General features: G+C 43.8%; 1 protein-coding gene across 31 annotated transcripts; it reads right to left on the bottom strand.

The window, feature by feature from the left end:
• Positions 1 to 7,746: 7,746 nt before the first annotated feature.
• Positions 7,747 to 40,072, bottom strand: PEG3 (paternally expressed 3). 31 transcript variants are annotated; one of them, XM_070558708.1, is made up of 14 exons: positions 39,901 to 40,041; positions 34,982 to 35,068; positions 33,615 to 33,687; positions 33,380 to 33,423; positions 32,463 to 32,517; positions 32,195 to 32,325; positions 24,841 to 24,917; positions 22,333 to 22,498; positions 21,632 to 21,721; positions 20,641 to 20,841; positions 20,445 to 20,554; positions 16,237 to 16,339; positions 15,333 to 15,425; positions 7,747 to 15,157 (listed from the first exon to the last, which is right to left on the bottom strand). In XM_070558708.1, exons 8-14 carry the CDS (start codon positions 22,346 to 22,348, stop codon positions 11,277 to 11,279), a joined length of 4,494 nt encoding a protein of 1,497 aa, XP_070414809.1. In that variant the 5' UTR covers positions 22,349 to 22,498; positions 24,841 to 24,917; positions 32,195 to 32,325; positions 32,463 to 32,517; positions 33,380 to 33,423; positions 33,615 to 33,687; positions 34,982 to 35,068; positions 39,901 to 40,041; the 3' UTR covers positions 7,747 to 11,276. The 31 variants fall into 31 exon arrangements, with proteins under 31 accessions (XP_070414809.1, XP_070414797.1, XP_070414808.1 ...); XM_070558696.1 differs by having other exon boundaries at positions 22,333 to 22,813; XM_070558707.1 differs by lacking the exon at positions 32,463 to 32,517.
• Positions 40,073 to 72,089: the final 32,017 nt, after the last annotated feature.

Genomic DNA, 72,089 nt, shown 5'->3' on the forward strand with positions numbered 1-72,089 from the left:
CACACCATATACAAAAATCAATTCAAAATGGACTAAAGACTTAGACATAAGACCTGAAACCATAAAATTACTGGAGGAAAACATAAGGGAAAAGCTCTTTGACATTGGTCTTGGCAATGGTCTTTTGGATGTGACACCAGAAGTACAAGCGACAAAAGCAAAAATAGACAAGGGGGATTGCATCAAATTAAAAAGCCACATAGCAAAGGAAACAATAGGAAGAGCTAAGAGAACCTGTGCAATGGGAGACAATATTTGCAAACTATACATCTGATAAGGGGTTAATATCCAAAATATATAAGGAACTTATAGAACTCAATGGCAAAAAAATAAACAACCCAATTAAAAAATGGGCAGAGGATCCAAATAGACATTCCTCTAAAGAAAACAAACAAATGGCCAACAGGTATATGAAAAGATGTTTGATGTCACTAATTATTAGGGAAATGCAAATCAAAACCACAATGAGATATCATCTCATACCTGTTAGAATGTGTATTATCAAAAAGACAAAAGATAAGTGTTGGCGAGGATGTGGAGAAAAGGGAACCCTTTTACACTGTTGGTGGGAATGTAAATTGATACAGCCACTATAGAAAACAGTGTGGAGAGAAATACTACATGATCTCACTTATATGTGGAATCTAAGAAAGTTGAACTCAGAAGCAGAAAGTAGAATGGTGGTCACCAGTGGCTGGGAGGTATGGGACATGAGGGGATGTTGGCCAGAGGATACAAATTTTCAGTTATGCAGGATGAATAAATTATGGAGTTCTAATGTACAGCATGGTGTCTATAGTTAATAATACTGTACTATATACTTGAAATTTGCTAAGAGAGTAGATCTTAAGCGTTCTCACTACAAAAATAATGGTAACCATGTGAAGTGATGGATATGTTATTTATCTTGATTGTGGTAATCGTTTCACAATGTATATATATATATATATTAAAACATAATGTTGTACACGTTAAATATATACAATTTTTATTTGTCAATTATCTCTCTGTAAAGCTGGAAATGAACAAACAAACAAAAAGGAAATTAACACAGTGGGTGTCTGGAGGTGTAGCTGTGGTAATAACAGCAAAAATAACTACCATTTATGGAAGAGTAGCCAGGCTACATGCATTCCTTCCTTGAGCCATGAAAACAACCCCATTCTACAAACTAGGAAACCGAGGCCAGGAGGTTCAAAATATGTGTCCAAGGCAATAGAGTTGGCCAGTGGCAAAGCTGGGATCCAATTCCAGGAAGTCTGGATTCTGCCCAAGTACCCGAGTGCTCATTTAACTAACATTTACTGAGTACCTACTACGTATGTGAGACACCAACATAGGTGCTGAGAATACAGCAGGGAACCAAACAGATATAAATCCCCGACCTCGTGGCCTTTCCTTGCTAATGCAAAAGAGAGACAACAAAAAATAAGTGAGGTAAGTAGTGAATCAGGTGGTAGAAAGTATTACTATGGAGAAATATCAAACAGGACGTATGCGGTCGGGTAGGGGGTGTGTTTGGGAAGGGCTGCAATTTCAGGATGCCCAAGGGAAGTATTCCTAAAAAGATGACGTTTGAGCAAAGCTCTGAAGGAGCCCAACAAAGAAGACATATTGATATCTGGAAGAGATGTGTTTTGGGCAGGGGGAACAGGCAAGTACAAAGGCCCGGAGATGGGGACATGTGTGATGTGTTTGAAGAATAGCAAGGAAGACAGTGGCTGGAGCCCAGGGCAGGGAAAAGATAAGCCTAGGAGGCCTTTTGGGGGTTCAGTCTGGGAAGGCCCCTCCCCTAGATCGAGGCGGCTGGGTGGAGGCGGGCATCCCTTCAGGTCCAGGCCAGGTCACTGCCTGGAGAGGTCTGTGCCTCTCACCCAAGGGGACACTGCCCAGAGTGGGGGCGGGGAGGGACCTCTGTTCCCTCTCTCACAGGTCGATTAGATGGTAGTTGCAGACCACTGGGACTCCCTGCCCCCAACGGTTTGAGAGGGTGGGGACAGAGGAGAACCTGAGCTCTGGAGTCACTGAGTCACCAGCCCCACCCCCCACCATGCCCAAGACCCAGAACACTTCCTTCCTGGGTGTGGGGATATATTGCTAGGTAGGTTTGATGTTCTGCTATACATGTCTGAAATTCTTAATAATTTCTGAACATGGGATCCCACATTTTAATTTTGCACTGGGCAACCAAAATTATGCAGTTGGTCCCAGATAGATATTATTATCACCTCTCTTTTGCGGGAAATGAAAACTCAGAGCTGTTAGGAGCAGTTAGGAAATTGGAAGCAGGGATTCAAACCCGGACTCAGCTTGGTTTGAAGGTGGATGCTGTCAAGCACTGGTCTAGGCAACACTTGGCCTTAGGAGACCCATCCAGAAGGACAGCACCTCCCCGTCTCATTCCAGAAAACAAAGCAGGCAAGATCCCGTCCCTTTCCCCTTTTCCAAATTAAGGGAGTGGGTGTAGAATAATGGCTCCCCAAAGGTGTCCACACCCTAATCCCCAGAACCTATGAATATGTTACGTTCCGTGGCAAAAAGGACTTTTACTTCTTCCTTTCCAATTTGGATTCCTTTTCTTTCTTTTTTTGCCTGATTGCTCTATCTACGACTTCCAAAATGTTGAACAAAAGTAGCGAGAGTGGGCATCCTTGTCTTGTTTCTGACCTTAGAGGGAAAGCTTTTAGCCTTTCACTGTTGAATATGTGGTAAGCTGGGGGCTTGTCATAAATGGCCTTTATTATGTTGAGGTTGAACTATCCGTGCAACTCAGGGATAAATCCCACTTGATCGTGTATGATCTTTTTACCGTGCTGTTGAATTCAGTTTGCTAGCATTTTCTTGGGATTTTTGCATCTATGTTCATCAGGGATATTGACCTTCAGTTTCCTTTTCTTGTGGTGTCCCCCTCCGCCCCCTCCTCCTTCCCCTTCTTCTGTCTCTTCCTCTCCCCCTCCTCCTCCCTCTCCTTCTCTTCTTCTTCTTCTTTTTAAATTGTTCCTCTCTGTTGATATTCTCATTTTGTTCATGTATCATTCTCCTAATTTCATTTAGTTGTCTATCCATGTTCTCTTGTAACTCACTGAGCTTTTCAAAGATGATTCTTTTGAATTCTTCTTAGACAATTCATAGGTTTCCATTTCTTTCAGGTTGGTTACTGGAGATTTGTTTCTTTCCTTTGATTGTGTTGTGTTTTCTTGATTATTCATGTTCCCCTGTAGGTTTGCTTTGTTGTCTGTGCATTTGAGGAAGCAGCTACCTTTCCCAGTCCTCATGGGCTGGTTTTGACTGCGAGAGATCTTCACTGTCCAGCAATTCTCGATTTGATGCAGATAGAGACCAACTCCTCAGGGAGCCCCAGTTGAGCCTCCAGATACATGACTGTAACTGCATGCATGACCCTGGGCAAGACAGCAGAACATCCCATCTGGGCCCAACCCAGACTGCAGAAGTGTGAGCAAATACCTGACTGTTGGTTGCTATTTTAAGTCATTAAGCTTTGGAATTGTTACATGACAAGACATAACCAAAATAAGCAGTAACCGGCCAACCTCAGTTATCACCATCATCCTCTTTTTGCCTATTTGTCTAGTGGTAAGAGGAACACCAGAAAGCTAGAGGACAGTCTCAGCATCCAGTTCTACGGAACTACTGTATCTCCTGCTGGAAAAATTGCCTTGGGTGGTAAAACTTCTAAATCAACAGAGTTCCTGGTGGCAGGAATAGAAAGCTAGAATTTTCAGAGCGGGTAATTCAATATAATGGAAAGAAGTACACCTCTGTTTCAATTCTTTGCTCCTGGAGTTTTGTGTTCCAACCATGGACACATTGTAGGTTTGGGGCATATATCACATCTGGCAAAACAGCTTTCCAATGTCAGAAGGTGATATCTCTCATTGAAGACCACAGCCGAGTTTTTCTTAGGATATATCACTGTTTTATAGAAATTATGGGGGGTAGGGGTGGGATATGTCAGTGGGAAGAGAATTCCTTGGTTACCAGCAATGTATTGTCCTTTACTGTGGTATAGTGATTGCACTAATGCCCCCAATTCTTCACTCCTGCCTGTATCTATACCCTTTGTCATGTGGCTTTAGAATTCCTCTGCTAAAGGTGGAGTATATTCCCCACCCCAGGTGACTTGCTTTGGCCAATAGAATGAGGTGAAAGTGACAGTATACCAGTTCCAAGTCTAGGCCTCAAGAGGCCTTGTGTATTTTCACTTGTTCTCTTGCACTTCTGCCATCACCATAAGGAGGTGGTCCACTAGTCTCAGGAGGATGAGAGACGCAGATGAGAGCCTCCCACCCCTAGCTATAACTAGCCAACATTAGCTGACAGCCAACCAATCCCCAGGGATCTGAATGAGCCCACTCAAGGTAAGCAGAGCCACCTAGCTAATCCTGAGTTGACCCTAGATGCGTGAGAAATAAACGCATATTGTGTGTCATTGAGGTTTGTGTTTACTTGTCATGCAGCATTATTGTGATTGATAACTGCTACATGTGGTACATAAGTGCTATGCGAAGCATCCAGTAAGCCCACAGATGTTGAGAAGAGACTAGTGGGCAGGGAAGGAAAAATCTAAATCCAGAACAAGTCTCTGTTCCACTGAGGATAAAATATTGCCCTAGGATGCAAGGGGCTCGGTGTGATCACCTGCCCCAGACATCTGGCTGGTGTTAGGGGTGGATATAGTACAAGTTCTGGCTTCTTTGTCACTCATGCCTTCCCAGGGTAGGAATGACTTAAACCAAGTGAAAAATATGGAAGGTCTAACTAAGAGATGCATAGCCCAGTTCTCAGGAGTTGGCTTGCCTGCAGCCAGCATGTGACATCATAATTGCTCTTCACCTTGCAATGTTCCAGTCCCCAAGAATGTGTTTTTTAGATGCAACATCCACTAGTCCTTGTAAGGTTTGTTTGTCAACAAATGGATTGTTTATGTAAAAAGCTGAAGGGCCCTTTTCAGCAGGCTAGGTGGAAGGCAGGACTGTTATATATAGCACAGTCCTTCCTCAAGGGTCCCTGGACTCTCCTTTAAGTGGCCTCTCTATAAACTGATTCAGGAGGTTGTGACTCTAGTATAGTGGCCCTAGTCTAACACTTTCAGACCTAGACTTTGGCTTACTTTGTTATATAAGTCACTTTGGGGACATCACAGCCAAGAATCTGTGTCAGAACTCCCCCCAGGATCTGATTACACCAGGCACGCTTCCTATGAGAAGTGGCCCCCTTTTCAATACCCAGCTTCCTCCCATTGCCATGGAGATATCTTTCAACTGCTGCCCCCTCACCCCCACCCCAGGCAGCCCCTTCAACTTGCCCTTGTGTGGGAATGAAGTGGTAAAATGAGGAGTATTTCAAAGGGTCTGGAGCTTCAGAGTCATCTCAATCTTCCCAAGTCTCCTAGATACAACCACTCTGATCACTAGGCTCCTGTTTCCCTAGGGCTGCCTAAACTGTGCATATTAGGAAGAAGGCAAGACTATGGATTTAAGTGATAAGTCAGTGACCTTCAGGATCAAGGTGTTTGTGAAAACCCTACTGGACCACCAGTCTTGACATTCTTCAGTCTTTGGATTTGTCTATGCCAGCAGCTGTCAAGGAAACAGCAGCTTCGCCCCAGGAAACAGATGACTCCGATGACTGACCATAGCAATAAGTAGGTATTTTATTGCCACATGCCTTGGTCTTCTAGTTTCCCATCCCAAGGCCCAATATTGAATTCAAAGTATCCCACATTTCTCTCAGGGTTTATCTCCAACTCATTCCCTGGTATCAATTTCTGTATCAGTTATGGCTCTTTTTGGTTGCAAATAACAAACTCTGGCCAAGTAAAGCAAATAAGGAATAGATTGGAAGGACACTGGGTAACTCAGAGAATCAAAGGGAGAACTCAACAATCAAGCCTCCCGAAGGACAGTTACCTGAACACTATGGCTATCTCTGTAGCAGGAACTAATAATGGTCAGCACTGCCACTGGAATGACTTCTGTGTGTCCTCCTTCTTGGGGAGCCCGACTGGCAGCAGGCTCAGCCTTTGGTTGGGGAAGGGCAGGGTACTGTGGCTTTCCCCCAAGAAATGAGTGGTCCCCAAAAAGTGGAAGGGATTTGGTGCTGGTGAGAAGAGCAAAAACCACACCAATAACAAGGCCAGCTCATGTGGAAGGGGGGTTATTTTAACGATGCAGGAGTTGTTAGGGCCCCAAGGGTAGGCAGTTCAGCTAGGATCCACAGGCACTGGGGTGGGTGAGGCACCAGGAACCAAGCTTCCCTGTGGTCATGTGGCCTTACTGTGGGTCTGTCTGTTCATCAGCACATCCAGCCCCAACCTATATGACCATCCAGGAAGGCCTTAATCTAAGTCTGACTGGACCCTGGGAACCCGTGAGCATGTCAGCTGACGCTGGGGAGGGGTCAGATCTCATGGACTAAACACGGTGGTAGGGGCACAGTCGCCCCTACAACTGAGGTGTGGGTGGAGGAAGGAATTCTCCAAGAGTCTAAGTGCTGGTCAGGCAACACCAAATGACCCTCACTTCATTCCCTTCCTCTACTTCCTTTCATAATATACTCTTCAAGAAATCAACCTTAAAGAACTGACTCTCTTACTCTGACCTACCTGATGCCCCTTGATCACAGAAAAACCATCAAAGCTGTGCAAAGAGATGCCACAAGAGAGAACTGTAATTCAATGGGCTTTCGTTTTAATTTAAAGTTCTAAGAATTTGAAAGAATGCAGGACTCTGCCACTCTGTCAAGTTCCAGAGTAGTAAGAATCAAAATGATGAGGACATTTTTTATCATAAGAGTAGAATCCAATCACTTCAGTGACGTGCAGAGGATTAGAAGGGTGTCAAGTATGTGATCATCTCCTTTGTGCCATGGAGTCAGGGACACAGCAATCCCAAACTGGGTACCTGCAACCTTCAACGGTAGCCAACTGAGATCCAGTCAGCAACCTGGCCGAAATCTATGGACATGACGGAATTACAAGCATGTTTAAAAATTATCTCCCAATTGATCTAGAATGACAATCTGCCAAACTGCCTGAGATGTTCCTGGGGGTGAAGTTAGATTAAAACAAGGGAAATTACTCTCATGAGAAGCACCTTTGAACCTTGAGGGAGAGTTAAGAGTTAAGAGACTCTAAACCATAGTATTAACATTATGTTAAGGGATCATCCTTGTTTGTGCTTTTTTGTTTGAGAGAATCTCATATTTAAAGATTTAATTTTTCCTTTTTCTCCCCAAAGCCCCCCAGTACACAGTTGTATATTTTTAGTTGTGGGTCCTTCTAGTTGTGGCATATGGGACGCTGCCTCAGCATGGCTTGACAAGTGGTGCCATGTCCATGCCCAGGATCCGAACTGGTAAAACCCTGGGCTGTGGAAGTGGAGCGCGTGAACTTAACCACTCGGCCACAGGGCCGGCCCCAGAATCTCATATTTAAATGAGATTAAAATTAAAAATGCCGACTCAAGTAACTGAAATATACATGTGGCTATTATCAAGTTTAAAAACACTATTGGAATATATTTTAATTTCATAAGTACAGCTAAAAATGTGGAATCATGTAGTATTAAAAGACCTCTTAAAAGTAATTGTTAAAATATGCAATACATAAAAATGGAATAAGATTTCTAAGGCAAACTTAAAGGCTTTGTTTGGATTTATAATTTTAACAAAAAACTGTATTTAACAACCCCACACACTTAAAATGGACAAAAGAAGAGAAATATCTTATTTTTAACTTTATTTTTATTGTTGACACTATTACAGATAGATAGAACGACCACAACCATATTAACAAACCAAAAACCTGTGCACAGAAACAAGATGATGAAAACATATCAAGATGTTAACCACAGTCTCTGGATGATGAAAATATGGGCGAGTTTCTCTTCTATGCTTCTGCAACTTCAAAGTTTCTATAATGAACACGTACTGTGTTTATAATGGAAATATATGTAATAAAGGTGGATTACCAAAACACTATGATGAAGACCATTCAAGGAAACCGAGACAAAATATTTAACCATAATCCCACAACAACCACACAACTATTTCTTAATTGTTTTCCACATTCCTTCCCATCTTTGACTCTATGCATACTTATCATTAACGCCCTCATAACACAGACTGGTGCACAGATCGAGATGTTAACAGCAGTTGTTGTTGGGTGTTGGGAATATGGGTGAATTTCTTTTCTTCTACCTTACTGAATTTCCAAAGTTTGCTATGAGTATGTATTATATTTGTAATGGAAAAATACATACATAAGATTTAATACCAAAACACCAAAGATCATTCAGGGAATTTGAGACAAAATATTTAACCATAATCCCACAATGACAACACTATTTTAATTATTTTCCATTTTTTTTTCATTTTAGACTTTATGCATACATATTTAACACTGTTATAATCACAAGCTTGTGCACTAAAACAAGACGGAGGAAATCGATCAAGATGTTAATAGTAGTTGTTGGGTGTTGGGAATATGGGTAACTTTTTTTTCTTTTTTAATTTACTGTATTTTCCAATTTTTCTTCTGGGTACATATTATGCTTGTAATAGAAACAAACATAATAAACTTTGTTACCAGAACACTATCATAAGGAGCATCTGAAAACATTAAGATGAAAGTGTTTAATCATAATTTCACAAAGGTAACATAACAGCTATTCTGAATACACATTTTGACAGTTATAATCATAAACCTGTGCACAGAAACAAGAATAAACAACATATTGAACAGTATATCTGTCTTTGGATGGTGGGAACATGGATTTTTTTCCTCCACTTTTCTGTATTTTCCACATGTCTGCTAATGAGTTTGAATTATGTTCACAATGGAAACGTGATTATAAACTTTTTAGTAACACTACCATAAAGAACATCCAAGGAATTTAAGAAAATAACGCTCAACTATAAGCCTACAACAACAACACAACAGCTTTTGACTATAAGCATACATTTTTAAACAGTTATAATTGTAGTATAAATATAATTCTGTGTCCTGCTTTTTCCACTTAATATTCTGTAAATATATTTCCACGTTGCTACATAACTCTTCATGATTATCATTTTTAAACAGCTGCATGAGTCCACAATATGTTGACTTATCTTTCTCCTATTGTTTGGGATTTAAGTTGTTCCTGATTTTTCACTAACCTAAGGTTGGAACAGACACCCTGGCATTTGGCAAGCTACTTTCTGAAAAGGTTCCACCAACTAATACCACCAACAGTGATGAACCCAAGTTCACCCCAACGACGTCAACACGGGCTCCCATCTCAAGAGCCCTGGTCTGATGTGGGGCCCCACTGCTCCTGTTTCCCAGATGTCTGTCCCAACCTCAGGTCTTTCTATGCAGCTGGCCCTCATCTACACCATGCCATCAAAAAGGCCCCTTCTAAACTGCCCAGAACATGCTGCTCAATTGATTCCTTCTCACCAGCCTGGCCTTCCAATCCCTGCTTCCGATGTCGCCTTCTGTCTGCTTCCTCACCCTCCTTGGGCTGGTGACGGATTAGGACTCCCTTCTTTGGCTTACTCATTTCTGCCTCACTCTCAGCCATACAGCCTCGCTCGACTTTGGCATTCCCTGCAGTCTGACACACGCTCCCCGAGCCCTAACTGTGCGGATCCAGGAGAGTGAGATTTAGACACATTCCAGGGATTTTAATTTTGCTTGCTCAAATTAACTGCTCTTATCTCTGCTCACTTAATCTACAGATTTGTTTTTAAAATTTTTTTTATTTTTATATATTTTTTTCCAGCCAACTCAAAGCCAAAAAATTTGGGAGGGGAAGCAAAAGGAACACAGGTAGTGCACAGAACAGGACACAGGAAACCTCAAGCTATGAGGCCACTTTGTGAGTAAGTAGAAACCCGAGGAAATCAGACAGACACAGCACTCTAATGGATAGCTCAGAAGTACTTAGGAGGGCTCAGAGGGGAAGGAACGGACAGTAACAAAACAAATTAAGGCTGCTGGGGAACCTGAGTCCATGTTAAGCTTGGGTTGACTGTAAAGAAAGCTTTTTTTAAAAAAAACTTTTTAAATGCAAGTTAGATATGGGGTTGAGGGTCAGAGAGGTAAAGACGAGAATTCAGCTGAGCGACAGAAAGCTCTAGGGAAACTAGCTCCTGGGCACCCAGGACGCAAACTGACTTGTGGCAGTACATACTATCAAAGCCACGTTCTACTTGTCACTTAAGGCAGGAAGCGCATAAAGCAAGTGATGAAAGTCGTCAGCCTGCAGCCATATTTACAACCCGAGAGCCTCTCCCCGGGGTTCTCAACCTTTATGAGGCACTACTGTGATCTAGTGATGGTTGCAGCCCACTCTTTAAAGGCAAAGACGTAAGATTTACAGGGAAAAGCTTCGGCTTTTGTGAATTCACTGTTGAACACATCAAGTTGGTTAAAAACAAAAAAGCAAAACTTGTTAATATTTTTGCATGAGAATCACCGCAAGGTACAATGTGGCAACTGATCAATTTGGGTCACAAAAGGCCAATCCACATGTAAAGGCTTACACAGCATTAGGTTTCAAAGTGTTGGTGTAGACAAAAGGGCTGAAAAGGAAGCTCAAAGTACTTCTCTTTTCAAACAGCAAAGAGTAATCAACATTTTATCTTTCATGCCTACACCTGGACAGGAATATTTAAGAGTAAGGAACAACACACAGTCAATTACTTAGAAGATACTGATGGGGTTCAAATAACGCACAATAAATCTTTCTCAGGATCTAAGATAGTTACAAATATATTCTAATTTGTTGCTCTCTTCCTCCTCCTCCAAAAAAAAAAATCAAAGAGTACCAGGTAAGGTACTTCTGCACAGTAAACTGTAACTATGTATCATATTAAATCAAAATATACGTGATTACTGTACTGCTAAGATTTGCTATTTTATATACGTCTCAGGAAACATTATATATAGGCTACAGGAGTTGATTGGGGCAATTTCTGTAGTGTTGAAAACCACGAAGGTTTTCCCTCAGTGTGATTACTCAAAGGGAAGGTAAGACGTGCTATGGCTTTCCCACATGCACACTAGATGTTTGATGGGGGAGAGCTAAGACAGAAGGAATCTCCACCTTCGGTTTCTTTTCAGTTTGAGTTGTCTGATGTTAAAAGTCAGGTGTAGACACGCCAAGGTATGTTTCCTTTTGACATTATTATGAGGTGGTTCGAATTCTCTGTGGTTTAGTAAGGGTCAAGTTCTAAGTGAAGGTTTTCTAAACTTGACACTTGTGTTCTCAGCCGGTATGGGTATTCTGGTGCCTAGCAAGGGACAGGCGATCATTGAAGAGTTGCCCGCAGACATCACATTTGAAGTACTTGTCATCAGCCCTGTCGTTGTCACTAGTGCTGGTGCTGGCATGTTCAGTGTAGTGTGAGCTTTCCCCATAGACATTTCCAGGCTCAAATATTATCACTCTGGCATGGGTTTTCAGGTGCTCGCCGTAGGCTGAAGTGGAAGCGAAGGTTTCTCCACATTCCCCACAGTCATAGTATGGTTCTTCAACCTGAATCTCTTGATCTTCACCTTCTTCTTCTGGGTCTTCGATCCCTGCCCCATCTGGCTCATCGGCGTCTCCCTCTGGCTCTTCAGCTCTTTCTTCTGGGTCTTCTATCCCTGCACCATCCGGTTCATCAGCATCCACGTTGGGCTGTTCGGCCTCTCCATTGGGCTGTTCGGCCTCCCCATTCGGCTCTGCAGCCTCCCCGTCTGGCCCTTCAGCTTCTCCATTGGGCTCAGCAGCCTCCACATTGGGCTCGGCGGCCTCTACCTCAGGCTCAGCAGCCTCCACCTCTGGCTCAGCTGCTTCTACATTTGACCCCTGGATCCTCAGAACTTCTCTTGGAACCAGGACATTGGCTTCAACTTCCTGGGCTGCTGCTGCTGCTTCTTCTTCTTCAAGATGAAGCTTCTGATGTTTAGTGAGAACTGTGCTATGAATAAAGGACTTCCCACAATCCTTGCACTCATAGAATGGTGAATCTCTTTTGGGGGGCTCAGCAATAAATGACGTGTGAAGAAAGGTGACCCCATAATCATAGGGCTCATCTTTCTCATGAATTCTCATGTGATCCCTAAGGTCTGACTGATTGAGGAAGGATTCTCCACATGTTTTACATTCATAGTGTTTCTCTTCGGTTTGACTTCTCTGAAACTCAGTGAGGGCTAAGCCTGGACTGACAGCCTCTTCACTTCTCTGGCCCTGCTCTGGTAAATCCTCTCCAGTATGAATTCTCATATGTTCGTTAAGGACAGAGCCATGAATGAAGTCTCGTCCACACACACAGCATTGAAGGGATGTCCCTGTAGGAGGATTCTTCTGTGAGGCGCGAGGCCTGTGTGGGTTAATGATCAAGGGTTGCATAAAAGGCTCATCATACCTCCTATGTCCAAAAAATTGATCTTGCTCATGGATTTTCTGATGCTCAAAAAGGAATGAGCTATGAACAAAAGATTCCCCACATGCCGGGCATTCAAAGAGCTGGTCTCCAATGGAATCTTTCTGATATTCGCTGACAGAATGGGTGTGAATTACAGAATGCGTGTACTCACAACTGTCGATGAGGTACTCTCTGCCATGAACTTTCTGATGGTCCTTAAGGTCTGCGCGATCTGCGAAGCCCAGCCCACAGTCCTTACAGCCATAGATTGTGTCTTCAGACTCATCTTGCTCATCCAGCTCATCCTGCTCATCTGGTTTGTCCTGCTGAGGCTCTCCCTGCTGAGGCCCATCAAGGCCTACACCCTGAATGACAGATCCTCCAAACAGGTTACCACCATGGAACTCCTCTCGGGCATAGATTTTCTGATGTGCACGGAGTTCTTCAGTGGTAGCAAAGGATTGCCCACACTCCTTACATTTCTTGCGCACTTGCTGTTCAGCATAACTTGTCTCTGATGGCTGTTCAGCAGGATTCATCTGTGCTGGCTGTTCAGCATAACTTGTCTGCGCTGGCTGTTCAGCATAACTCGTCTGAGGGTCAGTAGAGGCTAAGCTACGAATAACAGATCGTTCATAGTTTTTACTTCCAGATGGCTTCTTTCTATCATGAATCTTCTGATGCTCAGTGAGGTCAGAGTTACGAACAAAGGACTCTCCACACACTGGACACTCATAGAATTTCTCTCTAGGGCGAAATGTTTGATTTTCACCAAAACTTAGGGAGTGAATTACAGAGGTCTCATAGTTCCTACGCTCAATGTTTTTCTTCTTAGCACGAGCCTTCTGATGTTCGCGGACATTTGAGTTGACAACAGATGATTCGCCATCCTTCTTAAATTCACTGGATTCCTCTCCAGTAAGACTCTTCTGAGGTTTGGTATGGGACATACTGTGTATGACAGAGTCCTTGTAGCTGTTATTCTTATCCCCTTCATAAGGGTTCTGTCTGGCAGGAGTTTTTTGTTGCTTATCATGAAGGTCTGAGACATAAATGGAGGATTCTGCCTTCTCATTACATTCAATGAGTTCATTTCCGTCGCAACTTTTGGGAGGTCTGAAAGTGGCTAAGCTATGGATAACAGATCTCTCATATTTCTTTCTGTCAGAGGTATTCTCTCCAGCATAGACTTTCTGATGTTCGGTAACATTTGAGCTCTGAATGACAGACTCTGCAATCACTTTCAATTTATTGGGCCCTGCAGCACTGTGACTTTTCTGAGCTTCAGCAGAGGCTAAGCTATGGATAACAGATCTCTCATATGGTTTCCCCTCAGAGACGTTGTCTTTAATGGGAAATGTCTGGTTGTCATCAGGGTTAGAGCTAATGGTGAACGCCTTCTCGTCTTCCTCATTTTCAGGTGGTCTTGTTATAGTATGACTCTTCTGAGATTCAGTGAAGGACAGACCATGAAAGACAGACTTCTCATACCCCCTGCCTTCATAGAGGTGCTTTCGAGAATGAATTTTCTGATGCACATTGAGGTCTGAGCTTTTCCTAAAGGCATCTCCACCATCTTTAAAGTCATAGAACTTCTCTTTTGAGTAAGTTTTCTGACGCCTTTTAAGGGACTGACCAGGAATAAAGGTTTCCTCACACACTTTACCCTTCTTTTCAAATAGGTTCCCTCTAGTATGGATCTTCTGATGTTCTTTCAGGGATGAGCTGTGGCGGAAGGTCTCCCCACACACCTTACATTCGTACATTTTCTCTTTACCATACATTTTCTGAAGCTCACTAAGGGTTGGGCTGAGTTTAAAGGCCTCCCCACGATCATTATCTTTGTCGTTTCTACCATGGATTTTCTGGTGGTCAATCAGGGCAGAACTATGAAGGAAGGTTTCCTTACACACCTTACATTCATAGAATTTATCTTTTCCATATATTTTCTGAAGCTCACTAAAGGTCGGGCTAGGCATGAAGGGCTCCTCATACTCCTCATCCTTACATTCTGAGAAATACTCTCTAGCATGAATTTTCCGATGTTCAGCAAGAGCGGCACTCTTATTGAAGGTTTCCCCACACTCCTTACATTCAAAGCGTTTCCCTCCAGCCTGACTTTTCTGAACCTCACTGACAGCCACGCTATGAATAAAGGATTCACCATACTCATAGAGATTCTCTCTAGTGTGCATGATCTGATGTTCGACAAATTCAGAAATCACACTGAAAGGCCTCCCACACTCATCACACACATAGGGCATTGCCCCAAAATCAAGCGGCTGCGATTCAGTGAAAGAGGGGGAGCTAAGACTGCTCATGCTCATGGCTTTTCTCATATCATTACATTCAAAGGGTCTCTTCCTTGGATAGCCCTTCTGATCATGAATTGAGCCCTGCCCATCTGTGTCAAAATGATAGCGCCTTTTTCTTTCAAGAACTCTCTTTCTGGAAACAAGGTGTGAGTTAAAATTAAAGCCTCCCCCAAAAGCATTCCCTTCATAGCCCCTCTCCTGAATCACTGATTCCCTCTTGTTGAATGAAACTTCTTTCCAACCATTGTCTGGCCTTCTGGGGAATCTCTGTGACCGATCATTAGATTCCCTCGCCCTTCCTGATTTGGAGTTGCGCGAAACATCCTTGATGAACTTTTCCATTATCACCCCATGGGAAGATTCATCTTCACAAATTCCGCGACGATGAGTTGACTTTTTGGTTTCAGGCATAGTTTTCAGACCTGAAAAGAAACCCCAAATATAAATACTCCCTGGTCCCCATACCTGTGCAAAATAACAGTGGGACTTCTGTGATGGTGGTGTGAATGTAAAATATAAAAGGTTTGTCAATATGTATACCTAGCTCCCAATGCATTTATTAAAGTGGCCACTACACATGATTTGCCTAGTGCCTACCTCGACTGGTGCTTGGGTAGGCATTTCTCTTTGACCTCGACGAATGCCCTTGTGTCATGTGGGAGTGGCCATCGTCTTCGGCAAGCTGAACCCCTGTTCACAAGAATAGTACAACAGCTCAGCTCATACTCCAGTTGGGGACCAGGAATTATCACCATAAATTGATGTCCTTCTCTCAGCCACTAAATATGAAGAAGCCCACATCTAACTCTTTGGATGTCTTCTATTTACAATCTTATTTCCTTAGTATTCATTCCTTAGTCCATTCTAGTCTGAATTTTAATTAATTCTCCTGACGGTACTTGGAAATTTGTATGACAACCTCCACATGTCCCTAAATTCAGGGCATCCTATTGGGTCTTCACCTTCTCATAACCACCTGTTAAATCTTGACATCCTCTTTTTTACTGGCTTCCATGGTTTTCCTCCTATCTATTGACTGCTTTCTCCACCTGTTCTCCAAACACCAAAGCTCCTCAAGGCTCCACCGCCTTACACAATACTCTCGTACAGCTCTCTCCCCCCAGTGCCAAACCTGCATAGCCAACTGCCTACTATGACTTGAGTTAGACATCTTCTAGGAGTCCCAACTGGAACTCAGTATCCCATCCTAAATGTGTATTTAAAAATCTCCCCTGTCACCACTCTTGAAAAAGTACCAACTCTGTGGCAAGCGCCATCTCCCTGTTCTCCCCAACTCCATACAGTATATTCTTCATCCAATGACAGAGTGATTTCTTAAAAACACAGATCTCATCATTTACTACTCTGCTTAAATCTTTCAAAGGCTTTTCGTTACCCTTAAGCACAAACATATTAACACGGACTCTAATATCCTGAAAAGAATAAGGTGACAAAATGCTCTAATGAGTGGATTTGGAGTGACTGAGAAGCAGCTGCTTACCCAGTGAGAGCAGCTTCCTGTAGTTCTCCATGTTATCTTGAATTGGGTTCTGAGGCTTCCTGTCCTCAGTAAGGTCCACAACGTCCTGGTAGGACACTGCATCCTAAAAGAGCAAACACAGATCTCTCAATGGAGTTTGTTCCCACCAGCATCCAAAGAGAGAAGAACGCTGGCGAAAAGGGAGCTACACATACAAAGCTGTGTAGAAAGTGCTCACAGCGTTTGGGGCTCGGAGTGATCCAAGTCAAGTTTTACTAGGGACCTACTTTGTACCTACCTTGGCGCTATACTCTGAGGAAGATCCAAAAGACGTATGACACATATTCCTTGCCCTCATGCAGCTTATAATTTGGTTGGAGAGAAAAGACTCATGAAACAATTAGAGAACAATAAACAATAAAGTGGGGTACAGATAATTAGTGCTAGGTGGGTTTAGCAGAAGGACAGTTCAGGGTGAGCTGGACTAGTGAGCAGAGGTTTTGTAGAGGGCCTAGCGGGGGGCCTGAAGTGCTGGGTAAGCCTTAACAGGGAGGGGGGTGGGGTGGTGGGGAAACTTCAATAGGCCAAATATCAACCACACATGGCAGAGCCGGGAACAAAAAGGAAATGCGTTTCACAGACCTCTGGTCAGGAAGTGGGACTGAAGCCTCTCTCCCTGGTCCGTGTCCTACGCACACCTCCACTGCACAAAATGGCTACACTGTGGGCTCTTTTAGGTGTGTGGAAGTTCCAAATAACCCAGGAGTAACTTTAAGCACTCAGTATCTTCATTTTTATAGCTGCCTGTTCTGCTTTACTGGATACTTCCCTAAAAAGAATTTAAAACTCCCTGCATTTTGCAGGAGTCTTCTACGCAGGATCTTACAGGACCTCTTCTTGTTGCTGCACTGTAACATCCCTGGCTTCAGGGACTTGTGGTCTGAGGTACTATGGGCCTGGAGACAGACTTGAGGAGGGAGATGGCACTGTGGGAAGCCCACAGGCTTTGGAGCCAGAGAAAACTCTAGGATCAAAGGAGGACTGCACCATTTGTAAGCTGTGCAACCTCAGAACAGAAATCTTTCTGAGCCTCACATTCTTCATCTGTAAAATGGAGAGAAGGGCATCAACCTGCCTTGCAAAATTGTGGGTGAGGGTTTTCTGCAATGTGATGTGTTGTGTAAATATTAACAAAAGCTATGTAAAAAAAATGTAAATTATTATTACGACACTATCAAGTAAAGATATTTTAGTATTAAATTTACTAAAGTTCCATTGCTGGAAAATGGCATGGACATTATAGCCATGTGGAAATGTAGCAGAAAAAGACAGTGCTTGCACAATTAAGTGCATCTCCTAATGAGCGAGATAAATAGGCACAGGAATTGGGATTTAAGAGGAAAGCCTCATTTAGGCAACTGCCAACGTCCAGTGATTAAAAAGCAAAACCAGTAACTAAAACTAAACAGAGTTTCAAAAACGAAACTCTTTCTAAATTAGGGCTGAGAAAATCTAGGACAACAAACAAGATACAAAAGCTCAGGAAGCATTGCAAAATCGGTACAACTACCGCACCATAAAGCTAAACCACATCCTTTCTCTTGCTCTCCTCCTGGAGAGCCAGAGCTCCAATGAGTTCAGGGGCGCACCAGTGCTTCCTGAGGCTGTGGCTCTGGCGGATTAGAATGAAGCAAAGACGGCGGGAAGCACAGCTGCTGTGTGAGCTCAGGGGGGAGCAGACCAGAGCTCCTATCTTCAGGGCTGGCAGAACTCAAATGAGGTCAAGAACTTGCGGGGCTGAGAGAGTCAGAGGGGTCACCATCCCTAGCGTTGACCCCAAGGACAATGGCAAAAGGGGAGGAGTGTTTTTCATATCTTTCTCTCTATTTGCCTAATCTGAGTAAAATAAATGTACATTAAATTTTGAACTATGTTGTTCCTATGGGAAAAAGAATGATGCTTTGATTTACAATTCACTTAATCAATGCAAATTGGTAGCTCTAAAGCAGTTGTTCACTTTGTACTTGTAATCAACAATGATATCTAAATTTGCACCAGCTGCAACCAAGTTCCACTTGAATGAATGGGAGTCTGGAGAACAGAGCTAGCACAGTTTCATTTCTACAACATGACCTATACATGCGAACAATTATGCAAAAAGATGATGAGAATTTTCTGTTTTGCACACCCCCAAAATGTAATTTATACCTTCTGCTGCTGCTATTTCTACCATACTGAGTCAGTAGGAATCAGTGACTTCCAGGCTTACGGACACAGGGCCAACTCTTTACAGTGCCAAGGAAGGGCATTTAAAGGGCTAAACAAAGAAGAAATCTGACTACCAATGTCCTATCATCTTCATTTCATAAAACAGTATTTTGACACCTCAAAAATAAGGACACTCGCATTTCTCATTTCTCCACAGGTCAATAAAAATTCAGTCACCAGCTCAGAGGGCAGTGTTCAGAAAGCACTAATATCATGGCTGACCGCCTTCGCGGGCAGCAAATGCAGACCAAAGAGGCTCCTTGTTCAAAATCAAGTTTAAGAAAGTTTCTACGATTTATATTTTTATCTGGATTCCTAAAATTTTGGCCAATTTGGTTTCACCAAATAAGAAACCAAAATTAGTGACAAACTAAGTGTGTCACAAACTTAGGGTATTTCCCTGTGACAACAAAGACATAACCCCCATTCAGGCTAGAGGACCTGGGTCACCTTTGGCCCTGCCCAATTTATTCCACATGCTCTCCCCAGTCAGTTACTGCTGCTGCAGAATCTCTGCTTTCAACATCTGGACACCACCCAACCCTCCTTCTCATACACAACTGCAGTCCTTGCTTGCCTCCTGGACAGAGGACAAATGACAGTTTTCAGGGCAGAATTCAACGCCCTCCATCATCTGACCCTACCTTATAAATCCCAATGCAGGAACGATTATTAACACATCCTGGTGTATGGGGAACAGACTCAAGCTCTCTGTTCAGCTACAGGACACTGCGCCCAAGCCCAGCTATGCTTCCAGGCAGCCTTACACCTCCTGCCCTTTTTGTTGTAGCCAGTCTGGCCTGGCTTCAGCTCCTTCTCCAGGGCCTTTTCCTGGGCTCTCTCAAATGCCTAGGATCCCCTCATCCCAACCTTTGCCTGGCCAATGCTCCTGCCTTTCAGGCATCAGGTGTTAAGTGCCTTAAAGACATTTCCTTTCAAATCCCAACAAGACCTCTCTGACAATTTCTTGTTAACCCTCTATCTTTCCTTAAGAGCACTTTGAACAGTCAGCAGTCACATACAATACCTGTATACAGACAGATTTGTGTGACTGTTGGATGCCCTTCGCTGTTATAAGGCTGAAAGCTTCCAGGGCAGGGACTCTAACTGTCCTGGTCACCACTGTCCTCCCCAGGGCCTGACCTCGTGCACATACTTAATTGTAAAGGGAGATGCAGGCTCGGTGCACTGGGCTCCTCCTTCCTTCCAAAGCCCTGTGCATGCTGTGGCACTCCTCTACACTGTCATGTCACAAGTGACCCTCCTCCTTAAGGGTCAGCTCAAATCCCACATCCTTTCTCCCTTCACCAATTTCCCTAGCACATACTGCCTCTTAAAATGATGGCCATAACTGTTGGCATTTAGGGTGTGCCTACCATGTACCAGGCATCATGTTAAGCACTTCATATATACATTCAAATCTCACTCACTCGGCACAGTAGCCCTGGTGAGGCAACCACCACACCCATTTTACAGATGAGGAAACTGAGGTTCAGCTTAGTTAAGTAAATGGTCCGAGGCCACACAGCCAGCAGGTGCAGAGCTGGGCTTCAGACCCAGCTCCTGTCAGCTCCGGAGCCTTTGCTCTCTCTTGCCAGTCTGCTCCGGGGATTTGTAACTTTCCTGGCTCTCTACTGAGGGCCAGAAAGAGCTCCAGAATCGTTCTGCTTCCCTGGCCCAGTAGGAACAGCCAATGTGACCAACCTACCAAATGACACAAATGCTGAGTGGGAAAGAGTTCCCCTGACTGTGTGGATGAATCAGAAAATAGGCAGCAGTCTCCCCGGCCACTTGTCACCTCTGGGGACAGGCCCGGGCTCCTTGCAGGAAGTATCTGGGGCTCTCCCCACAACCCAGTTGGGATTCTAGGGGACAGATGAACACAGCCTCTTGGGAAAGAAAGGCATCTCTGCCCTGAAAGGAAGATAGCCTTTCCAGAAAGAGAGGAAACCAAAGCATACCTGGGATCTGGACTCATACTCCATCACAGAGTCCCTGCGTTTGTGCTCTCTCTCGGTAATGAAAGTTGTTTTCTCCATCAAAGGAAGGGAAAGATCCCGTTGAGGAAGTCCTGGGAGGAGAAAAAGCATCATGAAGGAAGAAGGCCCAGTGCAAAGTTGACACGCAGCACAGAGCAGGTTAGAGCAGATGACTTACTGCCTCTGGGATTCCTGGTGTACGGCCAGCGGTCTCGAGGCTCGAGGTCTCTTCTTCTGGCCCTCAGCCCCCGCCCCCGCTCCCGGGTGTCCCGCTCCCAGACTCGGTCTCGGTCTCGGTCCCAGTCCCGGTCCCGGTCCCAGTCCCAGTCCCGATCTCGGCCACGGTTCCAGTCCTGGTCCCAGTCCCGGTCCCGGTCACCTGAGAAAGGCAGACATCCGAGGGATTAACAAAGGGCTCTAACCCACACGTTCCCCCTTCACGTGCACAAACACCCCTTTGGAAAGGAGCACTATCCTTGCTCCTCCTTTAGGGAAATGAATGGATCCCAAAATGAGGTCTGCAGATTCCCAAGTGTGATCAGGACTCTTCCGGTCACCCTAGACCTGGAAAATTGTTTCTGGAGGGTTGCTACAAACCAAGCTCCAAAGCTTTAGTTGAGAAGCCAGCTACCCTTCAGACACTTCTGCTGGTTTCCCAGTTTCTACATGGTCACGTCCACATTCACAATGGACTTCAAAGCATCCACTGTCTGGCCTGCCCTGGCCAATCTTCATGAGCACATTACCTGACTCCAAAGAAACATAACACACGCCCTCTCCAAAGCCAATGCTGTTTTTGAAAAAGTTCACTGATGAACCTTTAACAAATAAAATAGCTTTAGAGGCAAAGGGGTGATGAACTGTGCCTCTCCTTGGGGGCTGTGGGCATAGCTTGAAACAGCTTGCAGCAAATTTCAAATAACTTTAAATATCTTCTCTCATCGTTTAAAAAAATTGCATTCCACTCCAACTCACTGGTCTACTTTGATATAAAGACATCTTATTACGTCACCAATTAATTTACGTCCCCCCTAGACCTCTGACCAGCAGCAGCCACCCTGGAGAAGTGGCGCTGTCTCCAGGGAGGTCTCCATGACCACCTGCCTCTATGCATGCGGCACACTGAGGGGAAACGCGCCCCAAGGGTGGCACAAGTGCCAGTTACTCACTGCCGTAGGAGTAGACGGAGCGTGGGGGTGGGGACTCTGCCACCTTTCGGGTCATGCTGTCTTCACTGTGGACGTCACTGTTGTCGTCGTCTGAGAGGACACCAGACACCGACTTAACACTTTATCATCTCTTGCCTGTGTTCTCGTGACAGTCCCCCAGTGATGTCTATCCCTGCCCCCTACCCACAATCTCTCCTCTGAGAGAAGTTGGAGTGATCTGATCCTCTCCCTCCTCAGCTTCCCCTCACTCCTGGGCGAGGACCATGGCTGCGACTGCTCCTACCTCACCTCCAAACACCAGTAGCCAAGTCAACTTTCTGGGCACCACACCCTTAGGTTTCACAAAAAGGGGCCTGGGCCAGGGGCGTGAGGCACTTAGAGATTCTCTTCCTAACGAACCCCTTTTACTGAAGTGTCATCTTTCCCTCTCGCACCTCGGGGTGGTAGTTCTTAACCGGGGTGATTTATCTCCCCAGAAGACATCTGGCAATGCGATGTTTAGTTGTCACAGCTGGGAAGGGGGGGTGGAAGTGGCATCGTGTGGGCAGAGAGAGGCCAGGGGTGCCACTGAACGTCCTAGGACAGGACAGCCCCCGCATGAAGAGGATAATCCAGCCTAGAGCACTAGCAGTGCTGAGGCTGACACCCTAGGGAGCTCATGGCCACCCCAGTGACCTCTGTCACCTTTTACAAAGTCTCACCTTCTGGTTCATACATCTCCGTGTAATTTTCCAGCAGAGTAACTAGCTTCTCGCAGTTCTCTGGCTTTTTTGCTCGCACCCAAGGCTTGATCTTTTCTGGAAGGATGGTCAGGTACTGCTCAAGGACCAAGATCTCGACAATCTCCTCCTTGGTGCGAGTCTCCGGCTGTAACCAATCGAGGCAGAGGTTTCGGAGTTTGATCAGGGTCTTCCGAGGCCCAACAAATTCCACGTAGAAGAAATTCCGAAACCTCTGATGAAAGAATTCAGAGTCAGTTGTGCCTTCTCTTATGATGGCATCCGGCTCCTTAGTCAAGTCACTGTCTAGCTCATACAGATGGGGGGCCCAAGACTTCTTGGGTTTGGTGGCAGACAAGTACTTTGGAGGCAGCATTTCTCTAAGTAAAATTTTCACTGGAGGAACCAAACATGAGTCAACAGGAGAGACGGCAGCAGCCTGTGACAGTCAGTACTCAGGGACCTGTAGATCGTAAGGAGATATACACATGTCCCAGAAGTTGAGGACCAGGCAGCAGTGTGGGGCTGCCCTATGAGGGGCATCAACAATGCTTTGTGAACAGGCTAAGAGGGGAAGAGATGCATCAATCCCCCCCGCCCAACAGACACGTTACACAGGACACAAAGTTTGCCTAGCACAGGAGTTACAAGCATGACCTCTGGGCACCACACTGACCTGCTTGAGGAGTTAGCTCTGCTACTAACCGGTTCTGTGACCCAGGGCAACTTATTCAATGTCCCAGAGTCTGTCCCCTTATCTGTAAAAGGGGAACAATGGACTTACGTCTCTTTTAGAACTGAGAAGCTTAAATAAGCTAATGTACCTAAATGGCCTAACTACCCAATGCCCGGCAGGTAGGAAGTACTCACAGCGCTCCGATGCCAATGCTTCCCTTAGCAAAAATGGAAGGGGGGAATGGGGGCCAATCCTGGCATTTCTGCTCATTTCTTCCCTTAACAGAATTGTTACAACATTACACAACATGTACAAGATAGAAAACCACATAAAAACGCTAACGGTGCTCAGCTCTGGGTAATGTGATCGCAAGTGCTCTTATTTTCTCCTCAGCAATTAATTTCTCTGCACCTGCACTACTGTATAAAATGTGGCTATTTAAATTAAAATTCAATCCAATTACAATTCAGCTCCTCAGTCACACTAGCCACATTTCCAGTGCCAGTGGCCACCCTACTGGACAGAAGTGCATCTCCATCGTAGTGGGAAGTTCCACTGGCCAGAGAGGCTGTGCCATGCCTGAGTTTGTGGGATGCTCAGGACCCTCCCTCAGCAGTGCACGTCCTTCCAAAGAGCATCTGTCCCAAAACCCAGCCTCGGGCTCCTGCTAACACCACTTCCTCTGGCATCCTTCCTGAGACTCAAGCATTTATCACATTCATTTCTGAGTATTTGAGGTAATTTGCCTATCCCCCCACAGTAAACTGTAAATTCTAGTGGAGGGATCAGAGGTGAACTTTTCCATCACCGTATCCCTTGATGTCTGATACCAAGTCAGGTCTCAACAATGATACAGCATGTTGAAAATAACATTTTCAAAACCAAGGTAAAACTGGTTTTAAACACAGACAGAGGATAGAACAGATATTTTTCCAAAGAAGATACACAGGTGGCCAACAGGCATATGAAAAGACATTCAAAGTCGCTATTAGAGAAATACAAATCGAAACTATAATGAGCTATCGCCTCATCCCCATCAGAATGGCTATAATTAACAAGACAAGAAGTAAGTGTTGGAGAAGATGTGGAGAAAAGGGAACCCTCATACACTGCTGGTGGGAATGCAAACTGTTGCAGCCACTATGGCAAACAGTATGGAGATTTCTCAAAAAATTAAAAATAGAGCTACCATATGATCCAGCTATCCCACTATGGGTATTTATCCAAAGAACATGAAATAATTCAAAAAGATATAGGCACCCTTATGTTCACTGTAGCATTATTCACTATAGCCAAGAGGTGGAAGCAACCCAAGTGCCCACCAATGGATAAATGGATAAAGAAGATGTGGTGTATATACAATGGAATACTACTCAGCCATAAAAAAGATAAAACCATACCATTTGTGACAATGAGGGTATTATGCCAAGCAAAATAAGTCAGACAGAGAAAGACAAATACTGTTATTATTTCACTTGTATGTGGAAGATAACAAAAAAACACACAGATAAGGAGAACAGATTGGTGGTTACCAGAGGGGAAGCGGGTAGGGGAGGGTGAAAGGGGTAAAGGGGCACATATGTATACAGATGGATGGAAACTAGATGATTGGTGGTGAACATGATGCAGTCTATACAAAAACTGATATATAACAATATACACCTGAAATTTACACAGTCATAAGCCAACATGACCTCAATAAAATAATTAAAAATAAAACAAAAAAAGGAAAAGAGAGAAAAAACTCCAGTCCCTGAGATGATACTAGCCCAACCTCTCAGAGGCAACAAGACACTCTCGGGTGTGTAAATCACCTGTTTGGGAATAGGATCCTTTCTGGAACTTCAGAATAGGCAGCTATCCACAGGAACAGAGTCAAAATGCCAAGGACCTGCAGACATTTTAAAAAAAGAAATACATGGACAAATAAACATGGAAGAAATGTAAAAAGAGTGTCAGAGGATTAATTCTCCAAATGGCTGTGGACTCAGATGGCTTTAGGGGTGAGGCCTAATATACTACCTTCAAGACAAGGCCAATTCCCATGTCATATAAACCAACCAGAGATGAGAAATAGAAAGCTTTCAAATTTTCTTTATGAAACCAGCATAATTAAAAACCCCAAGACAAAGACACAGCACTAAAAAAACCACAGCCCAAACTCACTCATGAAAGCAGACATCAAAGTCTTAACACTATTACTACTGAACATGATTCTAGAGTTCCAGCAAATTACAAGAAGACAAGAAAAACAAATCTGAGACATAAAGAAAGACAAATACAAAACTATCATTCCCTTATGTAAGACTATCCACTCAGATACTGCAAATCAATGGAAAACAGGCTTTATAATAATTTAATAAGGAAATCACTTATCATAGACAGGTAATAATTGGAGAGACACAGGATAATCATGGAAGACGTATGGATCTGGCATATTAAAGCCCCAAATCCTCCCTCAAATTAATCTACATTATCTAATGGAATTTCAAAGAATATTAATGCTGGGGAACTTGACAACAGTTCTAAAGTTGACCTGAAAGAATTCCATTTGGATCAATATTTTGAAAATTCGTAATCAAAAGGGCAACAAACCATACACAAAATTTAGGAAATATTTTAACATAACCTCAGTATAAAAAAAGTTCGTCTATACTACGATGCCTAAAGGCAGAAAAATAACATAAAAATAACAAATGATGGTCCTGTTTATATCATGAAAGCCAAAGAAAGAAAACAACAAAAAAAACTACTTGCAATTTATGACAAAAAGACTGATTGATTTGAGAACTGTGACATGAGTTTACCACACAGGATTGAGTATTCAGTAGTCTATGAAAGTGGCACTTAAAAATAGTAAGGAATATACGGATTATTTCAATAAATAGTAACAGGAAAACTAGCCAATCATTCACTTAGGGGAAAGGGTCATACTATATATAAAAATGCTAAAATTAAAATTAAAATAAAATAAAGGATTAAATTTTATAATCATGGAGCAGGGAAAGGCTCTTCTAACCTGACAATAAAATCAGGAGATATTAAGGACAACTTTGACTTTATATATATATATATATTTTTCTCTATTATGTTAATTTTCCTCCCCAATAGTGACATATTTGAAGCATAACGCACCAGGAGGTGTAAAACTATATGAACCGTGGACTTAAAGAGTTTGCTAGCCAATCAACAGTTTTTCTAAGCAAATATGAATAAGCAAACCTGATTTGGGAGCAGTGAAACTCCAGGGAGGAAAGACAAAATGATTTTAGGAGCAACTTTCCATAAAATGTCCATGAGCAAAGTATTTACCATGTTATAAAAAACCCTTCCAAAGCACCGGGCAGAGATGGAGGCTTCCTACTCATTAGTAACATGACCCTTTGAGCGTCCATAAGTATCCTGTCATAAGGTAGATGCCAACTTCTACACCAAAAATTCACTCATTCTTTTACTCAAAAAACTCAGGAGTGAAAAATATGATATCCATTAAAGCAGCTCAAGACTTTCTGGCCAGGTCAACAAAACAGCACCTGGTCAGTAAGAGCACTGAAAGATGAAAGATTTTTAACACGAAAACCTTAAAAAAAAAATCAGATTCTAACCACTCCTTCCCACAAAGGTAGAGAAAATTTGAGAGTAAAAAAGAGCCTTGCAAACAGAATCAGCATGAAGATGGACAATGTGCGTATCTGTGTGAAGAAGAAATTGGCACATTCCTCTACTGCTTGTGGCAATGGAAATTTTATGGAGGGCGATTTGGCTACCTATCAAAATGAAAAATATACATATCCTGTTCTATAAATTCTACTTCTATGAATTTATCCCAGAGATATGCAATGATATATATGTGAGAATATATTCATTGAAGTACTGTTGATAACGGACAAAATTTGGTATATTCATATGATTATGAAACCTTTTACAATAATGAGGCAATTGTAAATAAATGGACATGAGACGATCTCTAAGATAGTTAAGTGCAAAACGGGACAAAACAATGTGTACAGCACCCAAAGTGACCATAAAAACCGATGCAGTTCCTTAAACAGAAGATTTCTGGAAGGATATATAAGACACTATTAATAGTGATTAATAGTGATTGCCTCTCGGGAAGGGAACTGGGGGCCAGGGAAAGAAGGGCAACTTACTTTTTCATTGTATATTCTCCTTTTGTTTTTTGTTTTTCTTTTTTTTTACCATGAGCATGTATTACCCAGTCAAAAGAATAAATTCAAAGTCAAAACAAAACAATAAACAAAAGCACTAATAGAGGCCTTTAGAGATTGCCCTGCCCACTGAGTGGGTGCAGGCAGCACTACTAACATCTTAAAACTTTGGGGGCTCCCCTCCCCATCTCACCTCTGCTTGAGCCCAAGGTCATACCCTAAACTGGCAATTTGCAGATGACAAGACAGGCAATTTTGAAAACCTCAAAGATTCAACTTTGAAACTTCTCAGACTCAAAAAATGCTTATGGAAATTGCAGCTGCAAGTTGAATATATTCCTCAGATCTCCAGCAACTAGTAGTACCTAACTGTGACACCATCCCCATCCTAGTGATTCCACTTCTGAAATCTAACTGACAGACCTATCTGCGCACGTGCACAAAGACACAGTTCACAAGAGTGTTCGCAGAGGCACTGTTTACAACAGCAAGAACAGGGACAGGTAGGAGAATGCTCGAGCAGAATTCCAACACCAGAGACCGCTGGAGGACCACTACATATTAGACATCAAAGTAAAGATGGGTACGAAGTTTCTACACTATAAAACCAACCAATATAAAAACAAGCAAGAAAAAGAAGGGGAAAAATATTTTGCAAGAGATGATAGTTAATATTTGAAATGTAAAACACCCTCAGAAAGCAGTAAGAAGAGCCAGCCCAGTGGCACAGCGGTTAAGTTCACACGTTCTGCTTCGGCAGCCTTCCCCAGTGCAGATCTACACATTGCTTGTCAAGCCATGCTGCGGCAGGTGTCCTGCATACAAAGTAGAGGAAGATGGGCACAGATGTTACCTCAGGGCCAGTCTTCCTCAGCAAAAAGAGGAGGATTGGCAGCAGATGTTAGCTCAGAGCTAATCTTCCTCAAAAAAAAAAAAAGCAGTAAGAAAAAGATAAATGGCCCAACACAAAAATAAAGAACATTAATACACTTCATAAAATTAGTAATATTAGAGTCAATATTTACATCAGAAATCAAAGAAATGTAAAATATTACAAAGAATACTTTCTTGGCCTGTCAAATGGGCAAATATTTCCAAAATAAAAATCAATGTTGCTGAGAAGCTGGCTGGTGCAGGCATGAACCACATTTCAAGATTTCATTTTGGCATGTGTTTTTAAAACATTTAAAATGCTTATTCCTTTTGATGAGCAAGTCTCCATTTAAGGATAAAGATAGTCAAGACGTAAAATGTCAGTAAGGAAAAAAAAAGCTAAAAAGTCGGCTGCCCACTATAATTAAGTCCTTGTCTGTACATCTAATTTCCGATTTATAAGGGTAAAACCTTTAGCACTAAAAAGCTGCTGCAGTAAGTGAGGGCAGATGACACCATTTTACACGTGGAGCTGTGGGAAGAGAGGAGCACGTGTCAGAGAAGTGCATGTTCTGTTAGTGTGTTGTTATATGACACAGAACCCGTCAGAGCAACCAAGAGTGAAGCTCGGGGAAAGGAAACACTGGTCAACAGTCTCCTCCCAAGGTTACTTGACACAAGCATTTAATAAATCCAATCTAGAAAAGTCTTAATAGCCCATGACTATAAAAGGCTATTCCAGGAACATAACGATGATATCCCACTTGGGTGGACTGTTATAGATAACGGATTAAAGGGAGAAGAGGAGCCCACGAGCGTCATTACATCTTAAAAAGTATTTGCAAACTTCAACAGCGTGTCTTTATACATTCTTAGCAAAGTGTAAGACTAGGAGACCATCTAAACACAAAAAAGATTTATCTCAAATAAATACCAGCGAATAGATTAAATACTGAAGGCATTCCAAGCAAAGGTGGAGACAAGGAAGGGAAGCCCTCAACACTACTCTGGAAGTCCTAGCTAAGGCAACCGAGGGAGAAGAAATGAAAGGCAGAGACGCGGAAAAAGGATTACGTTGAACTGAAAAATCTTGTCAGTAAATATAGCAAGAAAAAAATCTAATTAATAGCAAAATAAATAAATAAATTCAACAAAGTATCTGCAACTCCAAACAAAATTTTTTAAACGTATAGAAGAACATAAAACAAGTACCAAATAAATGAAGACATATGTTTTTTGATGAGAACATGGAAATTGTCAATCCTCCCCGAACATAAATTAAAATCCAAGAGAAAGGTGGGAGCTTTGACAAACAAAGAATCCAGTTCCTCTAGAAGAATTAATGTGTAAGAATATCAAGATACTTCAGAATAAGAAGGTATACATGTGATGGGGGGCAGGGTGCTGTCTGTAAAATGACCCAAACATATGAACACATAAAGTATTCTTTCCGACACGATATGGGTGCAAGGACAGACAAACTAACGGAACAGAATACAGTCCAGAAACTGATTTGTGTGAAAGTTTATACAAACATGGGAATTTAGTTTATAATACAGGAAGGTTTTCAAATCAAGAAAAGCATTAACTGTGTAAATACAAACCAGGTGCTTTCTTAGGACTAGATGATAAAGGGTAATTTTAACAAAAGTGACAAGAGGAGATAGCCAATACTTTAATTTCTAACCAGTTATTCAAGTATGCATTTCCAAGAAAGCTGGAGTAGGTCTTTGACACTAGGAAAGACCAATAAAACCAGTGCAGGCATCTGGCCTCCCTCCAGGAAATTCTGTGTTTCAACTACACATTGCCAGAAAACTGAGGCCAATGACAAACTTACTTTGTTCTCTCTAAAATAAATCACTGCACTCAAAAGATAGCATGCCTCCAAAAATTTCATCAAACAAGAAGGAATGAAAACAGATAAAATCTTTAATAGAATGTTACGTAGCATTAAGTCACACTTCCAAGAAATTTTATAGCTTTATTTTCCGATTACAAGCATAAAAGATAGTACAACATTCAAACATTACAGAATATTTAATGTAGAAACTGCAAGCCACATCCAACTGGTCAAATGTGTTGCCATACCAAACCTTTTTAAATCTCTCTATATAGTAACATCATCTTTTTACCAAAATGATATCACACCACGAGTTCTGCGTGTGTATGTGCACTTATAAACCTCATAATTTGTGATGATCTCTTTCCATACCAGTACCTATAGATTTACACCATTCTTTCTAAAGGCCACATAGTAATCCATTCCATGGATACACCAGTTTATTTAAACGATGGAAATGACTAACATAAAAAAAATGTTTAAAGTGTTAAAATATTAGGGTATAAAATTGTACAGCACATGTGGCATTCTAACTGCAAATATACCCACTTATATGTTCATAGAAAAAATGAGAATATCCACACAATGGAATATAAGGCAATTTTTAGAAAGCAAAGCTATAGATGGAGATGTAATTATAAGGAAATTCTTGCATATACTGTTAAATAGCTGCAAAACAGTCTGTATACACACAGAGACACACCCATATAAATGGAGACTGAAAATGTGATGAACACATTATACGAGCTCTCCACATGGCACATCACACCCTCCCCCATCCAACTATTGTCTAACACCCCACACTGCACTCTCGGAGCTTGAGTTTGAAATGTTAATGAATTGTACATGATCTCATTTATGTTAAAAAAAAAACTACATAAGTACTTAAATGTATGGAAGTATGTATAAAATAAATTAGAAGAAAACTTCCATATAAACTTGTATAAGGACATTCATAAAATGGAGGAAATCTATATTAATTTGTATAAAGACTATAAATAGGGAAAATCAGAAAAAAATAAATGATTAACAAAAGACCCCTCCATTTCTTTTTGCATTTTAATTTAGAATGTTATTTTCACAATCAGAAAAAAAACTTGAATATAAAATTTGGAAGCAAATTCAACTGCTGTTTATCTTTCCTTTTCCCTTCTGCTTCTTACTGCTCATCAGCATCCCCTCCCCAGGACAGGGGCCCCTGCTCACTCTGGCTACCTCCTCCCCACTCTGGCCACCCTGCAGTGCTCCTGCAGAGTCCACTTACAATCTACACACCCCTGTTGGGCCAATGCACCACTGACAGGGCTCCACACCCAGATCCTGACCTGAGGCCTCTCCCCTCTCTCAGTTCAAACTGAATTCTGGCCACATGGCAAACCCATCACCTTTGTTTCCTGGCTTGGAGGTGGGCTCTCACACACCCCTCGTTACTAACGCTTCAACATCTTCCTCTGCTCTCTCTCTGGAGCAGGAATCCTACCATGAGTCAGGTAGTAGCCAAGGGCAGGATTTTAAAAGGTCTGACCACATTAGGAGGACTAGGGTGAAAGGAGGGACACACAGGGACCAGGCCTGACTGTGGTCGTAGGGGCTGAGGGAGGCCACTAATTCCAAGGGGAGAGAAGGAGAGGAGACAAATGATGGGAACCAGTAATAAGTCTCATTCTCCAAACTGGGCAGAGGGGCTTATGGGTTTCTAGCTGTTCTTCAACCTCCAAATCTGTTCTTAAACACACGAGACATCTAAGCATCATGCCCACCGTAAGCACCATATGCAGAGTAAGTTTCATGCGTGAGCTAGACTGTCTAAAACCTAGGACAGTGGTGCTGCCTGCTGGACAACAGTGTTGCCACCGTGGTCTATGTGGCAGTATTGATGCCATTCTTTGAATATGGTATAGCCCTTTACTTCTATTTCATAAAAACGAATAGAAAACAAAAGTAAAGACCTCAGAATTGATGTAACTGAAACAAAGACAGATTCACCAGGCATTCTTGCCACACGTAGGGGGTCTTTGGCCTCAATCAAAGGATCAGCGGGTCGAGTGTTCAACTGAACTGGAAAGAACTCAGTTAAAGAACACATATCAGAGGCAGGCAATGTGGCTGGGACGTGTGAGGAGAGAAAGAAATTCTGTGACTCCACTGTTTGACCTCGGGCTCCCCATATCCCATCAGTTGTGAGAGAAGCTCCACAACATCTTCTTCAACCCCACTGCTACTTACTTACTTTGGTCCCTCATCACGGTAACCTACATCAGCCCCCTTACTCGTTCTACCTACCTCATCAAAGGGGGCTGGAATTGAGAACTTTAAAAGTCAGGAACCGAGGAAGTTACTTTCTTCGTTGCTCAGGGACAGCATGGTGTGCAGTCTCTTCTCTCTTCTCGTTTGCTCCATTCTCCTGTCTCTTTCTGCAGACCGACATTCTCTACTTCAGCACGCACATGGAGTAAGATGTTGTCCCAGCCCCAGTTCTACCTCACCTCCCAGGTTAAGTACCCATCACTGACAGACCCATCACTCTGTGCCTCCATTCACCCAAACTCACCCAGTCTACAAGTGCATGCCACAGTTCGATGCCTTCTGGGGTAGTGGTTCTTAACCTTGGGGATGTCAAAAAGTCACCTGAGGCACTTATGAAAAATGCGCCTGCCTTTCCAGGTGGGACAACTCATGAGGTCTGTGGTTCTCTAGGAAAGAGGCATTCCAACAAGCGGCCCAGGAGCTGTACTTTGAGAATCACTCCTCTAGGCTTGGGTGTCCAACCTGGTCCAGTTAACCATGAACAGGAACAAATGGACAAGATGGGCTCTTGCGCTAACAATTGTATATGGGAATGTGAGCAAGGAGTAAATGACCATTAGCCCTACCACACCAGCCACAACCTCTACCCTCTGCTCTGTTAGGTGGCTCCACTCAGATAACCGCCACATTAGCCTGGGCTTACCTCTATCACATAAGCCTAGCACTTACCACACTCAGCAACATTTCCTTTTTGTTGTCATTCTTGAGGGGTCTCCTCAAAAATTTAGAACAAAAGGAAACATTATCTAAGAGTTTCTATGATCCGTCCCCAAATGGCTGAAGACAAATAAAGCCACTACAGAGACAAAACGTCTTCTGAGCCGTATGACTTATATAGTCTCATATCAATAACTGGCTGATCAGATTTTTTTTAAAGTGGGGATGGTATCAAAAGGCAGGCCACAAAGCATGGTTCATCTAACCATCTATGAGAGAGAGACAGCGAGCAAGGGAGAAAGAAGGCACTACTCAGCTCAGACCTAATTTAAATGGAGATGGGCTGGGGAGCAGGTGGCGGGGAGGCTCTGTAGATAGCGGGCTTCTGGTATCCTGGTAACCCTAGCAAGAGCTTCACAGCAACCAAATGGTGGCACCAGGCAACCTTACAGGGCAGCGCTATTAAAACTCGCCGGCGTCCTCTAGTGCTGATTCCATACTCACCAAGCTACCTTCTCATTATGGTTTCCTTTCCCATGTAGGTCTGCCTACAGGGAGAGAATGTGCTGATCATACACACTTTTGAGTATTTGGGTCCCTGCTGTAGTGATCTCCCATCATAAATCAATAAACCAAAATTGAGAGAACAAGAACATCCTATTTCAGTCACACTTATTTTCCAACATAAACCAGTAAGTCGTGGCTTACATAAGTCTGAGCTTCATTAATGTGGACCTACCAACAAAAGATGAGTCCTTAGGTGAAGTAAGGTTTCTGAGTCTCCACAGGCTTGAGCACCAGACACTGGATACCTGGAGCATTCAATGGAATAAACCAACTTATCCCCCAAGGGCCTACTTGGGACAGCATGTCAGCCCTATTCCAGGTGGTAATACACCATCAGCATAGTCACCTGCCTTGGTAAGCATGTTTTCTCACTCTCCATTTAATGGGAGCTGTCCTTCAGCAGACAATGAAGCCAGGGATAATGTCACTCACTTCCAAAGACCCAAAGGCTAATCCTAAAGCATAATCCTGTCCCAGATCAGGCACAGTGTCAATGCCTGCTGAGAGAATGAACAACCTTTGGTGATTTTGCTCACTTCCCCACATAACGTGATTCACTGAGTCTGGTCTGAATCAGTCAGCAAGCCATGAACAAAGAGTACAAGTCCTATTGAGTCTCTCTCCTCAGTATCTCTCAAATCCATCCCCTTCACTTATCCCCCTGCCATGAACCTAATCCAAGCTACTCTCTCTCACCCAGACTGGAGGTGATCTCCCCACACTCACTATTTCTACTCTCCCCTTCCAAACCCTGAATACCAGATGAAACTTTTAAAACACAAATCTGATTATCGAGTTACTTCCATGGTTAAAATACCTCAATGGCTTTCCATGGTGCTTCAGATAAAGCCCAAACTTACCAGTGATTGCAAGGCCTTCCACACTGCAGCCCTGATTTACCTTTTTCCCACCTCAGTCAAATGCTACTCCATCATTTCCTTTGCTCTAAGCATCCTAGACTTGCGGCTGTTCTCTCTGGATCCCTCAGGAACGTCCCTGTCCCCTGGTTTAAGACTACTCTTCCTATGACATATGACACAATGTCATCTACCACCTTTCAAGGCTCAGCCTTAATGTCCCTGACTTCCTCAGGCAGGAACTATATGGCCTCTCCCAGAATAAGTTACCTGTCTGCAGTGAATGTTCTCTTTCAAAGGCATGAATCACACAATAATTTTTTCAGTGTCTTTCATTACCCAATAGACTATGAGCTCCAGGAAAACACGTCCTTTCCCACTTGGGGCCATGTTTGATAGATGAATCTCTCATGCTTCTTTAATCACCCAATAAGGAAGAAAGAGCAGGCCTGAATGATTAGCTGAGTACTGAGAAAAGAAGACACTGAAAAAGATGTCTTGAGGCCAAGGAGAATTTCTGGCAAAGAAACAATCCACCAGAAAAGTCGTGTATTCTCAGAGAGCACAAACGGTGCTTGTGTGGAGATGTGGAACACGTGTACAATAGGAAAGTGTCAGGATGAAGAAGGATGTGCTCACTCCACGGATGGGTGTGGCACTGTGAAAAGGGAATTCAGCTCACCTGGACCCAGTCACCTAATGTTTGGACCTAGTCCCTCTTCCTCTTGCCAGTCGTCTCCAAGAAGGGTGGAAGCTCAAGAAGGCAGAGCTGAGGAAGGAAAAGAAAACATGAGACACCAAATTTACTTTGCAGTTATTGGATTCTTCAGGCTGGAAATGACTCCACAACAGCTGCATCTTTGTCTCCTATAGCGGCAGAGGTCAAATGAGACTAGGAAAAACAGCTTTCCCTCCCAGGATGAAAGGGCCATGGGCACTACCCCCTGAGGCATATATTGTACCCTGAGCTGTAATCACAGCCTTTTCCCAAAGAGGTTCTGTCAATGGGTGTGCAACTCAATCCTAGGTGTCTTAGAACCTTGTCTACCAAGCAGAGCAAAATAGTAAAGACATGGGGCTTTGAATAAAGAAATCAATTCAAGAACCCCATTTCCTACTTATTGTCTATGTGGTTCTGGCCATTCCTCTAAAGGTAAGAGGGACATGTTACAGGTAAAAAGTGGAGGGAAAAAATGGCTAAGGAGGTACTAGCGTTTACTGTTATTTACATGCCATGTACAGTGCTTAGCACCTTACTTTTATTGTCTCTGTTACTCCTCACCACAACACTATTCTCTAGTTCTCATTTCAAAGAAAAGCAGAGGCTCAGAGAACTCAATCTCACAGCTCATGGCAAACTATTATAGATCAACCTAATGTCATTTTGAAAAACATTACTACATCTACTCATGTTTTCCACAGAGACCACATGGAGTAATGACATAGGTACACCTTAAAAAGGTAAATTGAAACTCCAGTTCTGCCATTTAATAGCCAGTGATGCAGGGCCAGAAATTTAACCCTTCTGTAAATTTAAGTAATACGAAAAGACTAACTTACTTTAGGACCTTAATACAATTATCATTACTAGGTGATGGTATCATTACTTAATCTTACATAATATTTTAAAGGTTATCAACATGTTCCAAATAGATTAACAATACATATTTCAAGTCTCACTGTGCCCAAGAGCATGCGTTCAATCAACTGGAGGTCCCTGGGGGAAGTTATCTTCATGATTACGGCTCTGATTTATGTCAGTACTATCAGTCACTGGCGAGTCAATACTTAATTAGGTTTCTTCCACAACCCAGTTGGGAAAGAGGAATTCACTGCGTCACTTTCCCTACTTCCAAAAAGAGAAAAGGAGAGAGAGGGGTAGGGACTTAAAAGCTCCTTCGGTGGAGCTTCCACCAGAAGGGGCCCCCTGGAATCCAGGGTGAATGTAAACAAACACGGCAAAAGCGGTGAGTTAGGAGCTGGCAACTGGTCCCCTAGCAGACAGCGCCACAGGTGGCTCTGCGCAGGCGCTGCCCTCACCCCTCCCCAAAAAGGAAGCCCTGCCCCTCCACCCCGCCCCGCCCAGTACTTGCCCAGAGAGCCTCCTCCTCTCCATTATTTCCCACGCCACGCCCCCTCACAACCATCTACAGCTCTGAACTCTAACCCACAGCCTTCAGGCCGGCCTTTTACTTTACATAAACGCCCTACCAACCTCAGGGCCTCCAAAACCCACATCGTATACCCACAGCCTGCCTCCTCCATTTCTCATTTAACATCCTGCCCTTCCCAAAGGCTATTACAATTCCTGAATTACCGGCCCACCCGGTGGCCCAGGGGTTAAGTGCACACGTTCCGCTTTGGCAGTCTGGGGCGGCAGGCCAGATCCCAGGTGCGGACATGGCACCGCTTGGCAAGCTATGCTCCGTGGTAGGCGTCCCCCATATAATGTAGAGGAAGATGGGCATGGATGTTAGCTCCGGACCAGTCTTCCTCAGCAAAAAAAAAAAAAAAAAGAAAAAAAGAAAAAATAGAGGATTGGCAGCAGACGTTAGCTCAAGGCTAATCTTCCTCAAAAGAAAAAAAAAATTCCTGAATTACGAACCCCACTTTTTCTGCTAACTGACCCCCGGAACCACGCAGCTGAACCTTGTCCCCACATTGCCCCAAGACTTGGCCTTGGCGCCCCCTGGAGGAAACAGAATACCACTGGACACGTTGAAGCCCCCAAGATGGCGAAGCCGGCCAAGTGGGCGCCTGCGCAACATGCTAGCAAAGCCGCGGGGGCAGGCTCTCCGTCTCCAAGGACACCGAAGTCCCTCAGCCTGCCTCCCTCAGTCCCACTGTGGCTCAGGGTGGGGCATGCGCAGCAAATCTCAGTCCCCTTTCCCGGCCCAGCAAACGTGGGCTGGGCTCTGCAGCCCCCGTCAGTCACTCTGACCACGACAACCCCTCCCTCAGGCCCACCCCCTGCAGCTCCGTCATTCGGGATGGCACCTGTGCTGGAAGCCTTAGTGACCACCTACTGACCAGCAAGCACAGCGCTAGCGTGGGCAGGGTCTGCACTCATCACTCACTCAGGCCAAGGCAGCCCCTCCCTCGGACCCCTGTAGCTCCACTGTGATTCAAGACAGCGCTCGCAGTAAGCCGCGGCTGCCACCTGTTGGCCAACCAACACAATGCTGAAGAAGGCAGGGCTCTGTAGCCCCTCCCTTGGGCCCGCCCCCTGAGCTCCACTGTCATTCAAGTGGCGCCTGCGCAGGAAGCCGCGGCTGCCACCTGTTGGCCAACCAACACAATGCTGAAGAAGGCAGGGCTCTGTAGCCCCTCCCTTGGGCCCGCCCCCTGAGCTCCACTGTCATTCAAGTGGCGCCTGCGCAGGAAGCCGCGGCTGCCACCTGTTGGCCAACCAACACAATGCTGAAGAAGGCAGGGCTCTGTAGCCCCTCCCTTGGGCCCGCCCCCTGAGCGCCACTGTCATTCAAGTGGCGCCTGCGCAGGAAGCCGCGGCTGCCACCTGTTGGCCAACCAACACAATGCTGAAGAAGGCAGGGCTCTGTAGCCCCTCCCTTGGGTCCGCCCCCTGAGCCCCACTGTCATTCAAGTGGCGCTTGCGCAGGAAGCCTCGGCTGCCACCTACTGGCCAACACAGCACTAGAATGGGCGGGGCTCTGCAGCCCCCGTCAGTCACTCAGGACAGCCCCTCCCTCAGATCCGCCCCCTACAGTACAACCATCATTCAAGAGGGTACCTGCGCAGTAAGTTTCAGCCGCCACCCGCTAGGCCAACAGCGCTAGATGGGAAAGGGTATGCGGTCCCCCGTCAGTCATTTGAACCACGAGCGTTCCTTCATGGGCCCCGCCCCTGCAGCTCCATGTCATTCATGATGACACTTGCGCAGTAGGCTCGCTGCTACCGATAAGCCAACCAACCGCTACAGTGGGCAGGGTTCTGCAGCCCTCTTATCAATCATTCAAGCGCGACAGCCCCTCCCCTGGGCCCGCCCCCTGCAGCTCCACTGTCATTCACAACGGTGCCTCCTCAAGCGAGCCTCTGCTGCCACCTATCGGCCAATATTCTTAGTGCCAGAGTGGGTGGGGCTCTGCAGCGCTTCAGGCCCAGGAAAGGCGTTGGCCCCACCCCTCAGCCCTGCTGACAGGGCGCCTGCGCAACAGCCCTCGGCTGCCCCCAACGCCCCCAGTGCCCCCAGCCAAGGATGAAGCCAGACACATGGTAGGGTGAAAACAGCCTCGAGAAGGCAACGACAGGGGAAGGGGTGAGGCTCTCAGCCCTCTGACCCAGCCAAGGAGGAACAGCGGGCACAGTGACAGCCTGCAGCCCTGTCCCTGAGGACAAAAAGTGCCACAGCAGCGGCAGCCGCGGCAAATCTGGGCACAGCGCCTGCTTCACCACACACGGGATTCTCCAGGAGATAACATATCTTTTCTTAGCCAGGGCGGTAAGACAGCCCCCAGTCACTAGCCGAGGCCCAATCTCAGAAGTCAGAGTTCAGACCCCATGCTAGGCCAGGTGGCACCATCGCGGCAAGCGTCTGCGGCCAGACCCGCGACCAGAAAAGAAGGTGCGCGGCAGGCAGGACCCGCAGCTTGCAAGGGACACTGCAGCGCTCGGCCCCGCCCATGAGGCCACCCAGCCAAGACGGCGCCTGCGCAGCTGGCCACGGCCGCCCCAATCGAAGGTGGTACCGAGGTAGGAGGGGCTCAATCAGACGGTCAGTGCCCAGGGACCTGCAGACACCACAGCCCTTGGCCCCGCCCCAGCGCGCAGCCAGCCAATCAGGACAGGGCCTGTGAAGCAACCCTTACCCGCCCAGCCAAAGATGGCGCCGGGGTGGGTGGGGCTCCCAGCCCGCCACGCCCAGAGCAAATACCCGCAGGCACGACCTTAGCCCCGCCCCAGCACGCATCTAGCCAATCAGGACAGCGCCAGCGAAGTACCCCTTAGCCGCCCATGCCAAAGATGGCGCCGGGGTGGGCGGGACACCCAGCCTACCACGCCCAGAGAAAATACCCGCAGGCACCACAGCCCTCGGCCCGCCCCTGCCACCGCCACTGCGGCAAACAAGCCCCGCCCCCAAAGGCTGGCATGGATGCGGGGGTGGCCGGGGGACCGGCCAATCGGGGACCCCGAGGGATGGGGCGAGCACTCTGCAGCCCCCAGACCCAGATGACAAAAGCGGGGGCGCCCGAAATCACGCTAGCCCGCGCATTAGCATCGGGCCACTCCTCCCGCCACCTTCTGCAGCACCCACCCGAGCGGGCTTACTGCAACAGGAGCCCGTGGCAGTGCTACCCTCGACTGCGGGCTGATGGACAGCCGTCCATCCCCGTCCCCACCTCCACCCAGGAAAAAAGGCGCTGCAGCCCCCAGACGCCGTGGCCCCTCAGCGGGGCGGCCCGCCCCCGAGACCCTGGCCAGCCGTGTAAGATGGCGCCGCTGCGGCAAGCGCGACATGCCTCGCTGGCTCTCTGGGGACCCCCGTTTGGCCGCCCGAGGGCCGGACCTGCGGCGTGTGACTGCCGTCCCGCCCGGCACACCGTCCAGACGCAGAGGTGCGAGGCCCGGGGCGGTCGGACTCACCTCACCTCACCGCACCGCACCTCACCGCCCGACCGCCCGGCCGGCCCAGAGCAGCGTGCGCGCCGTCTAGCGCGCCCACATGGCCCCAGGCGCCCGGCGGCGCCACCAGCCCAGGGTGGACATGTCGCTGCCCCTCTCCGACCTCGTCCTCCAGCGGCTCCCGGGCGTCTGCGCCGAGCCGCTGCCCGCGACTCCTTGTCAGGATCTCCGCAGAGGCGGGGCTCTGGCGCGGGCCAATCAGCGGCTGTGCTGGCCGCCCTGGGCCCCCCTTGCCACGCCCCCTGGCCCTGCCAATCAGGCCACGGTTGCCGTGGCAACAGCTTGGCGCCAAAGCAGGAGGTTGACGTCAACTGAGCTGAGGCGAGGGGCCCCAAAAAGGGGTCTAGAAAAAGGGGGGGGCGGGTGAGTGGCTGTGAGCGACCCCCAAACAAAGAAAGGGGGTGATGTGAAGAAAGGCCCACTAACAACACCCAAACGCAAAACCACCGAAGAAAAAGACATACATTTGTCTAAAAAATGAAAATCCGGCGGGCAAAAACATGTATGTCGAAGTCTAAAGACAAACGAGAAAGTAGGAGACAAGACTTTCCGCCTGGGACACATGAAAGACACGGGGCTAACTTCATTAATAAATGAAGAGCTCTTAAGATAAAGACCAAACCAAGCCAGAAAAATGGGCAGAAGGGAAGGAAACTGGCAATTCACAGGAAAATACAAATGGCTGAGACCTAAGAGAGAAAAATCACGACCTGACTCAACGGAGTGCAAAACGGAGAGCCCGGGCAAGCGCGGGGGACGGGCGTTCTCCACGAGGAGAGCCGCCGTCCACGCAGCCCCTGCAAGCGCGCCGCAGGCGGTGGTACAGAGCGGGACCGCGGGCGACAGAAGCAGAGCTGACCCGGGGTGACTCACTCACAGGCTAGCGCGGTGTGGGGCTAAGACACACCAGGACTGTGTAATAGTTAGTGAAACGCACGAGGTGCTGAAGGGGGTAGAAATGAACTGGTAAGTGTTTTTGTTTGTTTGTTAAGGATGAACACATTTTCAGGTAAAACTTCTGAAAAAGTATACAAGAAATTGTTAACTGGTTACCTCTAGGGAAAAGGGATGGGGGGAAAGAGGATGTAGGAAAGATTTTTCCCTTCTCAAGTTCATACTGTTTGCATCTCCTCGAAAGAAGTTATGTATTTCTTTTCTAGTAGTAAAGTCAATGAATTATAAAAAGCTCGTTAATGTACCCTCCCTTGATCCAATATTCCACTCTCGAGGAAATAATCAGAGATGTACAGAAGATAATATGCAAGCATATTCACGGAGCATGTTTTATTAGAAAAATGTCCTCTGCAGAAGAATTAAATTGTATTCTGGTAAATCCATACATTGCAATTTTATGCGGCCAGTAAAAAAGTATGATTTTAACTTTAAAGGAAAAAATTCATAAAATACAATTAATTACAAAAATCAAGTTACCTAAGAGCACATAGAATATGATACCCAAAATTAAATTTTATATTTATACTTAGTAAGTGTAAATATAAATCAGTGGTTGCTTGCTACATTGTGAAGCTACCGGTTTGGGTTAGGGGACGTCTAAACTTCCCAAGTCTTCAACACCCTCTTCTCACCCAGTAGCGCCACAGAAACATAAAAGCAATGAAAACCTTGTGTTTGCTACACACCTTCAGAACATATTCTCCACCAGCCTCTATAGAAATTCTAGAAGTACCAGTGAAAGTGAATGTAGTACCACCCTTGGGTGAGAGGTTTTCAAACCTGGCTACCTGTTCCGATCAGCTGGGGAGTGTTAAACACTGAATGTACAGGGTCCCACAGACCTGTGTTTGTTTCGGAGCTCCCCAGGTGAACCTAATATTTGGTTATGGTTTTGGAGGTGATCTGAACACATTCTGTGGACCCCATCCCCTCTCTCCTTCTCAATCCTCTGTCTGAAATACAAGTGTCTCTCTGGATCCTGGATCATTCATTCCCATCACATACCACATGCTCTGAGAGCTCCTCCAACTAGTACCCCTTTTCTCAGCACTCTCTCCCCCAACCAAAAAACACCCCTCTTGACAGAGTGGTCTTCTGTCACAAACTCAATGGCCTTACCACACATTCTCTCCCTCTACTATACAATACAGGCTTCCACCCCTTCCACACCCCTAAAACTGCTTGGCAATTTCCACAATGCCCTATGCGGCTAGGAATCCTGTTCTGAATCTCACTTGATCTTTCAGTAACATTCAACATTCTCATTAGAACAAACAAACAGTGATGATAAACAAAAACCCATGCTAGCTTGTTTTCAGGATCACTACACTATCTTGGTTTTGCCCCCATGTCAATGGCCTCTTATCCGTCATCTTAGGCAGCTTCTGCTCTGTTCAACATCTAAATGCTCAGAACTCAGTCGCTAAACTTCTCCATCCACATCCACTCCCTAGGTAGCAGTCTCACTTAGTAGCATGGTTTTAATACCACCTACATGCCAACGGCTCCCAAATTTAAATCTTCTGCCACAGAACTCTCCACAGAAGCCCAGTCTCGTATATCCAACTGTCTGCTTGGGAGCTTACTGCTCCACCTGGATATCTAACAGGCAACTCTAACCATTTAAAACAAGTATTAATTTCCCTTTTCCCCATTTCTATAAACAGCACCAGCTGCAGTAGCCAAAAACCTCACAATTTTTCTTGATTCCTCTTTTCCTTACCACCAATATCCAGTTCACCAGCAAATCCTGCTGACTCTACATCCAAGACACATCCCAAATTTGTCCCATGAGTTCCCTCCGCATGGTATCCTAATCACTCTCATTTCCCCTAGATATTAGCCTACTCACTTGACCACCTGTTTCCACTCCAAACTCCTCCAATACTCTCTACACAGTGTCCAGGGTGATCTTCTTTAAAGGCAAATAAGACGGCATGTTCCAGCTTGTATTACCTCCTGTCCCCTACCCCAATCATGCTTCAATATAAATCTAAAATCCGTACCATAAACAAGGTTAAAAGAAAAGCCATCAATATCTCTCATCATAGAAGAGTGTTAAATATTGGTGCTGTAAAATTTAAGTCTCTTCCTTCAGATTTATGCTTTTTATACCTTGAGAAATCCCTCCCCACACTGAAGTCATAAAGATATTCTAATAGCCTTAAGTTTAAGTTTCTTTACATTTACTTTTGTATATGTTCTGTGGTAGGGATCTCATTTTTCTCTCGACGTATTTCTATATATGAGTGGGCCTGTTCCTCAGTTCTCTAGTCTGTCCCACTGGCCCATGTGTCTATTTCTGTATGTTAACATATCATAGTAACTATTACAGCTTTACAGTAGCTTGATATCTGAAAGGGCAGCTGCTGTGCCTTGTTTTTCAAAAGTTCTCTGGCTATTCTTAGCCCTCTATCTTCAAATAACTTTTAGAATTAGCTTGTCAAGTTTGATGAAATATTCTCTAGGGATCTCAACTGACATTTTCTTAAATCCATAGAGCAATTTAGAGAAAAGTGAAAACCTTGTATCAAGGCCTCCCACCTTTAACTCTGGTCTATGCTGCCCATTTATTCATGTCTTCTACAGCCATGAACTGTATACTGTAAATTTTTTTTCTATAAAGGTCCTATTTGACTTTAGGGGGTCTTTTCTCTTATTACTTATCTAATTGGTTATTTTTGGATTACAACAGTGGTATAGCATTTTTTTAATAACTTCAGATTTATGGAAAAGTTGCAAAGACAGTATGAAGATTCCTTACCCAGTTTCCCCTGATGTTAACATCTAACATAATTTTGGTACATGGTCAAAATGAATAAATTATCATTAATACAAAACTATATAACTACAGACTTTATTTGGATTTCATCCATTTTTCCATAAATGTCTTCCTTTCTGTCCCAGGATCCCATCCAGGACATCACATTACACTCAGTTGTTATGTCTCGTTAGGCAACTTCGGGCTGTGACAGCTTTTCAGTATTCCTTGTTTCTCATGACTTTAGCAGCTCTGAGGGGCACCAGTCAGATATTTTGTAGACTGTCTCTCAACTTGAGTTTGTCTGATATTTTCTCATGATTTATCTTGGGTTATGAGTTTTTGAGAAGAATTATCTGCTATTGCTTTTTACATGTTGATTTTGTATCCAGTGAACTTGCTGACCTTGCTTGTTAGTTCTAATAGTTTATCTATTAGACAAAAAGATTTTCCTGGATTTTTTTTAACGTTAACATCTTTCTTAACAACAATTTTTTACACTGATTGACAAACATACCTCATTTCATTATCATAATGCATTGATTAAGACCTCTGGGGTGATATGGAATAAGTCTTGTTCTAGACCTGAAAAGGGCATACTTCTTATCTTTCATCATCAAGTAAAAATGCTCACAACAAGCTTTTTTGTAGAAGCTCTTTACTGAGGGTTAAGGAAATTCCCTTAAGCTCTAGTTTTCTAAAACTTTTATCACGAATAAGTTTAATTTTATATAATGCCTTTTCTACATCTATTGGGAATTATACTTTAGTATTTTGTATAATCTGTTAATGCGGAGAATTAAGGCAAATATTCTGATGCTGAAACATGTCTGCATTCCTAAGCTCTACTGGACCGTGATTACGAGGGTCTGATTTATATACACATACAACTGGATACAACTGGGTTATATTTTACTTTTGTTTTTTGCATCTAAGCTCTAACTTTATTATACTATCCTTGTCTGGTTTCGGTATCAAGGTTATATGCTAAGTCTCATAAAATGACTTGCTGCTTATATTCTCCACAAGTTTATAAAAAATAGAGAGTCTGATTTTTCAAAGTCTAGTATAACTCACTGTAAAGTTATCTAAATATGATTATCTTTTGCATGGAATATTTTGGACTGTTTCCTTAGTTTGGGACTTATATTTATGGTCGAGTCAATTTTGGTCATTTATACTTTCCGAGGAGATTGTCCATTTCACTTAAATTTATTAGCATATAATTATTCACAGTATTCTTTTGATTTTTAATCTTTTCTTCATTGGTAATTATGCCCCCTTTTCTGTTACCCATATCATTTCATCTATTCTTGTTTTCTTCAGTTTTCCTAAAGATTTGACAATTTTACGTCTTTTAAAGTGTCTTTTGGTTTTTTGACCATATTCTTTCTTCTTTTCCATTTAATTAATCTGTTTTTTATTTTCCTTCTACTTATTTGGGTTTCTTTTCCTAGAGTCTTGACTTGCATATTTAACTCATTAACTTTTACTCTTTAATTTTTAACAGAAACATTTAACACTATGACTTTCCCTGCAAGTACCACTTGAACCTCATTCCATGTATTTCATTGTTGTTCAGTACTGTATACATTGTTTCCATTAGATTTCCTCTTAGTGACATAAAGTAATGTGTTTAGGTTTTGAGGTTCTTTAAAACTCTTTTGATTATAGATTTCTAATTTAACTGCATTACAGCCAAATGATACGGCCTGTATGTTGCTATTTGATATTTGTTAAAACTTCCTTTGTGATCTTAGGATATAATCAATTTTTAATTGTTTAACGTGTTAGAAAAGAATGCACATTCTCTAATTGTTAGGTACCAATTTCTATGTAAGATCAAGCTTATTAATTGTGTGGTTACATTTTCAGTATCCTTACTAATTTTCTGTCTGCTTGATGTACCATTTCTAAGTAGTTTTAATAAAATCTCCCATTATGCCTATGGTTTTATCCATTGCTTATGGTCATTCTTTTAGTTTTTGCTTTATATATTTCAAGGCCATGTTTTTACGTAGAAACATGTCCATGATTTCCTCTGTTAAACTGGACATCAAAGAAATTAATCTGGTCATCTGCTTGTAACAGTGAGTTAATCTGTTTGCATTTTTAATTTCTGACATATCTGCTTAATGGATATGCCTTTTCGTCTGCTTATTTTCTCCTTTCCTGCCTTCCACTGAGTTGATCAAGTTCTTTTTATTCTTCTTTTTTCCCTCTGCTACTTTAGAAACTTTCAATTATATTTCAGTTACTTTATTGTCTATCTTTAAATTCCTAATTTATACACAAAGTACATATTTTTTTGACAGAGTATAAAACAATAAAGGATCCTGGCATACCTTAGCAATTCACTGAATTTCCTATTCCCACCTTCCTGGTTACTGTCTAGAATTTTAGCTATACCTTTTTTAAACAAACCAAAAACCATTTTTACAATCAATGATTAATTATATTTACTGATATTTTGAGAATTTATTCATTCATTCTTGTTTCTTTAAATTTCACTCCTTCCCTCCTTCACTGTTTTTCTCTCATTGTACTAAATCCTTAAGTGTTTTAGTTAGTGTATAAGGTAGTCTATCTATTTGTATTTCTAAAAATGGCTTTAAAAGACATTTTTGGATGACAATTTATCTAGGTATGGAATTCTAAGGTGACCCTTGTCTTCTCTCCTTATTTTGAAGATATTATTCTGTTGTCTTTCCACATCTAACATTGCTGATGAGAAGGTCTGCTGTCACCCTAAATGTTCCCAATAACATTGGTCTTTCCCTCTGCAGCTTTTAGAATAGGTATTATGTACAGATTTATTTTTGTTCATCCTGCTCAGGACTTGTGTGACCACTGAAGGTCTTTCTTCCATTCTGAGAATCCTTGGCCAATATGTCTTGGCCAATATAGCTTTTCTGGCATTTCGACTCTTCTTCTCAACCTATTAGACTATATTGGCCCTTCTTAATCTATCCTTGATTTATCTTAACTTCTTTATTTTTCATATTCTTTTCTAGGTTGCTTTATGAGTAATTCTTCTTTTTAACTGCATCTCATATAGTGTTTCCCTTGATGTGTTTTACAATGGCTATATTTTTTTCCATGTCTAAGATTTTTAATTGGTACTTTTTTATATCCACCTTTCTCAAATGGATGAACATTTTATGAATACTATTCTTTATCTTTCAAGAATCTTAAAAAGTCACGCTAAAACTGTCTAATTTAAATTGCATTTTGTCAGGAGTGAATTCATGTCCTGTTATTTTGTTCTCTGGCTTACTGTAAGTTTTCCTAAGTTTAACATAGTGCTTTGCAATCTTAGTTTCTAACTGTTTCTCCTATGGGATATTTTTTTCTCCTCCTCTCTGAATTTCTCTTTCCTCCATATCTAACTTTTTTTTTTTTCGGTTGTCTCTGCCTTGCCCCTGAGAAACTCAGTCCTGAGACACGTCTTATATTGTCAACTGGGGGCTCTGTGCCATGTGATAGAGGGGTGCATTAGTCACTGAGCAAGATTTGAGCTTAGACTGGCCCTTTCTGCATGGCCATGTTTTTACCTCCTGCCACCACTCCTAATATAAGCTGGAGCCCTGAGTAACCATCACTGGTTTTTTCAGTCTCATTTCATGTCAGGAGAATCCACCCTCACCTCTGTTTAACACAATCGGTCTGGGGCCTCAATATGCATGAGATGCTTCTGGACCTCGTTACTCCACAGCAGTCAAACTTTAACTACCTCTGCCTATTTCAAGATCAGAAGTCCAGCAGGTTTATGTCTTCAACCCCACATATCCTTGTGTTTTTCTGTTCAGTTTTTGATCCACATAGATGTCATAAACATCTCTATCATTGCAAGTTTATATTAAAAAGAGGTTGAAATGTAAATGCAAAGACCCACAGCACCATCTTGAATCAAAAATAGTATCTTCTAAATCATCTATAGCAGTTCTCACTTCTTTCCCAAGTGTACGATGGAGTTCTCCTGAGGCTCTATGACATGTGATATTGTGACAGATTGAATGCTAAAGCCGATGAGAATCTAGATGTTTTCATTTTAGCCAGATTTGCAAAGATATAAAACAATGCCACTCTTCTCCGTAATCTTTTGTTTTGGAAATTAAGTCATTTTTCATTTAAAAATCTTGCTTATATTAACATGTTATGGATTTACTACTGTTACTTCAAAATGAATTAACATACGTTTAAAACTTTAATTTCCAAAAGTGTATTGATAGGTATAATCTACATACACAAAAGTTCCTTGGAGTCCTCAATCATTTTCAAGGGTGTAAATGGGTCTTGAGACAAAAAAGTTTGAGAACCTCTGGTCTAGAATAAATCTGTAATAAATTGGGCTATCTGGGTACTATGACCCCATGGATTAGCACAGAGCTTCATACATAGAAGTCTCTCAATAAATGCTTATTCATCCATTCTTTCAACAAATAGTTGAGTGCCTACAACATAGAAGACCCATGCTAGGCCAGGGTCATGGTTCATTGCAAATGGAATTGAAATGACCCCTGCCCTAATTCATTTATTTGAGAAATATGTCTTTGAGCTCCAGTCTAGCTGGGATGATACATACAATGAGTAAGTTAACAAAATAAACCTTTAAAAATTGTGGCAAGGGCTTTGAAGAAAAAAACCACAATGCTGAAGTGAGGAGGGGTGTGTTTGTGTGGTGGTTACATAGAGTAGTCAGAGAAGGCTTCTCTGAGAATGAGAAGCTAAGACTAAATTGTGAAAAACAGCCAGCCCGGGGAAGAACAAGGGGAAGAACATTCTAGACAGACAAAATAGCAATATACAAAGACTATAATGGAAAAAAATAGAAAAGATACCAGAATGGCTGGAGGATAGTAAGAATGAGGTCGAGGAGGATAAAATGAGGTTGTACAGGTATACAAGAGCCAGCTCTTTAGGAACTGCAGGCCAAGACAAAGATCTTGAATTTCATCCTCAATGTGATGGGGAGCAACTAAAGACTTTTAAATAAGGTCTGACATCATTGTAAGATGATTCCTGCTGCTGTGTGGAGAACTGGGGGACGACAGAGAGGAAAGAGAAGCAGCAGGAAGACCAGTTAGGAGGCAGCCATCTGAGCAAAGGATGCCAGTGCTCTGAACTAGCACAGTGGCAGTGGGGACAGGAGAAATGAACAAATACAAGATGTAGTTTGAAGACAAAATAGACAAATCTTGCTGATAATCTGTGTATATGTGGTAAAGAATATCAGAAATGATTCCTCCATTTCTGGTTTGGGCAACTGGGTAGATGGAAGTGTTATTTGCTAAGTCTTTGAGTCACAGGTTTGGGTAGGGAAAGAGCATAAAATCAAGAGCTCTCTTTTAGATATGTTATATCTGAAATGCTTACACTCAAGCAAATGGAGATGCTGGGTAGGGATCCTGCAGAGGTCTCTGCTAGAGCTTTCACTCTGGAAGGCCTCAGCAGAGAGCTGGTTTGCTGCACAAACAGGTTAAAATAAACACTACTTTACAAAATAAAGAAACCAGTTCTTCGGTATTTAGGACTCTTGTGTATACATTCAGTGCTGGATAGGTCAATATCTTAGTATACAAATTTGTATAGAGTTCCTCAGTAATGCAAATCTAACCAATTTTTCTTAAGGGTAAACTTACCTTTATTTTTTAACCCTCTTGCGGAATTTCAGGACAACACAAAATCAAACATTCAGATTAAAGGCAACCAACTCTTTCACAAAAACTGCTCCAAAATCCAAATATTAAAAGAACTGTTCCCCCAAACAATTACATATAAGATTAAAAACAGGCAAAGGACAACCCTATCACAAATCTGATGTTATAAAAGGAAAATATATCAAGTCTGGCAGACAGTGTTAAGGTTCAGAACTACAAGAGTTCCCGTATGCCAGAGGGCTCACCTACCCAATGTTCTGCTCACAGGTCCCTGTCCAAGAGGACAGTGGGCACCTTCTCTCATAGGAAGCAAAAGCATCCAGAAGTCAAGTTATCACGTGCTAATCAAAATACTTATTTAGAAAATGCAGGGTTACTCACATATGTCTTTCTCAAATTGGAAAGTTTACCAGCCAGAAAGCTCTAATCCTGTACTGGCAAAATGGTAGATGCTCATTTATTCAACCATTCAATAAACAGGTATTGAGTACTGACTACATCCAAGACACTAAGGATACAACGATCAACAAAGAAGATGCAGTGTCTGCCTTCATGGGGCATATAGTCCAAGGATGAAGCCAAACAAATAACCAAACAAGTACTCTGAATGCCAAACAGTAAATGTGATGAAGATACACTGTACTACACGAATATACAATCAGAGAGTCTGACCTGGACCAGGTGCTGAGGAAGGAGATTCTACGCCTAATGAGCAGCATGTACAAAAGTTAGGTGGCAGAGAGGAATATGGAGAGCCATGGAGCTAGAATATGGACTGGCATGCAGCAAAGCCTGGAGAGAGAAGTCAGACCTTGCACAGCCCTGTACGCCATTTAAGGACTGGAGGTCTCTGACAATCACAACCTTTAGCACGTTACAGGAACTCCTCCTAGGGGTGACCAGCACTCAAATCCCATCCAAGTCTCCTGAAAAATGTATGGCACGATTTCCACACATACTCACATGTCAACACCTCAGGACATGGCTAGAACAATATGGAAAAGTGATTTGGCTTCCAGAATGCAGATCATCAGGCCAAGAAGATCATGCATTCTTGTCTGGTTGGTTTTGCCAAAGGCCCACCACAAGATACATCTAAAGAAAATAGGAAAAAGACAATCACTGAGATAAAAGTAAAACATGAATGAGAAAGCAGAAAAACAGCTGGAGATAAGAGATACAGATTTTTAAAATTCCATATATTACATATAATAGAAAATTCCATAGCCATAGAAAAGAATGAAAAGTATCTCATGATCTCCAAGATACACTGTTCAGTGAAAAGCCAAGGTATTGAACACTGAACACAGTATGCTTCATTTGTTAAATAAAAAGGGAAACATATGTGTGTGTGTGTATATATATATATATACACATTTGCTTCTACATGCATGGAATAACTTTGGAAAGATTATTCACAAAACTTAGTAACACTGATTATCTATAGGGAAGGAAACTGGTGGCTGGGAGATGAGATGTGGGAAGGATGTTTTCACTGTATAATACCCTTTTCTCCGTTTTGAATTTTAAACCACAAAAATATATTACCTATTAAAAGTTAAAGCAAACGTGCTAATATTAAATAAGATTTAGATGAATACATATGAAAATTTTAATGAAAAGGAACATTTTCAAGGAAAATAAAAATTACCAAAACTGACTACCAGAAGAATAGGAAAAAAAAGTTAGGAAATATCTTACAAGGAACTCCTATGTTAAGACTCTCCAGTACATTTTAATAATCTAGCACAGGAATTTTCAACCCCACAAGCTCTATGAGAGTACAAACGAATATTCATTGAACACTTCCTTTGTGCTAGATACTGCATCGAGCATTACATGTATCTGCACCCTTACAATACCTCTGAGAAAGGTGTCCTCATCACCTGTTTGACATATAAGGAATCTGAACCTCACGGAGTCTCACTCAAACTTGCATACCCAGTAAATGACTCCAGAGGTCAGACTCTTCGGCCACTGTGCCACATAATTCTATGCTAACAAATTGGAAAACCTTAAAGAAATGCATCATTTTCTAGGGAAGCAGAATTTCCTTGAAATCTCAGTTTGACTGGAAGTGTCCTTCAAATGCCCAAGGAACGAATTATTCTTAGGTTGCACAAATTGTTCCAGGGCATTAAAAAAGACAGAAGGCTTGCCAAGTCATTTAACCAAATTAGAAGAGTAGCTTTCAAGAACATACTTCTCACAATGAATATCTCAGAAGAGCTACCTTTATGAGGCACTTGCTCTGTGTGAGGCACTGAGTTAAGTGCTTTACAAACCATCTGGGTGCTGCTTGGAAAAGAGTCTGACAGTTCCTTAAAAGGTCAAACAGAGTTACCACAGGACCCAGGAATTCCATTTCTAGAAAACATATGTTCACATAAAAACTTGTACATGAATGTCATATACATAATACAGCAGCATTATCATAATAGCCAAAAAGTGGAAACAACTAAAATGCCCATTAGCTGATGAATGGATAAATAAAATGTGGTATATCTATGCAACAGAATATTTGGCAATTAAAAAGAATGAAATACTAATCCATGCTATAGCATGGATGAACTTTGAAAATATTATGCTAAGTGAACGAAGCCAGTCATAAAAGCCCACATATTGTATGGTTCCATTTACATGAAATGTCTAGAATAGGCAAATGTGTAGAGACAGAAAGTGAATGGTTGCCTAGGGCTGGGGGAGAGGGGAATGGAGAGTGAGGGTTTCTTTTTAGGGTAATGAAGATATTCTAAATTGATTGTGGTGATGGTTACACAACTCTGTGAATATACTAAATACCAGTGAATTGTACGCTTTGGTCGAACTGTATGGTATATGAATTATATCTGGATAAAGTTGTTATTAAAAAAGATATATCTGGTTGAATTTTCCCAATAATCTTAATGAAATTGGAACTAATATACATGTTTTATAGATGAGAAATCTGCAGCTCAGAGAGGACATCATCTACTCAAGGTCATAATCTAACCGGTTGAGAGAGCCAGGTTCAAACCTAGATGTTTCTGTCTACACTGCTTACTATTTCCCAACATAATCCTATGCGAACAGTGAAAGTCTTAAAAAAAAAATGGCCCCCTTTTTTGAGAAAAACTTTTGACTAACGAGTTCACAAGGGCAATGTCCTAAGAACAAATAATTCCTATAATACTGTTAAGCATTCCAAACCTAGATTAAGAGAGAACGCTGCCCATTTAAGAACCTAGCAAATGGTTTTCAATCTCAAATGGGTCTTACTTTAAGAGTGCCCTGGGGGATAATAAAAGTAATAGCTGTCGTTTGCTAAACGTTTACAGTGGGCAAGGCCTGGCACCAAGCACTTTATGTGCATTATGTTTAATCCTCATAACAACTCTATGAGGTAGATACTATGATTACCCAAGCTCTACAGAGGAGAGGCGAGCCTCGAGGGGATAGTATCTCGTCCCAGGTTACATGCCAGGAGGTGGAAGAATCAACAATCAAACCCAAATCTGTCAGACAGCTGAGCTCTCAACCACCACTGGGTATATTTCTAGGCTATTAAATTGGAAAGCCATAATGAAATGGATCATTCTTGAAAGGTAGGCAGATAAAAACTTAGCAAATGTCAAGGGCGTGCTTTCTTCAAAAAGTGCTCTAAGCCCGTGCCATTTAAGGGCAACTTTTTTCATACTTCCAAGGAACAAATAATTCCTATGCTTTATAAATTGTACCACTTCAGTGAAAAGAGGCAAGTCTTTCATTATAACAACACAGCACAAGGCTTTTCAACCCCAAATATATCCTATTTTGAAGTAATAACAGCTAATATTAATTGAGAATTTATATTTGCCAGGAATTTTTTAAAGCACTTTATAAAGTGTCAATTTATTTAAACTTCAAGACAACTGTGTGAAGTAGGTATTTCAGGGATGAGGAAAAGGAGGCACAGAGATGTTGGGTGACCAGCCCAAAGTCATGTGGCTAATAAGTGGCCAGGATTTAAACCCAGGTCATCTAGTTCCACCTTCTAGCACATATTCTATTTGACTCTCAAAACAGAACATGAGACAGCTAATACGTGATTCACTAGGCTTCCAAAACTGTGCAAGACCTGTCACATATGCATTGTCTGAATCTAAGAACCCGAGGTAGGTATGTTAGTATAATGCCTGCTTGCGAGGTGAAGAACATGAGGCTCAGAGCGCTGGGTAACGTGCCCAAATACATCCAATTAATACATATCAGAACCAAGTCTTTCTGACTCCAGGTCACACCACTAGTCACTATGTCACGAAATTCTATGGTAAGCGTCAGCCAACTACAGCCTACAGGCCAAATCCAACCTGCTGTATGTTTTTGTACAGTCCACACACAAAACGGTTGAATTAAAAAGTGGTTACACGGTTGAAAAAAAATCGAAAGAATAATATTTCATGGTGAACAAAAATTACATGAAACCCAAATTTCAATGCCCATCAATAAAGTTTTACCAGACACAGCCACACCCATGTTTACATACTATCTACGGCTGCTTTCACACTACAACTGCTGACTTGGTTAATTTCGACAGACACCATATATCCCACAAATGCTGAAATATCTACTATTTGGCCCTTTACATAAAAGGTTAACTAACCCTCTATAGTCTTAAGTATTAAATTTAAAACTCTTAGTGAAATGGAGGGGGAGTGTATAAAAAGTACACTCCAAAAGGAAGAAAAGCATGGCTTTAAAGGGTGACTGGAGTAGGAATGGAAACTTCCTTGCAACTTTCAAGGAACAAATAATTTCTCTGTTCCACAATGTGTTCCAAAACCTAGAAAACAGTGGAGGACTTTCCAGTTCCTTTTAATTAACTGGTTCACAGAGGTTTACAATCCTTAAACTGTTTTAATTGGAAAGAACTCTGCATAATGAAAATAACAACAGCTGACAGTTCTGGAATGTTCCCTCTGCTGCCAGGTGCTGTGCTAAGTAAAAGATTTCCATTTAACCCTCTGGACAACCAGGGAAGGTAGGGTGCCATTATTATCCAATTCTGCGGGTGTAAGTGGGGTTTCAGAGGTTAAGCACATTGCCCAAGACACCAAAGTTGGTAAGAGCTCAGGCCTCTAACCCTTACCACCACACCATTTAACTTTAACCTAATAAATCTACAAATATTATGGAAACACATAATTTCGTGAGAAAATACAAAGTACTAAAACTATAAAAAAAAATCTTGGAGGGGGGGATATAAACTTCCTATGAACTCCCAGGAAGGAGATAATTGTGCCACAGACTGATCTGAGTCACAAAAAACAGGTTTCTCCAGTTTTATACCCCAGGCCAGTGAGTTGCAATAGCATCCATCTTTTGACCCATTACCCTCTCCCCTCTCAAAATAGAATCCCTGCAAGATAATGATAGCGAACATTTTTAGCTGGACCATCTGACAGACGCTATTCTAAGACGTTCCACGCAATAATTCATCCAACCTAGAACAGCTGGATAACTGCAAACTGAGATACAGAGACTGAACGGTTGTCCAAAGTCTCACAGCTAGCGAGTGACAGGGCCTGAACCCAAAGCCAAAACAGCATCCTTAACAGACTCCCCGTGATTCTACGGGAGCAAACATGAAAATCCTAATAGAACATGCTCGACGCCGGGAAAACACAAATCAGCAAAACCGAGCCAAACTGAAGGCGGGCGTAAAGAGGCGGCGGCCTTCCTAAGCTGCCCGCACGGAGCCGGCCGTCTTCACGGTTCACCGCAGCGCCCAGCAGTGCAGTTCTGAACCCAAACGATCCTCCTTCGAAAGCGGCAGACGAGCTCCTGACCAAGGCCACTGCGCGACGAGCCTCAAGGCTCACGCTCGCCGTCAGAAGCCAGCCGCACAAGATCACGTGCCGCCCGATTCCGCGTTCGCGCAACGTCCAGGAAGGGAAAACCGCAGCCAGATTCGTGGCCACCGGGGGAGGAGCCAGGCCGACTACACAAGGCCTGAGGGGGCTTTAGGGGGCCGGGGGCGACGGAAATGCTGTGACTGGGCGCCGACGAGTGCTGCACGACGCCGCGAACGTGCGCAAAGCGCCGAGCTGTGCACTCACGAGGCGCAGGGTTCCAGCGTGAAGCCCGCACCTCGAGAGGCTGGCCGCCCCAGCCGCCGTGCGGCCGGTTCCTGGACCCAGCGCCTCGCCTCCCCAGGCCTCCTCCGGGCGAAGGCAGCGCGGGGCCTCGGAAACCCCAAGTTCGAGAGAAGACCCGTGCCGAACGGGCGTGGGGGCGGCCCCCGACTTCGGCAGCTGCTCCCGTAAGGCTTCGCGCTCCCGAAAAGCCCGGCGGGCCAGGCAGCAGCCCCGGCAACAGACACGGCGCGGGAGCGAGGCCGCACGGGCACCGGGGAACGCCTGACTTCCGACGGGCTGGGTCCAGCGCAACGCCTGACGGGGCCGCCAGGGCGGCGGTCTGGAGGACACCGCGAGGGCTGCCGCCGGGGAGGGGAAGCCCCACGTCCTGAAGAAGCCCCGCGGCGCGAGGCGCGACCGCGCTGACCTCAGGAGCAGAAAAGAGACGCCAAGAGGGAGGGCGCATCGCCCCACGCCATGGCCCAATATAACAACCGGCCGCGAGGCCCTCTGCGCATGCGCCCCGGGCCTGCCTTCCCCTCTAGGCCCAAACCGGCCGTTGGAGTTCCCGGTATTCACCCACGCCTGTGGACTAGTCGCCAGGTTCCTCTGTAGAGGATAGCCAGCAGGACCATGGCCTCCATTTACAACGGTCTTAGAGCCCCCGGTCTCTTAAGTCGTGCCCTGCTCACGCAGGAATACAGGAGAAAGACACAGCAACAAGCACATCCTGGTCAGTGAGTACGCACTTAGTGCGCACGCGTTGTGAGGGCCCTTGCGCAAAGGCGCCTGGGAAACCGTCAGTAAACGAGGCGCCTGGAGCCACAGCTCCATGTAGCGCATCCTTTAGCTTTACCCCATGTCCATAATAGACCTCGGTGAAACGTGTATTCGGACCCATTGCTTTTCTGTCATGACCTAGGCCATGAGATAATCCTTTAAAAATGAATTTCAGTTTCCGAATTCTATTAGATCATATTTTGAATAGATTTCATTATGTTCTGGGAAAAAGATATATGATTCTGTAAGTAGAATGAAAGGCCTGAGAGGGCAGGCACTTGGTGCAAGGATCCACTGCGCCTTAAAGGTGCCTGGCCCGGAATGGGTGCTCAATGAATATTTCTGAAATGACTGACTGAAGGCTGTATAAGGGGATGCTGTGTCCGGAGTTAGAATTAGTAAGTGAATCATCTGCTAGAGTAGCTGATAAAACCAACTTTTCGTTTGTCACACAGTAGCCTACTGTGAGGAGCAGGGTTGCCAGATTTAGGAAATAAAAATACGGGATAACCCAGTTAAATTGAATTTCAGGTAACTTTTTGGCGTTATGATGTCCCATTTGGGCATACTGGGTTCCTTAGATTTTATCTGGCACCCTAGTGAGGAGGCAAAAAGGGGAGGGAAGATGATTTCAGTAGTCTTAGACAACTGGCGAAGGAAAAAAAATAGGGTATCTGGAATTTATAAATAAGCACCTCCAAACAATTATGAAGCAAATCTGAAGACCACACTTGAGAAATTTTGATTTATGAAGCGCCTGGCCCTGCGCTGAGGATTGTATTTACATTGTCTTGATGGAAACCTCCTATGCAGTAGGATAATTATTTTACAAATGAGGAGAGAGGCTCAGAGATGGGAGGTCACTTGTCCAAGTTACCACATTTCCATTCAGTCACCCCAAAAATATTTATTGAGAACTGACTGTGTGCTGGTCTGGTCTTTTGATTCCACACAGTCTGCCTCCCGAGCTGGAAAATTCCGGTCTCTTCCCATTGTTCCTCAGCCTCCCTCCCCTTCCCCACTCCAGCTGCAGTTTCCATGGTAACAGACTGAACCTGCCTCTCCAACTAACAGGAGCTAAGAGCTCTTGAAGGGGAACAGACCAGAACCATTGACGTCAGCCTAGCCTGGCTGGGGGATGGGGAGGACTGCCTGAAGCCCTAAAGCCTCCTCCATCAGTGGGTTATACAAGACTTTTTTACGTGTTCAAATCTGTCCTTGGATGTGGTCTCTGCAGAAGAGCAGACAATTGGCTATGTGAACCTCTGCAGACTCTGCGAAGTCATAGGTTTTCCGTTCAGAAGCTGCTGCAAGTACCAGGGACATTAATACTATGCATCCTTACCATTTATGATTTCATTTAGTCTATCATTCAACCAATAATGATTGGAAGGAGGTGGCTTTCTATGTATCAGATGGTGCTACATTCTGAAGATAATTGCTATCAAACATTCATGGCCTCTACCTTCTGTTCCTTAGAGTCCAGTGGGAGAGACATTTATTTATTTGTTTATTCTTCAGTAAATTTTGAGAACTCATTATGTGTGAGGCATATATTAGAGTCTGGGGGATATAGAGGTGAGTTAAAAAAGAAAAAAAAAACGTGTGCTGTGTGGAAATGACCCTGGTGGGCTCGAGGTCAGATATTAATCAGATAATCACAAACACAGCAGATATTTACTGAGTAGCTTCTATGGTGCCAGGCACTCTTTTAGGCAAAGGGGCTATAGCAGTGAACAAAACAGATTTGGTATCTGTTCTCATGGAGCTTACATTCTGGTGGAAAGAGGGGAAAAATATGTAAATGAATCCATTAGTATCCTTTCATTTATAACAAATAGGGTATTCAACACAAATTGACGTGTATAAAAATTATTGAAATAAGAATTTATTGGCCTAAGTAATTGAAAATGCCAGAGGTAGAGTTGGTCTCATCAATATTTATAAACACAGTATACGTTATTGCAGACCTCTGTAGGTTTTTGACGAGTACGCCTTCTCCCTGCTTCTTGCCACAGAAGCACTCTTTTCAATGGGAAACTGGTTAGCATCTGACCCAGGCCTGATAAGTTACTCTATTCCATTGCTGTGCCCATGGTGATTGGTTCAGGGATGAGCCCATGGACTCCCATGGGCTGTTCAGAGACTTACCTGGGACTTTCCCCTGGGAGCTATCAGGAATGATATTCTCTTTTTTACTGAGATGCTAAACTGGTCAGAAGTGTGCAGGGCCTAGGACCATGTTGTCTGCCTATCAGGGAGTAAAGCAAGAGAGTTAGAGCTCCCCACTGTCTCTTCTGGTACTTATATTAGATAATGTGTGTAATGTGCTTAGCACAAAGTAAGCTCTCAACGAAACTTGGCCAGTGTTGTTAGTGATTTACAAAGGGAGTAGTGAGAAAAAATTCTTTGTATGGACTGGAAGACTGTGGTTTTGTTGACCACTTCAGAATAAAGGTAAAGCAGGAGGTCTCTTCAAGAGCTTGGAATGAAAACAAATGGAGATACACAATGCAGAGGAATATTTCCTCCAGGCCGCAACGAAGTTTTATGAGCTATCCAGTATTCACTGCAGCATACAATTCTCTGGATTTAGAATTCTTGAACCAACCTATTCAAACGTTGATTGATACTACTTAGTCTGTTTGGGCTGCTATAACAAAATTACAATAAACCGGATGGCTTACAAACAACAAACATTTAGTTTTCAAATCTGGAGGCTGGAAAGTTCACGATCGTGATGCTGGTAGATATGGTGTTTGGTGAGGGCCCACTTCCTGGTTCATAGACAGCCACCTTTTAGCTGTTTCCTCACATGGCTGAGGGGGCAAGGGATCTCTCTGGGGTCTCTTTTATAAGGGCACTAATCATTCTTGAGGATTCCAACCCTCATGACCTAATTACCTCCAAAAGGCCCCTTCTCCTAATACCATCACCTTGGGGGTTAGGATTTCAACATATGAGTTTTGGGGGGACACAAATATTCAGTCTATAGCAGACGCCTTCCCTGGGTAAGAGTCTACAGAAGAGAAGATACGTAAGATATGATCCCAGCCATTAAGGACTTCACATTCAACCAGGGTAGCAGAGAAGGCAAGAACCAGTGACAGTTCAGGTCCTCTGAACTTCTATGACATTCTCCATTTATAAGGCTGGAGGAAAATGGGGCGAGCCTTATCTGCACAATTGTTTACGTAAGAAATATTTTTGACCATGTATCATATATACCAAGCGTGGCGCTAGGTGCTAGAGATATTGTATTGAACTAACTTGATGCCTTTTTTTATTGGAACTTATAATCTACTGGAGTGATCAGCAAATTTTTAGTAAAAAACAAGATAAATGTTTTAGGCTTTGTGGACCATACAATCTCTGTTGTAACTGTGCAATCTGCCATTTTCACATGAATGAACATGGATTTCACATGAATGAACATGGCTGTGTTCCATTTTGTTAGGGATACTGAAATTTGAAATTCATGTGATTTTCCCATGTCACAAAATATTCTTCTTATTTTGATTTGTTTTCAATCATTTATAAATATTAAAACCATTCTTAGCTCATGGGCCATACAAAAACAGGCAGTAGGCCGGATTTGACCCATGGGCCATAGTTTGCCAACTCTGGACTCATGGGAAACAGACAAATAAATAATCAGTTGATTGCATTGTTGCAAATTGTTCCTGGCTTACTGGGTTTACCACTCCTTTCATAAAGTGTCTAGTCTTTCCTGGATGGAGAGAGGAATGGACAGTGGACAGATATTGTGGTTACAATGTTATAAACACTCTGGTTTGAGCACACACCATCTCATATCTTGCTGGCCTAATTTCTGCCTTCCCGATGCACCCCCTCACTGGACGTCTATGTACCAGCCTGGGAAGTTGATGTCCTTGAGAACCTACTATTACTGGGCAAGAAAAGAGGAGAAAATAATGAACAAGTGAATGATTCAAGGCTGAACTCTGTCTCAGAATGTTAGATAACCTCTGTTGGTTTTATAATGTGTTGTGCATTGAGATTCATCCTTTGAAATAGATGGTAAAAACCTTAATGTTGGGTCCATCAGGGCTCTGTCCTAGACTGGTTCTTCTCCATCTACACTAGGTCCCTGGGAAATCTTACCTACCCACATGGCTTCAGGTTGCCTTTCTCATCTCTATTCTTAACCACAAACTCTCGTCTGGGCTCCTAAACTGTATATCCACTTATGACCTGGACATTCCACCCAGCTGGATCTGACATCTCAAATTCAAGAAAATTCAAAACTGATCTCATTGAGCCCATCCTCCACCTCTACCCCCCAAATCCACTTTTTCTGCTTTTCTCAAACTCTCAAAATGGTGCCACCAACTGTGTAGACCAGGACTCTGGATGATGTCCTTGACTCTTCTCTCTTCCTCAACTCCAGCATCAAATCCATCAGTCCTCTCTCCAAAATATATCTTTAGCTTACCCTCCCCGCTCCCAAGTCCCTCTTGATTCTTGCTACTTCTCTTTGACACAGTCCAACCTCCCTGGGCAATGCCTTATTTCTTTTGTGTAGGTAAGGATATTAGTTTCCTAGGGCTGCCATAATGAAGTATCACAAACTGAGTGACTTAAACAACAAAAATTTATTCTCTCACAGTTCTAGAGGCCAGATGTCTGAGACAAAGGTGTTGGCAAAATTGATTTTTTCTGAAGGCTGTGAAGGAGAATCTATTTCACGCCTCTCTCCTAACTTCTGGTTGTTTGCTGGCAATCTTTGGCGTGCCTTGTAGAACGCCAGTCAACGCAGGCTTGTAGATGTATCGCCCTGATCTCTTGCTGTGTGCATGTGTCTGTGTCCAGATTTCTCCTTTTCATGAGGACACCAGTCATATTGGATTAGAGGCCCACCCATCTGCAGTGTGACTCATCTTAACTAATTGCATATGCAATGACCCTGTTTTCAAATAAGACCACGTTCTGAGGTGCAGATCCATGTATGAATCTGGGCAGGAGTACAATTCACCCCAGAACAGCAGCAAGGGTGCCAGCCTCTTTGCTGGTCTCCCTGCATTCACTTTTCCTTCCCCAACCTGGGCAAGGGTGAACTTTCTGAAATGCAGACAGCACCAAGAGCCTGCTGTGAGTTTGAGGGCTCATCTGAGCCCATTTTTTCTGTATCCCAGAAAAAAGGCAGAGCCACCTCAGACCTCTTCTGCCCTCCTTCTGGTGGTGAAGATGGAGGCCTTGAGAAGGATGGAGCCGGATAGGTGAGCCTTGCGGCTGGGGTCAATATCTGTTCTCACATGTCTCCTTTCTCCTCTCCCAGCTCTTTCTGTCTCAAGGACCAGTTCTCCCTTCAGAGGGGAGCAGAGAGGAAGAGGGGAGGAGATGGCCCCCATGTACTCCCAACACTATTGGACTGGATTGGTCTTTTTCTCTTTCAGGCCAACCCAGGGCCACTGTGATGAGTCCAGTGGTGGCCCCCAAAAGATACACCCTCTTCCAAATCCATAGAACCTGTGAATGTGACCTCATTTGGGCAAAAAGTCTTTGCTGATGTGGTTGTTAAGGATCTTGGCATGAGGTCATCCTGGATCACCTGAGTGGACCCTACATCCAATGACAAGCGTCTTTATAAGAGTGAGGCAGAGAGAGATTAAATAGACAGAAGAGGAGGTGATGTGGAAGTGGAGGCAGGGTGCATTCAGTGGGCAATTTGACCAGGGTGGGACTCTCAACCCACCCCTGATTCAGACCTTTGGAAATCTCTTATCCACCAGGTGTTGGGATGGGAAGAGGAAACACCTGAGTCACTTTCCTGCGCTGGCCGGGGCACGATGCTTCACTTTGGCTCAGATGGGAGGAGGAGCCTAGCAGCCAGTGGGCTCTACACATGTCTGAATCATGGTGAGGGCTCCCAACTGCCCGGGAGGGTTTGCTCTCACCCCTCAACTATCCCTCTGCTGAAGGGAACATGGCATTCATGACAAAGGAAAAATACCAGGAGAGGTCATGAGAGAGACCACAGAAGGAAGAAACACTATATTTTGGTAACTTCAGTGCACATTTTTTGCTGTTTTTTGAACAATTTTCATTTTGCACTAGGTCCCACAAACTATGTAGCCAGCCCTGCTTTCAGGAATTGACCTCTTTCCCCCCAGAGGGTAGACACACTTGGCTCTACCTCCTTCTAGAACTCCTCTACCCAGAAATGTACATTTAAACATGATCCTGGTCTTGCAGACAACTCGCCATCCACACGTACTGAACTGCAGTTCCTCTCGGGCCAGGGCAGAAACCTGGGTGTTGTCCTTGTCAGTCTTCTCTCTACACCTGACATATCCCATTGGTCATCAGCCCTGCTGATTCTGCCTCCTGAAATAGCTGTTTCTTCAGACCTGATCTCATTGTTTCCAGGATGGTGAAGGCCACCACTCCCTCAGCTTGGATCCCTGCAATCACATCCTACCTCCCTTGCATTTTTGTCCCCTCGAATCCACTCTCCATCTTTTTAAGATGAAAATTTGACGATGCCATTCCTCTATGTAAAATCCTCCATAAGATTCCTGCGGTTCTTTAGCAGAAGACCCAACTCCTTACCAAGGCTTGCGTGGAGCGGAGACTCCAAGTGCTGTTTGGAAGGTCCATGGAGTAGCAGTTGGCTTAAAAAAGTGGGTGATCATGGGGCATGCCTGAATGTGTCTGGAAGCTACATTTGCAGCACCTTGTGAATGATTCCGTCATACTACGATTCCAAAAAACAGGTAATGTTCATGAGTATGTACTTATGTTTTGGTGAGTGTGTGAGTATGTGTGAGTACATGTATACCGTGATAGAAACACATTGAGGTGACAGATAGTAACAGTGAAAATATTCCCATTATCTTATGATTACATTCAGGACATGTTTTAGAATTTAGTTCAATGGACAATAATAAGGCCCTTTCTCTGTGCCAGTCACTGTGAAAGGAATTCAGGACACTGAACTGCTTTATCAGAACATGAGAGGAGAAGATTATCAGCCCCCAAAAATGGGAATAAAACTGGTGAAAAGTAAGATAATCGGTGAAACAGACTATTACCAGCAACATCTTTTTCTGGTTTGGAAATGTGGACAGAAAATGGATATGGTGTGCCTCTTCTAAGCAAAGCTTTTGTTCCCTCCCCTCCATACCCACACACCCCATAGACTGCAGTGCATCCATTGCTTTGCCCCCACCTCGCATTTGGCTCAGGAATCAAAGGAACATTCTGAGGTGGGACGTTGGCTAGGACCCTGTGGACGCTCAGCCTGTGTGAACTCTGAAACTCCCTTTTTTCAGGGAGCACAAGCTTCAACCAGAAAGTTCCCTCCCACCTATCTCCAAATTTCTTTACCTATTCAAAGACTGATCCTCTCTCATCATCTTAAAACCTCTCAACTGGGTCTGTTTGTATGTGTCCCATGACCATGTCTGTGTTGCCACCATGTCTCTCTGAGCAACTGCCACCATCTTCTAAATGTTCTCCCTCCTCGATCCAGTCACCTTCCGCCCATTCCACACAGCAACCAGAGTGACTTCCCCTTGCCCTTACAACAAATTCCAAGTCTCTAACCTGGACCACATGAATGTTTATGACCTGACTCTTGGTCCTGGACTTCCACTTCATCGTCATACTCACCTCCCAGCTCTCCACACTTGAGTCATAATGACTTTTCTTTCCGTTCTTTGTGGAGCCCACATTCTCTCTAAAGATCTGTGTGTACTTGTTGCTCCCATGCCTTGTTCTTCATCTTCTGTTTTGTATTAACTGCATTTCTAGCTTCTGTAAACCTGATGCTTTAACTCTGCCCTGCGTGTATACGCTGGACACACCTTTTTGGGACAACCCCATAACATGCTTGCCTCACCTTGCCTTGGCCTCCTGCCTCCCTGATTGCAGCCTCCTGCCTGCTTGGGAGGAATCCTCTTCCTCAGGGCATGCTCTTCAAATACAAACCAATCCATCCAGAATTTACACATCCCTAACTACTCCTTTATCAGCCTTTCATGCTCTGGGCCACCATTCCTCTGCGCTTAGACCCCAAAGCCAGGTACCAGATGACCAGAGACAGCCCCTCTACTCCAGAGGCCATGAAATTATTCAGACTAGAAAATCCCAATCCTGCTTACTCTGCCTTCCTATTCCTTCTTGCAGAAACCACAATCAAGGACCTTGCCCACATTTCCCCTGGCTCCCTCTGCCTCCTGACCAACCCTGGTGCTTTCCCATGTGGCCCTGCATGGCCTGGTGTCCTCCCTCATCTTGGGAATTGTGAGTAACCAACTATCTTTTTAATGACAGTCATCTTCTGATCTGTCAGCCTTGCTATACCTCAGGTTTTCTATTCGTATACTATATTTTAGAAGACATTCTCTCACCAGTTCCTTGTAAACAGGCTTCCATTGACCCCATACCCCTGAAACTGCTGTGCTCAAAATCCACCATGTTGTCAGCTCCAATGGTCACTTCCCTGTCCTCAGGTTACATGGCTTCACCATGGCAATCACCACAGTTGGCCTCTTCCTCGTTCTTAAAACCTTTTCTTCTAGTGCCTCCTTTGATCCTCCATTCTCCTGGTTTCCTGACTCCACATTCTCATTCCTACTCCTCCTCTTCTGCTTTTAGGTATCAAAGCTGAAGATGTGCACATCCTTTGACTGGCCATTCTCATTCAAGGAGCCTAGATGACTACTCCCAGGAATGCACACTGAGCAAGGAGTAACAATTATTTCCAACATTTATTGAGTGGCTACTCTATGCCCATCATGTTCTAGGTACTAGGATGCATTTAGATGAGCAATTCAGATCACGTTCCTTTTTTCACGGAGCCAACAGTCTTGTGGGGCTGTAATCATAACACAAGTTGAGAGTAAGAAAGTTCCCACAAGCTTAGGAAAAGACAGATTGGTCTGCAGCCAGGGAAACAAGTAGCCATCAGAGTCAGTTTTAAACCTGTTCAACTGATCAATGACAGCTCGCCTCAGCAAACCCGCTTTTGCAAGCCAAACAATCAGTGTCAGCACTTTGCTTTGGAAAGTCAGCTGGTGAAAGAGCCCATCAAGGATGGACTCACTCTGATAAACACGCCTCTGAGTGCCAACCAATTAACAAGGGTCTCACTTGAGAGACCACAGTTCTACAGATGATGTTGACCTGTTTATGTCTCTGAAGGCCTGCCAACCCCTGAACTCCAAACCCTGTATAAAATCAGTCCATCCTGCACAGGGAGACTGCCTGACTAGTATAGCTCTCCCTTCTTATGGTAAAAAATAAACTCAGCACTGTCCTTTTATTTCAGATATTGAGTTGTATTAGTCTAGTAGGACCACCATAACAAAGTACCACAGACTGAGCAGCTTAAACCACAGGAATTTATTGTCTCACAATTCTGGACACTAGAAGTCTGAGATCAAGGTGTCACTAGGAGTGGTTCCTTCTGAAGCCTCTGTCCTTGGCTCGTAGACAGCCTCCTTCTCCCTAGGCCCTCACACGGTCTTCCCTTACCTGTGTATGTCCAAATTTCCTCTTCTTTTAAGGACGCCTGTCATTGTATTAGGGCCCACCCTAGGGACCTCATTTTACCTTATCTACCTCTTTAAAGGCCCTATCTCCAAATACAGTCACATTCTGAGGGGTTAGGACTTCAGCATAGGAATTTGGGGAGGTGTAATTCAGTCCATAACAGAGTAGCAGTCTCATTGTGTTTTGACAAAGTGAATACACAACTATGGGTATGGTTATAGATTATTTCTGCATTTCTGAGCTCTCTGTGCTTTCCTGGGAACACATTTGTTTCCTCCAATGGGAGATACAAAGTCCTTATTATCCCTGGTTTTTGGATACATTCCAGTGAGTTCTCCATATGAGCCAAATTCATTTCACGTAAATTCTCTATATTCTGGAGTGTCCACTCATTGTTTGCCTGGCCCTCACATCTGGGACAATATCAACTTGAAGAATCCCTGTAAGGAGTGGATTTCTTGTTCTCAGGGAGTAAAACTTTGCCTGGTCATTAACCTCCAAAGTCTCTGGGAATCGAAGTCCCACCTACACATCCCTTGGGGAAAGGGAATGCCTGTCACAGTTGTAAGGCAGAAGCATGGATGTCAACACAACACTCTGCTGGCCAGTCTCCATAGACCACAAGCCAAGAAGTCCTGTCGATGATGCACCTCCTCCTTCAGACCAGTTCTCTTTACCTCCTTTGCTGGCCCCCCTGGTCTATGCCACCCTCATCTTTCTCATGGATTACTCCATTGATCCGCTGGTTGTATCCCTGCTTCCATTCCTGCTACCCTCCAATCGATCCCTCACACAAATAAGATTTTACCACTCCCTTGCTTCAAACCAACCAATACCTCCTCATTGCTATTAGAAAAAAATCTAAGCTCCTTTATGAAAAGCTATTAGGCTTAAAAGCAGTGGGAGCTCTAGAATTGCCACCGTGGAGGGCTTAGGGAAACAATTTAGTTACATAGGAGGGGAGAGGCTATTCGACTTTTCTTGAAGCTGCCGTTTGTACTGTTTTTCTAACTGTGATACAATATAACTCATCACAAAAGCAGATGATGGCTATGAATATTGCTCTGTGTGTGTGTGTGTGTGTGTGTGTGTGTGTTTAGGTATCTATAGAGCTGGGTTTCTCAACCTCAGCACTACTGGCATTTGGAGCCAGATCATTCTTTGCTGTGGGGGGCTGTCCTGTGGTTGTAGGATGTTGAGCAGCCTCCCTGGTCTCCACCCACTAGATGCCAGGAACACTACCCATCCCAAGGTATACCACCAAAATTGTCTCCAGACCTTGCCAAATGTCTCCTGGGGGCCCAAATTCCGCCCCCCCAACCCTCCCCCCCATTGAGAGCCACTGCTTTAGAGTGAGGTGATAAAGTAATAAAAGTGAAATTCTTTTCATTGCTTTATAGTTAAACTTGGTTTTTCTTCAGCTTGAGAAGCATCTTTTATAGACCTACTTTGTGCTGGGTGGTATGAAATACACTCAGCAAATTAGAAAAAGTGGGTATAAGACAATCAGTACCCTGAATTTAGGGGGAAACTAGGAACCAGGGATTATTTGCAAAACAGATGGCTGGTCCTTACACCTTTTTACCTTATAGAAATGGACATTCTCCAGAATACTGGGCACATTATGCCTTTCTAAGAAAGCTAATTATTAGACATTGATGTATGCATAGGTTGGAGTCCAGTTGGCGTTCAGCTCATGGATCAGGGGAAATTCCACAGAAGGTTGTTGACCTGAAATTTTCATCTGGACACTGGGTCTTGTGTTAATGTTCTAGTGAGATTTCCAGACATAAATTTCTCACCTAACTGCTGCGTTTTTTTCTATCCCTGCCGTCAAAATTGCTCTTAAGTCTCCTAACTTCTCTCCATTCCCACCATCCTAATTTAGAACCAGCTGCCATGTTCTCTCTAGCAAAGGCAACACTAGATTCCCATGGAAGCATCCTCTCTTAGCCCCTCACAGCTATTCTCCAATCAGCCATCAGAAAATAGTGAAAACACAGATTGTGTCTCTCCCAGCTTAACCCCTTACATGGCAAACTAATTCCCCAACCACCTCACACCAGCATCAAATCAAATCAAAACAAACAAACAAAAAAGACAATAACAAGTGTTGACAAAGATATGGAGAAATTGGAACCCTTGTACAAGCAGTCTCAAAAAGACAAATACCGTATGAATCCACTTAGATGATGTCCCTAGAGTAGACAAATTTATAAAGACAGAAAGTAGAATGGTGGGTGCCAGGGGTTGAGGGGAGGGGAGAATGGAGAGTTATTGTTTAACAGAAACAGAGTTTCAGTTTTGCAAGATGAAAAGAATTCCAGAGATAGACGGTGGTGATGGTTGTACAACATTTTGAGTGTATTTTATACCACTGAACTGTACAATTAAAAATGGTTAAGATGTTTAATTTTATGTTATGTGTATTTTACCATAATTTTTTAAAATTAAACAAAAAGACGTAGGCTTCAGTCATCTAAAACCTTGACTAGGGTGATAAGATCTACATCCCGGATGGCTCAGTCAAGTGCCTGGCAAGTGGCTGCTGGGTGTTGTCAGGAAGCATTAGTTCCTCCCCAACATGATGGCTCCATAGGACTGCTTGAGTGTCCTTACAGCATGGCGGCCAGCTTCCTCCAGAGTTTCTGATCCAAGAAAAAACTAAGCAGAAGTTGCCATGTCTTTTATGATTTGGCTTCAGAAGTGACACACTGTCATTTCTGCAATGTGCTGTTGGTTACACAGGTCATCCCTGCTTAGTGTGGGAGAGCACATCACAAGGAGGTGAAGACCATTGAACACTGTCTTGGAGGCTGGCTACTACAATCAGTAGTGGTGAAAGAGGGGTGTGGAGGTGAATTCTTGGAAGTAGATTCTTCCCCAAAGCCTCCAGATAAGAACACAGCCATGCCTACACCTTGATTTCAGCTTCGTTGAGACCCCAAGCAAAGAATGCAGTTGAGCCTGCCTGGACTTCTGACCTATAGAATTGTGAGATGATAAATGGTCGTTGCTTTAAGCCACAAAGTTTGTGTTAATTTGTTACCCAGCAATAGAACACTAATAGAGAGTTATTGTCAGAGTGGGCCATGGAATCTAAATTGGTCAAGGAGGGACATGAAGTCAGGTTAGTAGACTGAATGTGCCAGTAAGGTCACAGAATTACATGTGTGAATTGTGTGTGTGGTTGGGGAGAGGGAAGATCTGAAGGGACAGGGGATAGTGATGAGAACAAAGACTATCTGATACCAAGATTTTAGGCACAATGCAGTTTCTGATGATGACAAAGTCTGGGTAGGTAGGTAGGTAGAATAAATGGATGGATGGATGGATGGATGGATGGATGGGTGGATGGATGGATAGAAGGGTAGGTAGATACATAGATAGATAGATAGATAGATACATAGATACATAGATAGATAGATAGATAGGCATAGGAAAAAAAGAACGGAATAAATACCCCTAAACCTTAAGAGTAGTTATCCCTATGTTGTCTGATTGTAGAGAAGAATTTTTTTTCAATATATATATTTTTTTTCTTTTGAGGAAGATTAGCCCTGAGCTAACTGCTGCCAATCCTCCTCTTTTTTCTGAGGAAGGCTGGCCCTGAGCCAACATCCGTGCCCACCTTCCTCTACTTTATTATGTGGGACGCCTACCTCAGCATGGCTTGCCAAGCGGTGCCATGTCCTCACCTGGGATCCGAACCGGCGAACCCCAGGCCACCGAAGCAGAACATGCAAACTTAACCGCTGAGCCACCGGGCTGGCCCCTAGAGAAGAATTTTTTAACTTCTGTCAAGAATCTTCAACTATTTCTTCCTATTGACCAAATATTTCTACTTCTGGGATTCTCCATAAGGAAAGAAGCAGCAAGGCAGAAAACAATGTGTGTACAAGGACTTTCCAGCTCTTTTTACATTTATGAAAAACTGGAAATGAGCTGAAAGTCTAATAATTTCTGAAGAGCAAATACTTTCTGGTGTATCCATATGATGAATATTTAAGGTGTCATTACAAATCATGTCTCTAAAGAAGGTTTAATGGGAATAGGGACAATGCTGATGAGATAATGTTAAATGACAAAAGGGAAATACATATAATGCAGAATGGAAAGCCCATAAAGGCAGGGAATTTCATGTTTTGTTCGCTGCTGTGTCCCTGGCACCTAAAACAGTGCTTTGCCCATAATAGGCACTCGGTTAAAAATGGTTGAATGAATGAATGGTATGCTCACAATTTCATTAAAAGTGTTTTTCGTGAATATATTTGTGTTGAAAAAAATGGATGAAAATACCCCACAATGTCTCCAGAATTCATCTCTGGTTCTTCTGCTTATAGGTGATTTTAATTTTTTTCCTTTAATATTTTTTCTTTAATTTCTAAAGTAGCCACAATGAGCATATATGCCTTTTAGCGTAAGAATAAACAAATCTTATTTAAAAGAGTGAACTAGAGGACAGGCTAGCCAGGATGGTGTATTCCTTTCAAAGCCAGAACAACTGTGGCAGATTGAGTCTGGGCTCTGTTACGTCAGTTCTTCCTGCCTCTGACCCTCTCCACCCCCGCAGCTGTCATCTGATCCAAGGACACAGCTACAGGCTCAGCAAATGGAGAAACACGTGGCGATCCCTCGAGGAGATCCCTGCCCAGCAATGGCTAGCCGTTTCTGTTCAAATGTAGTCCCATTTTTAGGGAAGGGAGTCCTTGCTCAGCCACATAGTATGCAAGGCAAGAACCTGGGAGACCTCCGTGACTTTACCATCCCCACATCTTGCACATTAAGTCATGCCCAAATGTACTTCTGGATGTCTTTCAAAACGTTCCTCTTCTGTCTCCATGGACATACCTTTGGTCCGGGTCACTCTGTGTCACCCTGGATTTGGCAGTGATCTCCTAACCTGTCTGCCCCTGTCCCACTCTGGCTTCTGATACACTCTGTGCCTGCAGCCAGAGGGACCTCCTCAAGAGAAAAATCTCAGCACAACACCCTCTCTGCTGAACACCTGTCAGTGCCCTTACGGTGAAGACGGCTCTCCTTCGAGACTCTTACTTGTTGGAAGCTCCGATCAACCCAGCCTCTGCCCACCAACCTTGCTCTCTTGTAGCTCCTCCTACTCAAGGAGTCTCACCTCTCTGAGCCCTTGTGGAATGGATATCTTATGATATAAGCCTCTCTGAGCCCTTATGAATGGGTATCATTATGGTTTTTACCTTAAATGAGATAACCCATATAGAGTTCTTGGCAGATGCTGGGTACACAGTGGGTCCCAAGAAAGTAGGATTCCCCCCAAGACCCTTTTCTAGGAACAGCTCAGTATCTCCCAGGACCCTTCTGAGTGCCAGGCACTATGCTGGGGCAACAGTAATGTGCAAGGCAGACTGGGTCTCTGTCCAGCAATTCCACTTCTGGGTATATACCCAAAAGAATTGAAAGCAGGGTCTCAAAGAGATATTTGCACACCCATGTTCTTAGCAACATTATTCACAGTAGCCCAAGGTAGAAGCAACCCAAGTGTCCAATGATGAAAATGGGTAAACCAAATGTGGTATATCAATACAGTGGAACATTATTCAGCCTTCTAAAGGAAGGAAATTCTGACACATGCTACAACATGAATGGACCTTGAGGGCATTATGCTAAGTGAAATAAGCCAGTCATAAAAAGGTAAATATGATTCCACTTCTCTGAGGTCCCTAAAGTATCAAATTAATAGAATCAGAAAGTACAAGGGTGGTTGCCAGGGGCTGGGGTAGGGGAGAATGAGGAACGGTTTTTAATGGGTTTAGAGTTTCAGTTTTGTGAGATGAAAAGACTTCTGGAGATGAATGATGGTCATGATTGCACAACAATGTGAATATACTTGACACTACTGAACTGTGCACTTAAAAGTGATTAAGATGGTAAATTTTATGTTACATTATTTCAACATAAAAAAAAAAAACTGGATCTCTACTTGCCTTGCTTGTCACACACACTTCTTAGAGGCCACACTTAATGGCCAGTCTTGGAGCTGTGGATCTCTTGCCCCAAAACACCTCGCTTCCCGGTGCCTCTCCTTCCTGGTTCTGTCTGCCTTTTTCAGGACACTTCCTCCAAGAGGCCTTTTCCGACCTTTCCCAGAAGAAGGGAAATAGTGGGCTTGTGCTGGCTTTCACAGGCTCACAAGAGCCAGTTGTGTTCATCTCTTCCCAACTCCACATTCAGTGACATCACATTGTTAGCTTGAAATCAGCCGCAGTGGGAGTATTTACACCAAGAAAATCAGCAAATGCTACAAATCATTTTTTTGTTCCCCTGGAGAGCCAGTTGTTAAAATTTCCCAGCCCACCACTGGCTGGTTTCCTGTGCTGCTCAAGCATCCCATCCTTCCCTGAT

The sequence above is a fragment of the Equus przewalskii genome, chromosome 9, assembly GCF_037783145.1.
Source record: "Equus przewalskii isolate Varuska chromosome 9, EquPr2, whole genome shotgun sequence".
NCBI lineage: Eukaryota > Metazoa > Chordata > Mammalia > Perissodactyla > Equidae > Equus > Equus przewalskii.

Bases quoted from the DNA above. Each gene is read 5' to 3' on its own strand.
- PEG3 (XM_008535670.2), bottom strand. From the start codon at position 22,726: ATGCTGCCTCCAAAGTACTTGTCTGCCACCAAACCCAAGAAGTCTTGG. The intron at 20,842-21,631 runs GTGAGTAACTGG...TGCCTTTCTCAG, and splicing joins CTCCGTCTACTCCTACGGCA to GTGACCGGGACCGGGACTGG. The intron at 20,555-20,640 runs GTAAGTCATCTG...TTCTCCTCCCAG, and splicing joins CACCAGGAATCCCAGAGGCA to GACTTCCTCAACGGGATCTT.